Source organism: Musa acuminata, chromosome BXJ1-1 (assembly GCF_036884655.1).
Source record: "Musa acuminata AAA Group cultivar baxijiao chromosome BXJ1-1, Cavendish_Baxijiao_AAA, whole genome shotgun sequence".
In the NCBI taxonomy this organism is placed as follows: domain Eukaryota; kingdom Viridiplantae; phylum Streptophyta; class Magnoliopsida; order Zingiberales; family Musaceae; genus Musa; species Musa acuminata.
Genome location: NC_088327.1, coordinates 33,918,031 through 33,990,119, shown reverse-complemented (window position 1 = coordinate 33,990,119; position 72,089 = coordinate 33,918,031). Strand labels below are relative to the sequence as shown.

The following is a 72,089-nucleotide window of genomic DNA, read 5'->3' as shown; positions in this document are numbered from 1 at the left end:
GGAAGAACCAATGACATGCCGAACAATATATGATTCATGCTTTATAATAATTTATCTAAATAAAGTTAGTTTAGGTCTAATTAAGTCAGTATTTGGGTGAAACAATGTCAACTTAATTAGGGGCCAATTGAGCCTGAATCAAGGCTAATTATGCCTATTATTTGGCCCATTTAGTGTCCTGTAGTAGGTCTAATGGTGGTACTGCCCAGACTAGGCTGTGGTATCACCCAGACATAGTTTTTAAGATTGTGTCAAGCGATGGTATCGCTAGACTAGGCGATGGTATCGCCCGGGCACAGTCTTCCAAACTGTGTCTGACGATGGTACCGTTAGACTGAGCGATGGTACCACCTAGTGTCAGACTGATAGGTGATGGTATCGCCCAATGTCAGACTGACAGGCGGTGGTACCATCCAATACTGACGATGGTACTACCAGTACCCCTAAAACCTAAGGATTTAAATTTTGGCTCCAAGTTTTGAAGTCATTTGGAGTCTATAAATACCACACAAATTTCTAATTGGAATATACATGAAAAGTGAGTAAAAACTCTGTGATTCTAAGGTTGTAAAACTCTTTTAAGTATAGAGTCGCTCCTCCAAGAGCTTAGTGATAGTTCTAAGGGAGGTGTGTGAGGGAACACTTGCAAAAGAGGGGTGTAAAGGTTCTCTCCCGAACATATGAAAAAGAGAAAGAGTGTAAGGGTAGTTGATCTTTGCCCATTAGAAAGAAGATCTATAGTGGAAGTCGGTGGCCTCGAGTGAAGAGAAATCGAGAGTGGACGTAGGTCATGACAACCGAACCACTATAAATTAGTTTATATTTATGTTTTGCTATTTACCTTTATTGTAAACTGCTTTACTTTCTCATTACTTTAGCTACATACTCTTATGAACTTTTTCAAAGTTAAACACTCCTTGATACGATTTTATCATACGAAGATTTTCGACTCGACATAATTTTTATGTACGTACTAATTCACCCCCCTCCCCCCCCCCCCCCCCTCTTAGTGCCAACTTGGTCCTAACAATTAGTATTAGAGCCATATTTTTTCTTTTTTGGTTTAACACCTAAGAGAAATGACTCTTTTCGGCTTTCAAGAGGGTCACTCTATCATTCATCCTCCTATGTTCAATGGGACGGACTACACTTCTTGGAAAACTCGGATGAGAGTTTTTTTGCTTTCATTGAATCTCGATTTATGGAATATCATTGAAAATGATTTTCAAAAGTCTTCTAATCTAATGAACAAATGAAATGATTTGGAGAAGAAAACTTTTTATTTAAATATGAAAGCTATAAATGCTTTATTTTTCACTTTTCACCTTAGATAAAAATAAATTTAATTAGGGTTCTATTTGCGAAACTACGCACGATATTTGGCATACTCTTGAAATCACACACGAAGGCACTAGTAGAGTTAAAGATTCTAAGATAAATCTTTTGATGCATGATTTTGAGTTATTTTATATGAAACTAAGTGAAATTATTAGAGACATGTACACCCATTTTATTGATGTCATCAATGGTTTAAATGCACTTAGTAAAAGTTTTTCGAATCATGAACTTATGAATAAAGTTTTACGTTCTCTTCCTAAAAATTGGGATCCTAAAGTAACTGCAATACAAGAAGCAAAGGGCCTAAACAACCTTGCTCTTGAAGAACTTATCAGGTTATTAATGACCTATGAAATGATATGCAAGGGATATGATGAACTTGATGAACATGGGAACAACCTTCTAAAGAACAAGAAGGATTTAGCACTTAGAACAAAAGAAGACCACTTGAGCGAAAGCTTAAGTGATGATGACCTTGAACTCCTAACAACAAAGTTTAAAAAGTTCATAAAATAAGAATCAAAAAATAAAAATAAACTTAAAAAGAAGAGGTTGCTAAAGAATAAGAAGGTACTCAAGATGATTTGAGACAAATCGAGTACCTCCGAAGATGAGGACCAAACCAACAAAGACAAAGTGGTGAACTATACCTTGGTGGCTTTTAACGATGAGGTAAATGACTCACTTGAAACCTCTTTACCTTACTATAAAATTACTTGATACTTTTCATGATTGTTTTTAAATTAGTTAGTAAAAAATAAAAAAAATACAAAAAATATCATGCCTTTCTTTCTAGTGATTTTGAAAAAAAATTAAAAATTTGAGCATGACAATTGCATGTTAACACGTAGCACTAAGCATGAAGAATTAGATTCACTTAAAAAGAAAAATATATTACTACAATAAACAAAATAATTTTGATTAAAAATGTTTTATGAAATCATGTTTGATGATTTAATGATGCATAATGATGTAATGATATAACAAAAATGTTTTGAAATTTTATACTGTGCATGAGAATTTGAAGTAATGATGATTTGAAATTTTATATTTTGGAATTATATGTTACATTTTTTATCTTAATGAATTTTGTGATAAATCTTATTTTTTGGTTTTAAACATGATGCATGTTTTGATTTGACATAAAAGATAAAGGCATGCTTGTATGAAATAAATCACATAAATTAAAACAACTAAAAAGGGAATGCATTTTGAAAATTTCTCTATCTCTATTTTATCGATTTTTAATAAAAAATTGATAAATCTATTTATGTCATCTAGAATCGCTTGAAAGTAATTTTGATGATTTGACAGATTGAATAAGTTGAAAATAATGATGAATGTTTTGAAAATAAATATTTGTATCATATGGTTTTACATTTTAAAATTATGCATGATGAGTTGAAGTAATGATAGTTTAAAAAATATTTACTCAAATACATGAATTAACAATCTTTTTGTCACATGAATCATGATTCCTTCATTTGATGACTATATATTTTTTATGCATGAATCAAGTTCTCCTTTCTTCTTGTCATTTACTAAAGAGGAGATTTTTTTTATGAATCATAAATTTTCTTGTGAATTATAACTTGAAAATTTTTAATATATGAATAATGATCTTGACAACTTGAGATTTTTTATATACATGAATAAGATCTTTTATTCTCCTATGTTCATTTTCGCTAAAGAAGTGATTCATCCAAACGAATCTTGAATCTTTCACTTACTCTATTTATCAATTGAGATTTATTATGAATCAAGATTTTTCATATTTAGTTCTCCTATTATTCTATTTTATATGTATCAAATAGAAGCTTTATTGAAATCATGATATTGATTTCTCATAATTGTAACTTGAAATTAAAAAAAAAAAATCAAGATCTTTGATATCCGAAGAATTCTTTTCATTATTTACTAAAAAGAAGATTTGCAAAAGTGAATAATGTCTTTTGGTATTTATGAATTGATCTTTCTTGATCTTTCATATTAATAACTTTCATGTCATGATTTTCTTACGTACAATTCTTTTGTATTGGTTGTATACCTTATGTCATGTTTGAAAATTGATGTAAAGGAAAAATATTTATAACATTGTATTATTCCCTTCCTTTGGACATTGACAAAGGGAGAGAAAGTATTGCTAGCTTACAAATTTTAAGGAGAAAAAACTTGTTAGGAAGCAAAATTGTTAGCTTGTACTTCTCAAAAGAGAAGAAAGAACTTGCTATCTTGAATATCACCAAGAATTGCTAGCTTGCAATTCAAGAGAAGCAAAAGTGCTATCTTGCCTATCACAAGAAGCAAAACTTACAAACTTGCATATCTAAAAAAAAGAAGCTAAATTTGCAAACTTGTATAACTCCAAATTGTTACTAGCTTGTATATTGTAAAACTTGCATATCTAAAAAATTTATTAGATGCACTTCTCCTTTTTGTTGATGACAAAGGGGGAGAAGTAATGATGATGATTTGAATCATATGTGGTATGATATATTTTTATATTTTGAAATATTACATGATTTTCTAAATTTGAAAGTTCTATCAATATAGCATATTAATAGAGGGATTTAAAGGTTCACTCTATCATCAATTGGTTGTCATCATAAAAAAAAAGGAGATTATTGAATCTTAGATTTTGATGATGAAACTAATTGATAATGTTATGATATAATCTGTGTTTTGAGTGATGTAGGATTAGCTTCGATCAAAGAGAGACAAATTGATTGAAACAAGAGGAATCAAATGTTGGGCTGGGTTGAATATTTCAAGAGATTAGACGTCGGGTCGGAGGATCGGTCGATTTGCTGGTAGAAGGACTTCATCTTGTGAGTTTAGGCATCGGGCCAAAGGATCAGACATTGCACCAAGGAGATCGAAAGTTGCGGGAGTCAACATACCGATTGGGCAATACACCGAAGGAGAGAACAAAGCGCCGGAAGAACCAATGACGTGCCGGATAATTTATGATTTATGCTTTGTAATAATTTATCTAGATTGAGTTAGTTTAGGTCTAATCGAGTTAGTATTGGGGTGAAACAATGTCAACTAAATTAGGGGTCAATCGGGCTTGAATCAAGACTGAATTGGGCCTATTATTTGGCTCATTCAGTGTCTTATAGCAAGGTATGGTGGTGGTACTGTCCAAACTAGGCGGTGGTACCGCTAGACTAAGCGGTGGTACTGCTTGGACATAGTCTTCCAAACTATGTCAGGTGGTGGTATCACCTAATGTCAGACTAACAAGCGGTGGTACCTATTGAATCTCGGATTTTGATCATGAAACTAATTGATAAGTGTTTATGATTTGATCTGCATTTTGAGTAACACAGGATGCTTTGATTAGGATGAGACAATTAAAGCAGGAAGAGTCATCTTGGGCCGGTGGAACATATCAGAATATTGGACGTCGAGCTGAATGATTAGTCAACGTATCGACAAAAGGCTTCGGGCCATAGATTCGGGCATCTGGCCAAGAAGAGCGGATATGCACCAAGGATATCGGAGTTGCGGAGTCAACTGGTCGATTAGGTAATAGGCCGCAAGAGAGGACAATGCGTTGAAGAATCGGACGACGCATCGATGGACCAATGACATGCCAGACAACATGATTTAAGCTTAGTAATAATTGTCTAGATCGAAGCATGTTTTACATGTGTAAGATTAACTACGATAGCAAGGAATAAAGTAAAATTAAGTCCCGGAGTCAAGAACACAATTTCGTTGGGAGTTCAAGAGTTCGTCGGAAGTCTAGACGTTCATCAGAAGTTCTGTTGGAACCAACCGAGAAGTCCTGGAGCTTGCCAAAGAAGCTTGTCGAAACTTGCCAAGACGATTGTCGTGAAGTCTAGGAGCTTGCCGGGAGTCCACTGGAACATTATCGAGAGATCGTCGGAAGTTCGCCGGAAGATCGTTGGAAGAAACTAGACTTACGGACTTGTTTAGCTTAGGAAATATCTTAGAATTCATAGTTCGCACATAATTGAGATTAGAATTAGGCCAACCTAATTAGGAGCTAGTTGGGCTCATGTATGAACTGTGTTGGGTTCAATGAAAAGGCCCAAACAGTGACCCAAGAGGTGACACCATCATGACATAGTCTTCGAGACTATGTCAGGCGGTGGTACCACTGGTCTGGGCGGTGGTACCACCTAGACACAGCCTCCGAGAGGTTACAGGCAGTGGTACCACCCAGCACAGCCTCCCAGGCGATGGTACTGCTAGACTGGTCGGTGGTACCACCTAGTGTAGTGTTAGTGTCAAACTGATACTAGCGATGGTACCGCCCAGCACAGGCAGTGGTACTGCCTGAACCCAGAAAACCCGAGATGAGATGTTTTTAGGCTCCAAGTTTAAATCAACTTAAGGCCTATAAATACCCCTCTTATCCCCATTAAACTACATAAGACTTGAGAGTAAAAATAGAAAGAAACGCTATTACAATCTTGTGTGAACTCCTCTCAAAAGTTCTAAGTGTTAGAATAGTTTGAGAGAGGAGTAAGTGGGGGTATAAGGGTTATCTATTAAACTCGGTAAAAGGAGAATCAAGTTGTAAAAGATGGTTGGTCTTCGCCTATTGAAGGAAGACCGATAGTGGATGTTGGTGGTCTCGACGGAAGAGGAATCAGTGGAGCGGATGTAGGTCACGACGATCAAACCACTATAAAAATCTGGTTTGCCTTTACTTTGAGTAATTTACTTTAAACTGCAAATTTCCTTCTCATTACTTGCTACGCTCTTCCATATGCTTTCAATCTAAGCATATTTCCAGAATCGGTTTTTAACGTATGAAGAATTTTTATAACTGACGTTTTTAACACTGCACTAATTCACTCCCCCCTCTTAGTGCCGACTCATTCCTAACAGTTGGTATCAGAACCTCGTATTTCTCATTTGGTTTAACACCCAAGAGAAATGACTCATTTCGGCTTTCAAGAGGGCCACTCTCTCATTCGTCCTCCCTTATTCAATGGGACGAACTACACATATTGAAAAACTCGAATAAGAGTTTTCTTACTTTCCTTGGATTTAAATTTATGGAGTATTGTTGAAAACGGTTTTCGAAGGTCTTCTCTTCTAATGAACTATTGGAATGATTTGGAGAAGAAGACTTTTCTCTAAATGCAAAGGCTATGAATGTCTTATTTTGTAATTTAGATAAAACTAAGTTTAATCGGGTTTCTACTTATGAAACGACTTTCGATATATGACATACTCTTAAAATCAAACACGAAGGCACGAATAGAGTAAAAGATTCGGAGATTAAATTTTTAATGTATGATTTTGAGCTGTTTCAAATGAATCCGAGCGAAACTATTGTTGACATATACACCCGCTTTACGGATGTCATCAATAGTTTAAAAGCTCTTGGCAAATATTTTTTGAATCTTGAACTTGTGAATAAAGTTTTACGCTCACTTTCTAAAACTTGAAATTCCAAAGTAATGGCTATTTAAGAATAAAAAAATTTAAACCATTTACCAATTGAAGAACTTATAAGGTTTTTGATGACCTATGAAATGACATGCAATGCATGTGAAGAACTTGAAAACCACATTCCAAAGAACAGAAAGGATTTCGAACTTAGAACAATTGAAGACCACTCTAGCATAAGCTCAAGTGATAGTGAACTTGAACTTATGAAAATTTTAAAACAAGAATCAAAAATTAAAAATGAACTTGAAAAGAAGAAGAAGACGACTTTGGATGAATCAAGCTCATCCGAAGACGAGGAGAAAAACAAAGGTGAGGTGGCAAACTACACCTTAATGACATTCGACGATGAGGTAATCAAAATACCTTTAATTTATTTCAAAATTACATGATACTTTTCATGAGTTATTTTTAATTTTGTTTAGAATAATTATTTTTCTTAAAAATTATATATTTAAAAATGAAAATGCAAAAAAAAATATGATCATGCTAGTAAATTTGAAAATGATAATGAAAATTATATGTTTTATGTTAATGGAATAAAATGTTAGATTTAAATCTAATGATCCTATGTTCGTTTTTCAAGAAGAAATAATATATATCTTGATGATTTTCGATTTTGATTGAAACCATGCTTGATGTTTTAATGAAAATATTATGAAGTTTAATATCATGCTTAATGATGATGCATGGTTTTTTTATGGAAAACTAAACATGAAAAGTTAGATTCACCTAAAAAGAAAAATGCATGACTACAATAAACAAAATGATCTTGATGGAAAATGCTTTATGTTTGATGAAATCAATTTCGCTGATGCATAATGATGTAATTATATAATGAAAATATTAAATATTTTGAAATCATGTTTTGATGTCATGCATAATGATCATGCTTAATATATTTGGAAATTATGCATGATGATTCTTGAGATTTATGGATTACCGATTTTTACGGTAATGAAAGTGGCTTTTTCAATTTTTAAACGTTGATGCATATTTTTATTTGACATAAATAAAATAAATTACATAAATTGAAACAACTAAAAAGAGGAAAGATTTCTCTTTGAAAAATTTATTTTTTCCTACTTTATCGATTTTTCCAAAAAGGAGATTAACGAATCTATTTATATCACTTTTATGAATCTCTTAGATCATGAAAATAATTTTGATGAGTTGAATTTGAATGAGACTTATCTTGATTTTTGATATTTATAACTTGATGAATCAATATATTATATCATTTGATCTCCTATGTTTCTTTTTACTATTTATAAAAAAAATTAATTAAATAAATCATGTCTTGTGGCATTCATGATTTAATATTATTATCTTTCATGACATAATATGTAAATTTCTTTATATTTGTGGTTGTAAACCTCATATAATAAGTAGAGCATTGATGTAAAAACTATATTCTTCCACTTTACTTCTTGTTTCTTGTTTACAATGATAAAAACGAGGATAGAAAATAGCTAGCATATTAAAGAAAACCAAATTTGCTAGCTTGAATGATAAACTTAAACATGTTAGATCTTCTAAATACATAAATTCCTCTAATATATTTTTCAGATTATGATCTTGATCTCTTGAATTTTAGACTTGATCTTTCATTTTTTATGATTGAAATATTGATGTAATGATTTCGAATCATACATTTTATATTTTAGAAATATACATGATAATTTGGTATTATGAATGCTATACTTCAACTTATGATAATGATGCATGCAATGATGAAATGTTTATGATGAAAAATTATTTTGATATTCATAACTTGATTTTTCATCTTTATTATTGAACCTTTGTCATAATTTGGAAATTGATGAATTGCACAATTATTTTAGTTATTCCCCTCTGTTTACAATGACAAAAAAGGGGAGAAAGAATTTCTAGCATGCACATCCCTTCTATTTGACAATGATATAGGGGGAGCAAATTTTGCTAACTTGCTAGCTATCTTGTATACTTCAAGAAGAAGCAAGAAGATTGCTCATCTCAAAAGATGTAAAAATCTTGTCAACTTTCATGTGTGTAAAATTTACTAGCTCACAAATTGTAAGGAGAAAAAAAACTTGTTAGTTTGCTTGCACATCTAAAGAGAAGCAAAAATTGCAAACATACATATCGCAAAGAGAGGCAAAACTTATTAGTTTGCTCATCTCAAAAGCAAGAAATGTATCTTGCAATATCAAGCAAAAGTACTATCTTGCCTATTTCAAAAAATAAAACTTGTAACTTGCACATTGCAAAAGGAAGCAAAAATAGCTAGCTTGCATGTTCTAAAATTTTGTAAAATTTTTGCTAGCTTGCATGATGATAAAACTAGAGATTTATGATGGAACGATTTGAACTTGTATCTCAAACATTTAGATAGTTGCACTTCTCCTTTTTGTTGATGATAAAGGGGGAAAATTATGATGTTATGCATAAGTTTATGATAACATGTTGCTTGAATTTTTAAATCCAAGAGTCTCTATCAATATGGCATATTGATAGGGGGGTTTGTTTAAACTCCGGGAGTTAAGGTTAACTCTGTCATCAATTGGTTGTCATCATAAAAAAGGGAGAGATTGTTGAATCTCGAATTTTGATGATAAAACTAATAAATAAGTGTTTATGATTTGATCTGCGTTTTGAGTAATGCAGGATGCTTCGATCAGGATGAGACAATTAAAGTAGAAAGAATCATGTTGGGCCGGTGGAATATGTCAGAAGTTTAGACGTTGAGCCGGAGGATCGGTCAACATGTCGACAGAAAGATTCGGGCCATGGATTCGGGCATCGGGCCAAGAAGAGGGGATATTGTACTAAGGATATTGGAGTTGCAGAGTCAACTGACCGATTGGGCAATAGGCCGCAAGAGAGGACGAAGCGTCGAAGAATCGGATGAAGCATTAATGGACCAATGACATGCCGGACAACATGATTCAAGCTTAGTAATAATTGTCTAGATCAAGTGTATTTTTACATGTGCAAGATTAACTATAATAGTAAGGCATAAAGCAAAATAAAGTCCTAGAGTCAAGAATGCGATTTCGTTGGGAGTTCGAGAGTTCGTCGGAAGTCCAAACATTCATCGAAAGTTCTGTCGGAACCAACCGAGAAGTCTAGGAGCTTACCAAAGAAGCTTGTTAGAACTCACCAAGAAGATCGTCGTGAAGTCCAGGAGCTTGCCGGGAGTCCACTGGAACGTTGCCGAGAGATCGTCGGAAGTTCGCTGGAAGATTGCCGGAAGAAACTAGACTTGCAGACTTGTTTAGCTTAGGAAATGTCTTAGAATTCGTACTTAGCACATAATTGGGATTGAAATTGGGCCAACCTAATTAGGGGCTAGTTGGGCCCATGTAAGAACTGTGTTGAGCCCAATGAAAAGGCCCAAATAGTGACCCAAGAGGTGACACCGTTGTGGTATAGTCTCCGAAACTGTGTCAAGCAGTGGTACCGTCGGTCTGGGTGGTGGTACCGCCCAAACACAGCCTCCGAGAGGCTACAAGCGGTGGTACCACCGGATTGGGTAGTGATACTACCTAGTGCAGTGTAAGTGTCAGACTGACACTAGCGATGGTACCACCCAGCACAGGCGGTGGTACCGCCTGAACCTAGGAAACCCGAGATGAGATGTTTTTAGGCTCCAAGTTTGAATCAACTTGAGGCCTATAAATACCCCTCTCATCCCTCATTAAACCACACAAGACTTAAGAGTAAAAATAGAAAGAAATACAGTTGCAATCTTATGTGAACTCCTTTCAAAAGTTCTAAGTATTAGAATAGTTTGAGAGAAGAGTAAGTGAGGTTGTAAGGGTTATCTCCTAAACCCGATAAAAGGATAATCGAGTTGTAAAAGGTGGTTGGTCTTCGCCTATTGAAGGAAGACCGATAGTGGATGCCGGTGGCCTCGACGGAAGAGGAATTGGTGGAGTGGATATAGGTCACGACGACTGAACCACTATAAAAATCTGGTTTGCCTTTATTTTGAGCAATTTACTTTAAACTGCAAACTACCTTCTCATTACTTGCTACGCTCTTCCATATGCTTTCAATCTAAGCATATTTCCGGAATCAGTTTTCAACATATGAAGAATTTTCATAACCGACGTTTTTATTGCTACACTAATTCACCCCCACTCCCTAGTGCTGACTCGTTCCTAACAGTACCGCCCAGTATTGGTGGTGGTACTGCCAGAACCCTGGAAACATGGGGATTTAAATTTTCGCTCCAAGTTTTGAAGTCATTTGGGGTCTATAAATACCCCACAAATTCCTACTTTAAATACACATGAAAAGAGAGCAAAAACTATGTGAGTCTAAGGTTATAAAACTCTTTTAAGTATATAGTCCCTCCTCCAAGAGCTTAGTGGGGAGGTGTGTGAGGAAACACTTGTAAAAGAAGGGTGTAAAGATTCTCTCCTAAACCTATAAAAAGGAGAAAGAGTGTAAGGGTATTTGATCTTTGCCCATTGGAAAGAAGATCTATAGTAGAAGCCGGTGGCCTCGAGTGAAGAGGAATTGAGAGCGGACATAGGTCACAATGATCGAACCACTATAAATCGGTTTGCATTTCTGTTCTGTTGTTTAGCTTTATTGCAAATTGCTTTACTTCCTCATTACTTTAGCTGCACACTCTTGTGGACGTTTTCAAGTTAAACCCTCCTTGATATGGTTTTATCGTACAAAGATTTTCAACTCGACGTAATTTTTACGTACACATTAATTTACCTCCCCTCTTAGTGTCGACTTGGTCCTAACAAAAACTATGTTGTTCTAATCTAAAATCAATGAGAAATACAACTAGTTTATGCAGAAACTGATTCAACACAACATGCAATAATACACGCAGTTTATAACCAATCATTGCATGATGAACCTAGCTCTGATACTACTATTGGAAAATCTTGGGAGAGCATCATATATATAGTGGAAAACAGAAAACAAAATTAGTTTCCCAAAAGAACGATATATAATTTTCGTACAACAATTGAGAGCAAAAAAAATTCATGAAACCAAAAACTATATAAGATTCATGAGATGCTCTCACATAAGAGAGATCATATATCTCCAAAACTACATATCCAAGTATGTAGATGAAGGTGCTCTTGCAAGCTTCTCTCTAATGGTGATCCACATGATATATGAAGTGATAATGCACCTCCTCGCTTAAGGCATTCTTTCCTCATTTTTGCATAACACTATGCAACAGGGGCAACAGCAAAGGGGCGGCTCTCTTGTTGTCCTCTCATGCCAAAGAAGGGGTAGATCATTGGAGGAAGGAGGGAGGTCAAGGAAGTGGTGGCTAAAGGGGTTCAACCTTATAAACTTTTTAGTCCCATATCCATTTTTATTGAGAGCCCTCTTTGCTAACCCTAATAGATATTACCCTATTAAGTATTGGATCTCTATCCAATTACCTTAACACATTGTATATTGGATCTCCATCAAATTATCCATAGTTTAATGAAAATTGGATCTCTATCCAATTATCCACTCTAAACTCTTATTGGGTCTTACCCAATAGATCCAATAAAACAAAGGTTTATTAGATATCATATATCGAATTCTCTATTAGTTGCGACATCCACTATATATGTTTGACTCTTTAAGCCCAATACCGAGTTAGCCGTGAGTTGCACCTATCAGGACTCCTTCTGACTTAGTGAATTATCATTTTATAATAATTTACTCAACTTATCGACTATGGACATACTAGGCCACTACAACATAATCCTCAGACGGTACAGGAGGATCTAATTCATTAGACATGTTTGCCTTTAATTATTATATATCTATAATCCCTCATTCATCCAATATCCCAAAGACCATATACCGATCATGGTATTATCAGGCCCATATAAAATCTACTCAAGCCTCACTCTAATCGGATTCTCTTCGAGAACTCATTCTCTCTTAATCCGAATGACCCTAGTTAGGGATTTGTTTGAGCAAGAACACATGCGACATTCCTCTCATGACACTGAGAGTGGATGATCCTTTATCGGCACTCAATTACCCTTGTAAGATTAGCTACACTATCGATGACCAATTGTGTTAGATCTGGAACTTCCAGACCTGTAAGTCTGATATCAAAGAGTGTAGTACTAATACAGGATATCATTGGTGTCTCAAGTTTAAGAACCATATACACAACTGGGCTACGGAACCACTATCTGACGTTGAGGTATCATTAACCATCTAGTATTTCGTGAGTGAATCATTCAGTGAACTCACTCTTCAATGAGTACTTACACTATATCCCTAGTCTCCCCACATAAGTAGTTATGAGATCAATTGCTTCTATCATATGGACGAGTATACAGTACATCGGTTTATCCGGTTATCTCGATATCTCTAAGTAACCTATGATTTAAGGTCTGTATTTACAAACGAATTGGTCTCATTATCATGATCCCATCATGATCTAATTCTCATTGTATAGATCTAAGGACATCATAATATATTTTTTTTATCTAATATAAAATATAATAATAATAATAATAATAATAATAATAATAATAATAATAACTATATAGTGTGTCATATAATCACTCACGTGATTAATTTGTAAGACATATATAACTAGCAATAACATTGCTAAGGAATAAGATAGTAACTAGCAATAACTAGCAATAATCACTCACGTGATTGTTTTGCAAGGCATATGTAACATAGCTATGGTTTGCAAGACACTATCCAAAAATCCATCCAATCTTATGTCACCCGAGCAACCTTAGAGTATTAGGATAATTGATATTTTACACTATTTTATATATTTAAAAAATATTTTAAATGATTATTTGAATGACTAATTTTAAAATAGTTTTACCTTTACGTAATCACCGACACAATTTGTATATATAAGTTTTAAATACTATAAATATTAATTAAAATAAAACTATCTATTGTAAATCTCTATACATTATTCAAGAATGAGATTCAAAGACACAAATATATAGAATGAGATCAAAAGATACATCGAATATCGTGACACAATAGGAAATGAATACGAAGTGTCTTTCGTAAAAAAAAGGGTAGAATGATCTTTATTGATAGAATGCCTTAAAAAAACGTATGGGGCCCTTTAGGACTAGCGAGTTCGAAAGGACCTTTGCTACGTGTTTGAATGCAAGAAATCCCGTTATTTACGAGTCCCGTGAAGAGTCACGTTTCGGAGAAATACCGATTAAGTGGCGGTGGCCGCAGAAGGAGGCTTGAGGCATCCATGGCTTCCCACGGTGGTTTCTGATGTCGAAGGCTTTGGATGAAACGATATCGGGTGAGTCAGTCTCTCTTTTTCCCCTTCCCTTCCTATTCTTAATTCCTCTTCTTCTTGTCTTCTACTTCTTCTTCTCTTCTACTTCTTATTCTTCTTCTTTTCCGCCTCTCCGTCTTCTTCCTTTCTTCTCCGGTTATCCGACCCTTGGCAGCCAGAACACAGTCAAATCGGCTGGTATGCTGAAAGAATGGACCAAATCCGGGTCAAGACTGGTCGATCCCAATACGAATTGTCTGATCTTGATTCAGATTGGCCGATCTTGAGAAATGATCATGGGTGCAGCGGTACCACCGGAACTGGTAGGGTCATGAAATGAATGTATGGATTTTGGGGGAAAAAGATGGTTACCGTGGTCGGTATCTATCAATGCTGATCATGGATATTAAGTGGAAATTTGTAGCCCCTGCTACCTACAAGTCAGTGGTGCCATTGTCTGACTATGTCGTCAAAGCGATCATTGGGTGTGTCGGCCAGTTGTGGGAAGGTTTCAGTTCTGGAGAGAAATAAAGGCGAGAAGAAAGAAAAGAAAAGGGGAAAACAGTATTTAACCCATTTACCCATAAATTAAAGGTTCTTTTTTTGTGCATGTGTCCTTGGAGACTAGATTTATTTAAGTGTTCGTTAAAAAATAATGGACATTGCAATCATGTTAAAAATTCCCTGGCATCATATATAATAATATAATTATTCACTTACATTGGTAAAACATTACTGCAATAATTTTTAACTTGATAAGAACTATATCATATAATTCTTTTGGATGGAATATGATGGCAAGGTATCCACCCATAATTCTTTTGTAGGTAGGAGAGGGTTGTATATGCTAAACGATGGAAATCTTCAACTTAGCAACTATACACCCCGATAGCTAAAGAGTTATGATACATATGAAATGCAAATTAACCCTCTCCAACGAATTGAAACAAGAAGGATCGTTCAAGATTGAAGTTAGGGAAACTATTCTAATCACTTTATCAATGTAAATTTGATGAAGTAATTAGAACAACACTTTGATTCCCTTAAAACGTCACAAACTAATAAGCTTGATAAGTTGAAAGGAAAAACAAAGATTTTTAAGTTTTGAACGCCACAAGCAGAAAAGCTTGATAATTTCCAAAGTTCATGTAAGAACTTAAAAACAAAACACTTGAAAATTGAATACACTTTTGAATTGTATTCCTTACAAAGGGAGTCGGCTTTGTTTACATAGTACAAAAGCCAAGTATAAAGGGAATGAATCCATTAAATATATTAAATGACATTCATATTCCTAATGTATGAATGTAGATTACTTATGAATCTACCTTGAATTGATTTAAATGATTATTCATGAATAAGCCCACAATTCCTAATATGGTCCAATATGGCTGAATGACCTTTATTCTTCAAAATGGACTAAAAATTTATCCTTTTCTTAAGGCTAGACTTTCTCTTCACGATGTGGATTTATTTAAATCAGGTTGACTGTTTTAAGCTCTTCTTGTATCCACAGAACCTTGACCAAGTTTTGACCAGCTTGCTCCTTTCAAATGTCTTCCAATAAACAAGTTAAGGGTTCTTTCATCCTTTTAGCTTTAGCTCTTGTTATTGGTCCTCTATGAATAGTTAAAGGGTCTTTGGTAGAATTATAATCAACTTGCTCATTCATATCATTCCCCCTTTCCTTGAAAGGATTGGTCCTCGAATCAGTACCTTCATCACCTGCATCAAACAAAGATAAATCATAAACATTGAAGGTTGCACTAACATTGTCATACTCACCTAGTAGTTCCAGCTTGTATGCATTGTCATTGATTTTTTGAAAGACTCGAAATGGACCATCTCCTCTTGGCATTAGTTTATACTTTCTTTGGTTAAGAAATCTTTCCTTCCTCAAGTGTACTCAAACCCAATCACCAGGTTCAAATACTACTTGCTTTCGGCCTTTGTTGTGTTGTTTCTCATATTGTAGAGTTTTCTTTTTAATTTGTGTCCGGACTCTTTCATGCAATGCTTTTACAAAATCAACTTTTTGCTTACCATCCAAATTGGCCTTTTCCAAAGGTATAGATAGCAAATCTATAGGAGTTAATGGATTGAACCCGTACACAACTTCAAATGGAGAATGGTTTGTTGTAGCATACACACTTCTGTTATAAGCAAACTCCATAAGTGACAAACATTCCTCCTAATTTTTTAAATTCTTTTGAATTATGGCCCTTAAAAGTGTTGATAAAGTTCGATTTACCACCTCCGTTTGTTCATCTGTTTGTGGGTGACAAGTGGTTGAATATAACAGCCTTATACCCAACTTTCTCCAAAGTGTTTTCCAAAAGTGGCTGAGGAACTTCACATCTCTATCACTCACAATTATCTTTGGAATACCATGTAATCTTACAATTTCTTTGAAGAACAGCCCCGCAACATATGTTGCATCATCTGTTTTGTGGCAAGGAATGAAATGTGCCATTTTACTAAACCTGTCAACAACAACAAAAATAGAATCTCTCCCTCCTTTTGACCTAGGTAAACCCAAGTCAAAGTCCATGGATATATCAACCCAAGGCTCACTAGTTATAGGAAGAGGAGCATACAATCCATGAGGCATTACTTTAGATTTAGCTTGTTTACAAGTAATGCATTTCTCACACAATCTCTCAACATCTCTTTTCATGTACTGCCAAAAGAAATGATCGCTTAACACATCTAAAGTTTTTTTAACCCCAAAATGCCCCATTAAACCTCCACTATGTGCCTCTCTCACAAGTAATTCTCTCATTGAACATTGTAGAACACACAACTTATTTTCTTTGAAAAGAAAACCATCATGCCTGAAGAACTTGTCAAAACCCCCTTTCTCACATGCCTCATAAACATTAGCAAAATCGTGATCATAATTATATAAATTTTTAATGTACTCAAAACCCAATAATTTTGTATCAAGTTGAGAAATTAGAGTATACCTTTTAGAAAGAGCATCGACAACCATATTTTCCTTACCTTGTTTATACTTGATGATGTATGGAAAGGATTCAATAAACTCCACCCATTTTGCATGCCTACGGTTTAGCTTTCCTTGTCTTTTAAGATATTTCAAGGACTCATGATCGGTGTGTATAATGAATTCCTTGTACCAAAAATAGTGCTGCCATGTCTCTAACACTTTTACCAAAGCGTAAAACTCCTTGTCATATGTCGGGTAGTTAAGACTTGCTCCACTTAGCTTCTCACTAAAGAACGTAATGGGTCTGCCTTCTTGCATTAAGACTCCTCCAATTCCTATTCAACTCGCATCATACTCAATCTCAAAAGTTTTAACAAAGTTCGGTAAAGCAAGTAAAGGTGCTGAATTGAGTTTTTCACCCCATTTAAATCCCATATTCTTTTTGATGCATTCAGTTAATGGTGCAGCAATTGTAGAAAAATCCTTAATGAATCTTCTATAAAAGCTAGCAAGACCATGAAAACTTCTAACATTACTAACACTAGTAGGTTTTGGCCACTCCCTAATTACTTTCACTTTTTCTTGATTAACATGTATTCCTTTATCATTAACAACATATCCAAGAGAAGTAATTTCATTAGTGCAAAAAGTGCATTTCTTTATATTAGCATATAACTTTTCTTTTCGAAGCACGTCAAAAACAGTTTTTAAATGTGTTAGATGCTCATCTAAACTTTTGCTATACACAAGTATATCATCAAAATAAACCACTACAAACTTTCCAATGTAAGCACGTAAAATATGATTCATCAATCTCATGAAAGTACTAGGTGTGTTAGTTAGGCCAAAAGGCATAACCAACCATTCATATAAACCATGTTTAGTTTTGAAAGCAAATTTTCATTCATCACCCTCATGCATTCTTATTTGATGATATTCAGATTTTAAATCAATTTTTGAAAATATACAAGAACCATGCAATTCATCCAATATATCATCTAGCCTAGGAATAGGATGTCTATACTTTACCGTGATTTTGTTAATGGCTCGGCAATCAACACACATTCTCTAAGATCCATCCTTTTTAGGCACCAATAGAACAGGAACTGCACATGGACTCATGCTTTCTCACACATACCCCTTTTTCATAAGCTCACTTACTTGCTTTTGGATTTCCTTAGTCTCTTCGGGGTTGCAACTATATGCTGGCTTATTTGGTATGCTTGCACCTGGAATGAAATCAATTTGATGCTCAATTCCTCTAATTGGTGGCAAACCATTAGGAACTTATTCGGGAAAGAGATCCTCATTTTCCTGTAAAAGATCAACAATGACACTAGGCAAACTCTCGTCAATTTGTTTATAAGAAATTAAAATATCCCTGTACATAAGTACAAGTAAGGGCTGCCTCATGGTTAAGGCTTTCTTTACATCACTCATTTTGGCATAAACACTCGTTTTTCTTTCACTTAAGCTTTCCTTGTTTTCTCTCCCCTTGTGTTTCCCAATACTCTCATTTTTACCACTCAACTCACTATTTTCTTTTTTCTCTCTTTCTTGTTCCCTCCCCAAAGTTTTGGTTAATGAAGACTCAAGCTCCTCATATTGTTGTTTTATGCGCATTTGGTCTTCAAAAATTGTCTTTGGAGGCAAAGGTCCAAGCTGATATTTCTGTCCATCTATGATCAAAGAATAACGATTCTTGAACCCATATGTATTACCCTTCGATCATATTGCCAAGGTCTTCCCAACAACATATGACCAGCATACATAGGTATCACATCACACTAAACTTCATCCTTATATCTACCAATTGAAAAAGAAACTAACACTTGCCGATTTACCTTTACTACACCACTATTATTCAACCATTGTAACTTGTAAGGTTTTGTATGCTTGATAGTAGGTAATTTCAATTTCTCCACGAGCAAGGTGCTTGCTACATTTGTACAACTTCTACTATCAACAATCACATTACACAACTTGTTAGCAATCAAACAATGAGTATGAAACAGATTTTTACATTGTTCACCATGTTCATCATTTTTATTTTGCAAACTAAGTGTGCGTTGAACAACTAGATTTTCACCTTTAGCATACTCTACATCACTAGCATCCTTTAGAATGTCATCATCATCCTCTCTCTCACTTTCAGATTCCACAATTCCATCCCTCATTATCATATGTCCATGCCCAAGGCACTTAAAACACTTAATACCTCTAGTTTGATTAGGTAGATTCTCACCTTTACCCTTGCTACCTAATTCATTTCTACCTTTAGTTTCATCAATTTTAGGCTTAACAATGGGTTTATCATCCTTTTTACTCCAATTCAATTTCCAAGAAGAAGAAGAACCCGAATAAGGTTTTGAATCATACCTTGTGCCTTTTCTTTTGAGTTGCCTCTCAATCTTCATGGCCACATTTATCATGTTGTCGCAAACTTAGTTGGTTTTGCGCAAGTCGTGCGGCACCCTTGCGTGTCCATCCGCAAATGTCAACCTCCCCGAAACCTCCCATGGTCCCTTAAGACCTACAAAAGAGAAAACGGGTTAGAGAAAACGTCTCACTCAGGATCCACAAGCAAACATTTTAGGAAACACTTCATAGACAATGTAAATTACAAACAAGCTTTATAAACTCTGAACGGTTGCATAACAAAGCGTCAAAATGGTCCACTACAGACCGAGTATCTTTCACAAGTGTCCACATGATACAACCTTTATTTACAAGCCTAAAACGGCCACCAAACTCAACTAAAATGGGGTTGTCAAGCCTTCGACCGTCCCTCTACATGTTGTGCAAAGCATGAACAAATCAAAAGACACGGACATACATAAGCATTACATCAAACATCCTGTTTAGAATTTTGTCCATGATATTCTCCCCCACTTATTCCTTCGACGTCCTCGTCGAAGCATTTGCCAACACTGCAACTCCTCGCCTTTGCTGAGTCTTCAATCTTCTGCTCTAACTGCAATGCGTCTCTTGGCTCTCAGCTACTCTCTGCTGCTGTTATTGAGTAGTCGAACTTTTGATCTGCTATGCTGCTTCAACTCGCCAATGACTCTAACTCTAGTGTGGGGTTGGCTGAGCTGTGTTGATCCCTGTTGGTTCCTGTAGATCCTCCAGATGAAGGAAAAGACCATCCTTACTATGTGCCAGCTCTCAAATGCCTCATTCTGCTTGAACTGGGTGGACGCTTGTTGGAGCTTGAACGACCATCGCCTCGTAAACTTTCGAAGTTTTAGGTCCTTCCTCCACAAAATTTGCCCATCGACTCTTCTTTCACTTAGTTGTCACTTCCAAGTAGATTCGTATCACTTTTGCTTTCGATTGGCATTCGGTTGGGAAATGAAGCGGATAATCTACTCTCAATAGCACTAATCACCATTGGTGAGGATTTGACAATTATTGTCTTTCATTATCTTCGAAGGGTATTTGAACCTGTTCAGAGCTCCTATGTTGGATAGATAAGAGAATTGAAGTACTCAGTTTCACCCATTCTCTTAAGAGTAGAGAAGGCAAAGGTTACTTGACTTCGCCCGCCTCCTCGAGGGTTGTACTCTATGCATCGAGCTGACTACTAACCTTCATCTGCTCTTTGCTCATACTTCTAAAGCACTCGAAGTGTTTGCACTCCTTGCGTTGAGTTAGCTACTGTGATTCACCTTCTCAATGCCATCAAACTTCTGGAATGCAGGAAGTTTTCACCCTAACTTGGAGTAAGTCTCTAATAGTTTTGGTCGCCTCTGGGATTGTACTGTCTTCTCCATTAACCCTGCCGCCTACTCCACTGAGTAGTAGAGGTACAACACCGCGTACTGTCTGCTTCGTTCCTCGGTCGTGCACTCTTGCACGACCCGAAGTCCTTCACTCTCGGCTATCTTGATGAGAAGCTCGTTGACATCGGTCTTACAAAGTTCCTTGGCCTATACCCTTCAGCCTTGTCTCGGTACTTGGAGTTTGCCTCTGCATGCTCCACCTCCTCGGCCCCTTTCACGACCAAGCGTTCTCCCTTCATAAGAGCAATGGATCGATGACTTCATGGAAGTCACGCCTTTGCGGTACTATGGCGCTGCCATACCCATGGCCCTTCTATCTGTTGCCTCGTATCTGCATCCCTTTCTTCACGATCAGTGGATATGTCTCTGTGGCACTCCTCCGAGTCCACCTCCATTCTAACCGATACTTGGTTTTGGGTAGCTAAGTCCCTCTGGACTCATCGTCGCTTCCTCGCCCCTTTCGACCCCCTACTTCAACACCTCTGTGTTCTCAAAGCAGCACCCTTTGGTCGATGGAAAGACAGACTACAACTCTCATGCATGGCCTCTGCCATCATGTTATAGGATTTGTACCGATTCTATTCTCCTTAGCTTCCTTGGTAGCAACATTCACTTACTCGACCTTGTCCTCTGACTTGCCGAGCTCCCTTAAGCGAGTATAGGTTCTGGAGCAGTCCAACTCTCTAACTGCTTCAATCATACCTCTACATGATCAAGTCCCTCCCATAGGACTCACTGGTACTTGCATTCGAACTTTTCCCTCGGTGGTACACAGTCTCTATATGCTGATGACCAAGGCTTTCATCCGATGCAAAATTTGATGCACGTACGGAAGACCCGCCTCTGTGGTACCATGGCCTTCACTCTTTGAATCCATAGCCCTTCTTGCTGTTGTGTTGTTCACCGAAGTGGAACCAATAGCTCCCGATCATACCTTCGTATGATATAGTCCCTCATGGGACTATATTCGTGTGTATCGTATTACCACGGACTGTTCCACCATGATCCGCTGCACCATGTCACCTCCTAGTGACATCTCTATTGTATTCTGATCCATGTGAGATGAACTCGAATTGTGATTCCTCCATGTGTGGCCTTTGCCAATACATCGCAGGGTCTCTTCCATCTTCGATTTTGCTCACTCTTTTTGGCAATCGACATTCGTCCACCCACTCTCAGGTCACACTCAGACGAAACACAACTCTAGGACAATCCGTTGCCTAGTAGCTCCCGAAGTTCACCGACTTCGCTGAAATTGGTGTACCATTTCTAGATCCTGGGCCTCTGCCCCTACTAGCACAATCTCCACTGCGCATCGCTTCCTTCATGACAACTTAAATGGCAGCACTATGGCATATTCTTCAAGAGTGCTCGCCTCTGCGTCCTTTTGCCCTGTGCTAAGGCCTTCTGAACTCAACTTTGCCTCCGCAAGTTGAGTCTCCTTAGTTCCTCCATCAAATGCTTCTCCGAGATAAGGTGCATATGCCCAGAAGCTCCCTTCGTCTTTGGCCCCATGTAAGATGAGTCCGCTCCATCAGAATGAAGGACCAATGAAACGACATGATCTCGCTCTTGTCACTACAAGAGTTCATGTCCTTGACCTCTGTCTGAGGAAAGCTCTATGCCTCCGCTCCATGTTTCATCTTCTATGTTGGCTCCCTTCATACGGCTTGGGTACTTCACCAAGTTAAACCCAAGTTGCTCCGCTTCTCGTGATGCATTGAGTTGATGGTGGCCCTCGCGCCCACCATTCCACGGGTCAGCCCTCTATTAAGTCCGATCTTCATATCGACTCCAAGTGTGCCTTTATTTATGTTGCCTTAGGTCGCTCCCCCACTTGATCTCGTAATGCATCTATCAGTACATTCTCTCAAGCGAAATCATGCGACGACTCCTCACCGCTCGCTCGATTCATTGAGCTTCGTGGAGCTGTTGTTTTTGAGGTACTCCTCCTCAACATGTGTGGTCCATTGCACATGATTCTCTCTTTAGAGAGCTAAGACTTATCTCTCCTAGATATCTATCCCATTGGAGTAACATCTCTCTTCATTTCATTCCCTCTGAAAGTTTCGGAGACCATTATCCTCTTGGACTACTCCAACTTGCTGAACAAACTGTGCATTGTTCTGCCTCCTGCTAGATTGCGACTCCACGTTAATACAGTCCCCTACTGCACCACTCAAGGCCTACCAACATACTGAACTCGTTGCATACTTCAGCCTCCTACGGACGTATCCTTCACATGCCGAAGAGAAAGTTTCAATGCTCCATGGCGCCGAGTTTCGGTTGCCTTGGGATGGCCGCGAGCATTCTATCGTCCGCATACAAGCCCTTGCATGAATACCGAATTCTTCGAGTTAGCAATTCCCCTCACCTTTGTGAGCTTTGCATAACTCTTTCGATCGCTGAGCAACTTATTCTACCTTGCATGGTCTCATCCTTTACCAAGCGCCTTGCTTGCCCTGAGCACCATCAAGTATAGTTGTCAACGTCGAGCCGTAGCTCGAACTCAGCCATCCTAACCTTTGTGCGTTACGTATTCTTCCAAGCTTGCTTGTTCTCGTTGTGCCTCTTGCACGAAGGGTTGGCCATTCCTTTGAATGCCAATCTCAGATGCCCGCTCCTCCGAGCTTTTTCCCTATATCTCCATGCCCGTTTTCCCCCAAACGGTCACGCGTGCTGGCTGCCCTCAACGCAGCCCTGCTAGGTCCCTCACGTTTGCATGTTAAGTGTTTCTATGAGTGCTTGTCCCGCTCTGATACCATCTGTCACGGACTTAGCTGGTTTTGCCTAAGTCCTGCGGCATCCTTACGTGTCCGTCCGCAAAGGTCAGCCTCCCCGAAACCTCCCATGGTCCCTTAGGACCTATAAAAGAGAAAACGGGTTAGAGAAAGCGCCCCACTCGGGATCCACAAGAAAACATTTCAGGAAATACTTCATAGACAATGCAAATTACAAACAGACTTTACAAGCTCTGAACGGTTGCATAACAAAGGGTCAAAATGGTCCACCACAGACCGAGTATCTCTCACAAGTGTCAACATGACACAACCTTTATTTACAAGCCTAAAATGATCATCAAACCCAACTAAAATGAGGTTGTTAAGCCTTCGACCGTCCCTCTACATACTGTGCAAAGCATGAAAAACTAAAAGACACGGACATACATAAGCATTACATCAAACTTCCTGTTTAGAACTTTGTTCGTGATAATGTCCTCAATCTCCACATAATGTTGCAACTCTATAAGATCAGCACTGTTCTTGTTTAATCCACTCAGGAATCGAGCCATGGTGGCTTCACGGTCTTCCTCCACATCATCCCTTATCATGGCTATCTCCATCTCCTTGTGATACTCATCAACACTCATGGAACCTTGTGTCAAGGTTTGCAGCCGTTAATGCAAATCCCTATAGTAATAGCTAGGGACAAATCTCCTCCTCATGATTTGTTTCATCTCCAACCAAGTCTCCACGGGCCTTTCATCATTATTACGCCTGTCTTTACACAATTGATCCCACCAAACAATAACATAATAAAAAAATTCAACAACGGCTAATTTTACCTTTTTCTTTTCGGAGTAGTTGTGACATTCAAAGATCATCTACACTTTTCGTTCCTACTCCAAATAGGCATCTGGATTATTCTTTCCTTAAAAAGAAAAAATTTTCATTTTGATGTTGTCTATGTTTCTGTCCACACCATGAAAACGTCCTCTCCTAGTTTGTCTCCTAAGGTTAACATCTTGACCAATTATAGTAACTTAGTCATCATCCACGTCATCGCTACCATCATATTAATCATTGACAAGGGTTGGTTGTCTCCCATGTCGTGGTTCACCTTGCAATCTATTAATTGCATCATCATGCCTTTCTAGATGATCTCTTACATCTCCCATCACTTTGAACATACGCTCAAATTGTTGCTGCATTGCTTGAACTAAAAGATCATTTGATGAAGAACTCGCTTCTTTATTTTTAGACATATATACAACCTAGAAAAAAAAGTTAGAACAACCTCACCAACACTCCCTCACGTGTTTCACTCTAGATTTGATTCACTCCACTCGTGTTTCACACAATTTTTGGCTTTTCTTGATACTGATATCACCACTCTTGCCTTTTACCTCTCTTGTTTTGTTATTTGAGTTCTTATATTAACTAAGATACCTAAACAAATAATTCAGATTATGGTAATTCAAAAATAGTGAAATTCGGCAGGTTTAAAAGAAAACAAAAGGTAGGCCAATTTTAAGGTGTGTGTAATGCACTTTAATCATAAGCAAAGACTAGAATTCAAATATCAATTGAACAAAGAAAATTTTTTTGGAATAAAGAAAGATTTTCAAACTGAAACCGAAATTCAAATGAACAAAGATAGAATTCTGTTATTTGCAAGAATTCCTTGAATCCGTAATTTTTTTTTAATTCTGATCTTTTTTTTTACCTTTGATTTTCCCTTAATTTTTTACCTTTGATTTTCACTCTTTTTTTTTTTACTTTTTGATAATTTTTTTTTTCTTTTTATACTATAAAGTACGAAATTATAAAGAAGAATAGTAATAACACAAGAAGTACAACAATGAAGATGAAGGGAGAAAAATAATTGTAGATATTGTTCACAAAGAAGAAGAAGAGAAAAGGAAAATATAAAAGATAGCAAATAAATAGATACGCAAACCTCAAACTTGAGCCAAGCTCTGATACCTAATGATGGAAATCATCAACTTAGCAACCATACACCCCCGATAGCTAAAGAGCTATGATACATGTGGAATGTAAATTGATCCCCTCCAACGAATTGAAACAAGAAGGATTGTTTAAGATTGAAGTTAGGGAAATTATTTTAATCACTTTATCAATATAAATTTGATGAAGTAATTAGAACAACACTTTGATTCCCTTAAAACGCCACAAACTAGGAAGCTTGATAAGTTGAAAGGAAAAACAAAGATTTTTGGGTTTTGAATGCCACAAGCAGATAAGCTTGATAAGTTCCAAAGCTTATTGAAGAACTTAAAAATAAAACACTCATCGGTGTTGAAAGTTGAATACACTTCTGAATTGTATTCCTTACAAAGGGAGTCAGCCTTGTTTATATAGTACAAAGGCCAAGTTCAAAGAGAATAAATCTATTAAATACATTAAATGACATTCATATTCCTAATGCATGAATGCAGATTACTCATGAATCTACCTTAAATTGATTTGAATGATTATTCATGAATAAGCTCACAATTCCTAATATGGTCCAATATGGCTGAATGACCTTTATTCTTCAAAATAAGCTAAAAATTCATCATTCTCTCAAGGTTGGATATTCTCTTCACGATGTGGATTTATTTGAATTAGGTTGATTATTTTAGGCTCTTCTTGTATCCATAGAACCCTGACCAAGTTTTGATCAGCTTGCTCCTTCCAAATACCTTCCAATAAACAAGTTAAGGTTTCTTTCATTCTTTTAGCTTTAGCTCTTGTTATTGGTCCTCCATGAATAGTTAAAGGGTCTTTGGCAGAATTATAATCAACTTGCTCATTCATGTCACTAAAAGCCTAAAAGTTCCCTTTAGGCTGATAACAAGTTTGACACCTTAGTTCATTAAGTAGACTTGTAGATTCTAAACTTGGGGTTGATCTCTTTAGGGGATCGGCCTCCTTGGAACTCTATAGGGGTTCCTCCCTCCAAATTGCTGCTCAAAGGCTGCAGAAAAGATTCATCTATTGCTTAACAAAAGAGGAGGAATACATGACTATTTATAGGGCTTCTAAACCCTAACTCCTAATAGGACTCCTACTCAAGACTCCTACTTCTAACCAACTCATAATAGGACGCCTACTCAAGACTCCTATTCCTTTACAACTCCTTATTCTTCTCTAAGAAACAACCTCCTAACCCTAGCCGGCCTCTTCACCTCTTTAATAGGGGTCGGCTTAGGTAGGTTTTACATGAATGTCCCTCTCAATTAGGACTCTCCTAGAGGGTTCTAACACATGGTATCAGAGCAGCGTTCTTGGCATCTCACTGCCCTTCCACTACCATCCATCAACCCTCCACAACTGTCCAAAGCAATTCCCACAATTGCTTAAAAGATCGTCGCCAAATTCCGCCATCATCTCCACCACCGCAGATCATCCCGTGAATTGCAACAGCAAACTTTCACTGATTTCTATCAAACCTATATATGCCTTTAACCCGTCAACAAAAGAGAGATCTTAACATAACAGATTTGGAGTCATATACTATGGCATCTGAGGAGGCAATCAATGCTAAATTTGAAGCCTTTGAGGCACGAATGGAGGATAAGATTCGGTCTCTCCTTACCGAATTCAGTTTGGGCCGACCACCAAGCCCGAAGAAATCACATTAAGGAGAGAGCTCTAACCAATCACATCATGCCCAAAGAGATGACTTCTAAGAGAGGGGAGGCTCTATGACTGACCCCAACTATTCGTGCATGAGAGTGGACTTCCCTAGATGGGAAAAAGGAGACTCAATTGGTTGGATCTCGCGCGCGGAGCGATATTTTCGGTACCATAAAACTGCGGATGCATCCATGGTGGAAATTGCAGCTATACATCTTGAAGGGGATGCAATACAATGGTTTGACTGGTTTGAACACACTTATGGAGTCCTTTCATGGCGACAATTCAAAGAAGGACTACTGATCCGCTTCGGACCAACTTATTACGAGAACTTTGACGGACAACTAGCAAAGATCCGACAAACCTCCACCATTCAGGAGTACCAAACCAGGTTTGAAAGATTATCTAATCAAACTCGTGATTGGTCTGAAAAACAACTATTGGGGACCTTTATTGAGGGCTTAAAGCCGGAGATCCGGGGAGAAGTTAAGGCGCGACAACCATACACGCTTATGACAGCCATCTCTTTCGCACGACTTTAAGAGGAGCGATTGAACCATGAAGCCCGGAGGACTAGGATCACTCCACGACCTACAATACTAAAGCCCTCAGCCCCCCCTACTATCGACCAAGTCCCTACACCAAAGAGGTTAACAGGAGAAGAGCTTCGGGAGCGATATGCAAAGGGGTTATGTTGGCATTGTGACGAGCCATGGAGCCATGAGCATCGCTGTAGTAAAGGGAGACTTCTTATGATTGAACCAATAGAAGAAGAAGTCATTGAACATTCAGAAGAGAACCTTGAACATAAAGAAGATGCGGAAGAAGAGCCACAACTGACTGACGTTACAGTACATGCACTAGCCAGCTACTCAAACCCGCAAACGATGAAAGTTGGAGGCATTCTCAAACAACAACCGATCACTGTTCTCATCGACACGGGCAGTACTACTAACTTCCTAAATAGTAAGCTTGCTGTTCGGATAGCATTACCTATCGAGAATCACTGCAGGTTTGATGTTAAGGTCACCGACAGACGGATTTTGAATTGTGATCGTAGGCGCCCGCAGGAGAAACTATTACTGCAGGACCAAGAGATAATTGCAGATTTCTTCCTTCTCCCTCTTAACAATCATGAGGCCATGCTCAGAATTAAATGGTTGACGACATTATGTGATATTTCCTGGAATTTTATGAAACTAATTATGAAATTTTACAGTAAGGTGAAACAGGTGACATTGCACGGGAAACGTGGGGGCGACATAACAATGATTTGCACACAACAAATGGAGAAGGTTTTGCATAAAGCATGCAGCGGCTTTTTGGTACAACTTGAGCAGCTGATACTAGGGAGGGTAAAAATGCAGAATGGATTTCGAAAGAACACTAATAGAACAGTTGTACAGATAGAAAATATCACAGAAGGCAATGAACGAACTCTTGAAGAAACTTCGGTAAAACGAAATATAGCTCACCACCAAGTTTAAAAATCAAAAGGGATACAGAAGATCACCACCCTAATGATAATAAACAAGGATACAGAACTGAAAGCAAAAGACTCACCACTCAAGGACGCATCCAAGAGATACAGAGTTCAAAAGAGCACTCCAAGAGAGCTTCTACCAATATCCTCAGTTTTCTAAAATCTTTTCTAAGTCCTAAACCCCAAAATAAATACTAGTGCATGAAACAACCCTTCATGCATAGGAAATTTCGAAATTAAGTGCTTTACAACTGCCAACTAACTCCATTAATGAATTCCTTAGCCATGAAGAAAAGCACCATGATACAGTTTTACAACTGCCAACCATCTCCATTAATGTATTCCTTTGTGTTGGGAATATGCTGATGAGCTGTCTTATTTGAGTAGGCTGAGTTGAAGATTATGTAGCAATATTGTTGGCTGAAAAAAATATCATATTATCAGTATGATCCATATGAGCAGATTGTAGCAAATTAGACACTCCCGTGTCAGTCTCCCCTGGTTGAAAAAGACTTGTCCTCAAGTTCTTGTTTGTTTCGTCATCATGATTATAAAAAGGACTTAAGTCAGCCATATTAAATGTTGGGGATACTCCGTAATCTTTAGGTAGCTCAATCTCATAAGCATTTTTGCCAATTCTCTTAAGCACCTTGAATGGACCATCAGCCTTAGGTTTCAGTTTTCCAAATTTTCCCGGCGGAAACCTCTCCTTCCTTAGATGAATCTAAACCAAATCACCTGCATTAAACTCCACAAGTTTTTTGTGTTTGTTAGCAGCTTGCATGTACCTCTCATTTTGTTTCTCAATGGTTGCTTTCACACCCTCATGTAGCTTCTTTATCTGCTTAGCTCTTTCATCAGCATCTCCACTAAATTGCTTTGTTGTAGAATGAGGGATTAAGTCCAAAGGACCAGCAGGATTAGCACCATAAACTACCTCAAAAGGACTCTTACCAAGACTATGATGCATAGAACGATTGTAGGCAAACTCAATTTGTGGAAGAATGACATCCCATTGCTTAATATTCTTGCCAACATAGCTTCTAAGCAAATTTCCCAAGCTTCGGTTTGTTACCTCAGTTTGCCCATCGGTTTGTGGATGATGCGAGCTGCTGAAATTCAAAGAAGTACCCAGCTTCCTCCAAAGAGTTCTCCAAAAATGACTAACAAATTTTGAATCTCGATCAGACACCATAGTTCTTGGAATACCATGCAATTTAACAATCTCCTTAAAATATAAATCAGCAATATGAGATGCATCATTTTATTTATTGCATGGAACAAAGTGAGACATTTTTGAAAATTTATCAACAACAACCATGATAGAATCCTTGTTCCTTTGAGTTCTTGGTAGTCCCAAAACGAAATCAAGACTCACATCCTCCCATGGAGCATTTGGCATTGGCAATGGAGTGTACAAACCAGAATTTTGACTTCTTGTTTTTGCCAAATGACACAATCGGCATTGCTTCACATGTCTATCCACATCTCTGAACATTTTAGGCCAGTAGAAATTTGATTGAACAAGAGCTAGAGTCTTGTCCCTACGGAAATGTCATCCCAAAACACCATCATGAGCTTCAGCTAGAATTACTTGTCTCAAAGAATAAGATGGAACACACAAAGCATTAGCTCGAAAAAGAAAACCATCAAAGATAAAAAATTGTTGAAAGGAACCTGATTTACAATTCTGCCATATCGAGCCAAAATCCACATCATTCTCATATAGATCTTTGAATGTTTCAAATCCAACCACTTTGACTTCCATTGCTGATAATAAAGAATGCTTTCTGCTCAATGCGTCAGCAACTACATTTTGAACACTAGATTTGTGCTTGATTGTAAAGTTATTAGATTGTAAAAACTCCACCCAAGCTGCATGTCTCTTGTTTAGCTTGTGCTGGTGATTAATGAACTTTAATGCCTCATGATTAGAATATAGAACAAATGGCTTGGCAAGAAGATATTGACTCCAATGAGACAAAGCTCGATAAATCGCATAAAACTCCTTATCATAAGTAGAGTATTTCTTTCTTGTATCATTCAGCTTTTCACTAAAAAATGCAATGGGCCTTCCGGTTTGACTCAAAACAGCACCAATTCCCACATTAGATGCATCACATTCAACTTCAAACACATTATCAAAATTTGGTAGAACTAAGATAGGAGCTTCAGTAACCTTTCTTTTCAAAAGCTCAAAAGCATCGTTAGCCTCACTAGTCCATTTGAATTTGTCACATTTCAGACATTCGGTGATTGGAGCGACAATAGAGCTGAAACCCTTGATAAATCTTCTGTAAAACGAAGTTAAGCTATGGAAACTCCTCACATCATGCAACGAAGCAGGTGTTGGCCAACTGAGAATAGCCTCTACCTTACTTTGATCCATCATAATTCCATTTTTTGAAACAACATATCCCAGAAACACCACACTAGAAGTAAAGAAATCACACTTCTTTAGATTAGCATAAAGCTTTTGATGCCTCAAAATAAGAAAGATCTCTTTCAGATGATTCATATGCTCCTCTTCGCTCTTGCTGTACACCAATATATCGTCAAAATAAACTACAACAAATATTTCAATGCATGTCTTAAGTATGTGATTCATAAATCTCATGAAGGTGCTAGGAGCATTAGATAGCCCAAATGGCATAACCAACCATTCATATTAGCCTTCTCTAGTTTTAAATACTGTTTTCCACTCATCTCCAGGCCTCATTCTTATTTGATGATAGCCACTCCTCAAATCAATTTTTGAGAAAATACAAGCACCACACAATTGATCAAGTAAATCATCTAACCTTGGAATAGGAAAGCGATAGTCCACTGTGATTTTGTTGATGGTGCGACTATCCACGCACATTCTCCAAGAACCATCTTTCTTAGGCACTAATAAAGCAGGAACCGCACAAGGACTCATGCTCTCCCGGATTGACCCTTTTTTAACCAATTCATCAACTTGTCTTTGAAGTTCTTCATGCTCCCTAGGACTCATTCTATATGCTGCCTTATTAGGTAGAACAGCCCCCGGAATAAGATCAATGTGATGCTGGATATCTCTCAAGGGTGGAAGGCCATGTGGAATCTCTTCTGGTATAACATCTTCAAACTCTTCCAAGATTTGTTTCATGATTTATGGTGTCTCCTTGTGTTGTTCATTTTCTTCTACTACTAGTAGAGCCATAACATGACCACCCTTGTCTAATTCATCTTTGCATTCACCATAGGACATAAAAGCGCTAACTTTCTTTTTTGGTGCACTGATTTCGGATGGTTGTAATGGAGCTAAAATAATCTTCTTTTCATTCACCTTAAAAGAATAAGTATGTTTGTAGCCGTCATACAACACCCTTCTATCATAATGCCAAGGCCTTCCCAACAGCAAATGACAAGCATCCATAGGAGCAACATCACACCATACTTCATCTTTATAATACTTGCCAATAGAAAATGAAACTAAACATCTTTTAGTTACATTGATGTCATTTCCTTTTTGCAGCCAACATAACTGGTATGGATGCGAATGAGGGATGGTGTCCAACTTTAGCTTCTGTACCATCTCCAAAGATACCACATTCTCAAAGCTGCCGCTGTCGATGATTACCAAGCATACTTTGCCAAGAGAAGTGCATTTAGTGTGAAACACATTTTTTCTCACCCAACTTTCATCGTCGGCCACATATGACACTTGTAAACTACGTTGCAATACAATAGACAAACCATGATCAGCATAAGTAATCTCTTCCTCATCATCATCGTATTTTGGTTCGTCATCAGTTTCATCTTCTCCTCCATCACTATGATCTTCAACCAAAGTTACAATCCTCCTATTTGGACAATCTGATGCGATATGCCCAAAACCATGACATTTGAAGCATTTTCGGCCACTTGGGGTAGAAGAATTAGGTGTTTTTTTGCTGCCAGCAGATTCTTCACCCTTTTCTTGCACCTTCGATATCACCTTGCTTTGGACAGTAGGCTTGGAACTTCCTCCTTTTGTGTAGCCTTCTTTTGAGCCATACCGAAAACTCTTTTCAAACTTCTGTAGCTTTTCAACTTTTAATGCTAGCTTGCTCACATCATTCAACGACCAATATGGCTGTAGCTGAACAACTTTAGCAATCTCATACTTCAGACCTCCCAAGTATCTTGCAATTGTTTGCTCTTCCGGTTCCACAAGTTCTCCTTTTAACATCAAATTATCAAATTCTGTAGTATACTCCTCCACACTAAGATCTTTTTGCTTGAAATCATGTATTTTGAGAAAGATCTCTTGCCTATAATTATGAGGTAAATATTTTCTCTTTAGCTCCCTTTTCATTTTCTCCCATGTAACAATCTTACTCTTCCCCTCACGTTCTCTTTATTTCTTCAGATTTTCCCACCAAAAAGATGCATTCCGCCTGAGTTTGAGTGCCACAAGTTTGACCTTCTTTTGTTCTGGTGGTTCATGAAAATCGAAAATTCTTTCTACTGTATTAAGCCAATCGATAAAGTCATCAACATTTATTTTACCTTCAAATTCTGGAATATCAAATCTGGGGTTATATTTATTCTGCCACTCGTCTTGGACTTCATTTCTTCTCCGACATCTTCTCGACTCCCTTGGAAAGAGGTGTATCATCATCAGAAGTAAACTCTCGAGCTTCATTTTCATGTTGGTTATGTCTACTTTGAAGTTCGTCGATTATCTCATTTTTTTCTTGTAGGCTACGTAGCAATTTTCGTAGCTGCAGCCTCAACGACTCAGCGTCATCTTTATGGTCGCTACCTTCACCAACTACATCTTTTCCATTCCGCCTTGCCATGATCTCTAGCCTTTAGCTCTGATACCAAACTGATACCGGGGAGGGTAAAAATGCAGAATGTATTTCGAAAGAACACCAATAGAACAGTTGTACAGATAGAAAATATCACAGAAGGCAATGAACGAACTCTTGAAGAAACTTCGGTAAAACGAAATATAGCTTACCACCAAGTTTAAAAATCAAAAGGGATACAGAAGATCACCACCCTAATGATAATAAACAAGGATACAGAACTGAAAGCAAAAGACTCACCACTCAAGGACGCATCCAAGAGATACAGAGTTCAAAAGAGCACTCCAAGAGAGCTTCTACCAATATCCTCAGTTTTCTAAAATCTTTTCTAAGTCCTAAACCCCAAAATAAATACTAGTGCATGAAACAACCCTTCATGCATAGGAAATTTTGAAATTAAGTGCTTTACAGCTGCCAACCAATTCCATTAATGAATTCCTTAGCCATGAAGAAAAGCACCATGATACAGCTTTACAACTGCCAACCATCTCCATTAATGTATTCCTTTATGCTGGGAATATGCTGATGAGCTGTCTTATCTGAGTAGGCTGAGTTGAAGATTATGTAGCAATATTGTTGGCTGAAAAAAATATCATATTATCAGTATGATCCATATGAGCAGATTGTAGCAAATTAGACACTCCCGTGTCAGCAGCAAACTAAGGGAGAGCCAACAAAATTTGAAGATTCAAATCTATTTCCTTTGCTTGCTGAATTTTCAGATATATTTGACGAACCGCACAACCTACCTCTTACCCGTCGGCATGATCATTATATAACGATTCTTCCAGGCAAATCTCCAGCAAATGCTCAGCCATATCAGTATCCACATCTCCAGAAGGATGAAATAGAAAGGATTGTAAAAGAGATGCTCAAAACAGGAGTTATTCGGCCATGTTGCAGCCCCTACTCTTCACCGATGCTCCTCATACAAAAGAAGGATGGAATATGACGATTATGTGTTGATTACCGAGCTCTCAATGGCATAACCATCAAGGATAAATACCCTATTCCAGTAGTAGATGAGTTGCTAGATGAAAGGGAGCACAAATCTTCACAAAGCTGGACCTTTGATCCAGGTATCATCAAATACGAGTATGCGAAGAAGACATACCGAAAACCACCTTTTGAACACACAACAACCACTATGAATTTTTGCTTTCTTCGAAAGAAGGAGGAATATCTTGGGCATATCATATCAGAGGAAGGTGTGACAATAAACCCCTTCAAAATTGGAGCAATGCAAAACTGGCTGACCCCGAAGAACATAAAATTGCTACATGGCTTTCTGGGTTTAACAGGCTTCTACTGCAAGTTCGTGAAAAACTATGGAGAGATTAGTGCACCACTTACTTCCTTATTGAAAAAAGATATATTCCAATGGTCGGACAGAGCCTCCGCTGCGTTCGACAAACTTAAGGCAGCCATGACGACGACGCCGGTGCTAACACTACCAGATTTCAACCGACCCTTCATTATTGAGGCCGACGCATCTGGAGTTGGAATTAGAGCTATTCTCATGCAAGATGGTCGACCACTCACATACACTAGCAAGACATTATCTCCATCTCATCAAAATAAGTCAATATATGATAAGGAGATGCTTGCCATTATGCGCGCAGCAACAAGGTGGAGACCCTACTTGATTGGTCGACGATTTCAAATTAAAACCGACCATAAAAGCCTCAAGTACTTTTTGGAGCGAAAAATATCATCCCCTGAGCAGCAAAAAAGGGTAATAAAACTTCTCGGATTTGATTATGAAATAACTTATAAAAAGGGGAAAGAGAATGTTCTTGCAGATGCACTTTTGCAGCTACCCGAGCAAGCTGAAGTTTCGGCCATTTCACATCCAACCAGCGACTTCTTTGAGGATATTAAGATGGAATGGCAGGAAGATTCAGAGAGTAGTAAGATTATAAAAAATTTGGAGGAAGCACCAAGCTCCGTGGCTCATTACAATTGAGACTCAAAAAAATTACACTATAAGGGACGCATTGTGCTTATGATAAATTCTACTTGCATCTTCACGAGCAAATTTTGGACAAAGTTATTCTATATGCAGGGTACTAAATTGAAAAGGAGTATCGCATATCACCCACAAATCGACGGCCAGACATAAGTTGTAAATAGGTGCTTAAAGACAGCCCAAAGCCACCCGCCAAATATGACTATCCAGGGAGAACTCCAGACCCAGCCAAGTATCATTATTGATCAACGGATCGTGACTCGACGACGACGACCCACTACTAAAGTGCTAATACAGTGGGTGAACCTACCAACAGAAGATGCCACTTGGGAGAACTATGACGACTTGAAGATCAAATTCCCAAAATTCGTGAATCGTCAGCCTCGAGGACAAGGCTGATTTGAAGAGGGCGGGTCTGTTAGGACTCTAGCTAGGAGAGTCCTAATTGAGAGGGACATTCATGTAAAACCTACCTAAGCCGACCCCTATTAAAGAGGTGAAGAGGCCGGCTAGGGTTAGGAGGTTGTTTCTTAGAGAAGAATAAGGAGTTGTAAAGGAATAGGAGTCTTGAGTAGGAGTCCTATTAGGAGTTGGTTAGAAGTAGGAGTCTTGAGTAGGAGTCCTATTAGGAGTTAGGGTTTAGAAGCCCTATAAATAGTCATGTATTCTTCCTCTTTTGTTAAGCAATAGATGAATCTTTTCTGCAGCCTTTGAGCAGCAACTTGGAGGGAGGAACCCCTATAGAGTTCCAAGGAGGCCGATCCCCTAAAGAGATCAACCCCAAGTTTAGAATCTACAAGGGTTCTAACAACTTGAGTCAGATCTGATTTAATCAGATGAATGTGACTCTGATTAAGACTTACTAATGATTAGTTGGGTTTAATTCATCTAACAAACTTAATATGTTATACGATTAATTCTCCTGGATCATCTATCTTTTGCAGGTTTGATCGCTTTAAATGTTCCTAACCAAGCCAGTTACCTGAACTGCAAATTCTAATTAATAAGCACATTGTCTAAATATTTTCTATTTGTTCTCATCGAGTCAAAAGGTTTCTTTGTCTACCTATGATGGGGCCATGGCACATGAAACAAAAGTTTGCAAGCCACAACATGACTCAAGGATTGTAATTCTACCCGTCTATGTATCCAATTCTATTCTAAATTATGTAGAATTAGTGGTTAGACTATTTCATGATCTTGAATTTCAATGTGCATGTGTATTACTATTGCTCCCTAGGTCTTGCAATTGCTCTTTGAGGATAGTTGTTAACATAATTATGTATATATATTCAGCATAAGTTCTCTTCACTTTAACTTGATTTTCTTTGAAAGTATCTTGTGTATAAAAATTGTGCAAGGGATTGGTCTTATTTCTCTTAATAGACACGTATGACTTTCAAATATATTGTATGTTAGTCCTTGTTGCTAGCCATTTTTTATACTTCTTTTATTGTTCAACATTATTTGTTATGAAGATAAAAAACATGAATAAAGGCTACCATATAAAGATTTTATTGATTTGGAGGAAGCATATAATATAGTTTCTAGAAATTTATTGTAATGGATACTTATAAAGCACCTACATGTGCTTTAGGTGGGCATTTCCATGTCAGACATGTGTCGGACACAGATATGTCGTCGACTCGGTTGGACATGTGTCTCCAGCCATGTCTTTTTTATTTATTTTTATTTTTATCTTTTGGACATGGTACTGCTCCTGCACGCTTTCTCGCGTGGCGCTTGCATGCAGCGTTGAGTTCATGTGGCCCTCATGTGAGGGACATCTGCTTTGTGGAGATGGATTGTCAGTATGAAATCTTACGATTCTTCAAGGATTCCTGGCCAAAATTGTTCGCATGCCCCTTTGTCATCGATAGTTATGAATTGATTCATTTGCATAAAGAGAGCAGAACCTATAGTTGCATTAGTGACGTCGGGTGTACCTTTGCCCCGAGCCCACCTGCGTCCACCACCACCCATCGTGCACCCTCAACGACCTCACCAACGAAGCCACCATTCGATTCATCTATAAGGTGTGCAACAAGAGGTTCTAGCGGGAGAAAACCTATAATTGCACCAATGGCACTAAGGGTACCTCTGCCCCGAACCCACCAACATCCACTGTGAACCAATGATTTCAAAAGGTGCTCGAGCGCTCACCTAAGCGCTCGGGTGAGGCATGGTGAGGCTCGAGCGCCTCGTTTAACGTCCAAGCGATGTGCTTCAAAGAGGCGTCGCTTGGGCGCTCACCTGAGCCCAGGCGCCTAGCGCTTCAGGCGAGCGCCCGATTTAAACCAGGCGACCGAACCAACATTTTAGGTCTGGTTTGGTCGCATTTGTGTTAGTTGGTTCGCATCCTCCCCCTCGCGACTTCCCCCAACCCCAACTCTACTCACGATTTCGTCACTGACATTTCCTCTCTGCTACTGTTGTCGTTGCCCCTCTTCGCTACCACTGCCGTTGTCGCTGCTCTCCGCTACCACTGCTACTGCCTCTCTTCGTTGTTGCTGCTGCCCTCCGCTGTCGTTGTCGCTGCTGCCTTCCGCTGTCGTTGTCGTTGCTCTCCCCTACCGTTGCCGTTGCTCTCCGCTACTGTTGCTGCTGCTCTCCGCTGTCGCTCGCTGTTGCTACCATTGCTCTTTGCTATCACCCATTGCCGCCACTGCTGTCTCCGTTGCCACTGCCGCTGCCGTTGCTCCTAGACCTCACTTCTCCCTTTAGACAAACTTTTAAATACTAGGAAGAAATGATCCTAAATCCTAAGAGAGTTTCCCAATTTTTTTCTCAAGTATTTTTCCCTCTTTTTCAACTCAATTTCATGCTCAATTCTTGCTATCCCATGCAGGAATAGCTGGGGTATTTATAGACCCCAAATGGCTTCAAAATTGGAGCTAAAAAATGTCTCATCCCGTGTGTCCCGGGTCCTATCGGTACCACCGCCTACAGCACTAACATTGGGCGGTACTACTGCCTGACACTCTCGGAATTGTGCCACGACGGTTCCACTTGTTGGGTCACTGTTTGGGCCTTCCACTTGGCCCAACACAGTCCAAACTTAGGCCTAATTGGCCCCTAATTGAGTTGGCCAAATTCCAACCCAATTATGTGCTAACTACGAATTTTAAGGCATACACTAAGCTAAATAAGTCCGGTAAGTCTAGGTTTCTTCCGGCGAGCTTCTGTCAATCTTCCGACGAAATTCTGATTATCTCTCGGCAATGTTCCAGCAGACTCCCTACAAGCTCCTAGACTTCATGACGATCTTCTAGGCGAGTTCCGACGAGCTTCTTTGGCAAGCTCCTGGACTTCTCGGTCAATTCCGACAGAACTTCCGACGAACATTCGGACTTTCAACGAACTCTCGAACTCCCAGCGATATCTCGTTCTTGACTCCGGGACTTCATTTTTCTTTATGCCTTGATCGCTATCGTAGTTAATCTTACACACTTAAAACCTACTTCGATCTACACAATTATTACCAAGCTAATCAAATGTTGTCCGGCATGTCATTGGTTCATCGATGCCTCGTCCGATTTTTTGGCGTATCGTCCTCACTTGCGACCTATTGCCCAATCGGCCAATTGATCTCCATAACTTCAATTTCCTTAGCGCAATTTCTGCTCTTCTTGGCTCGATGCCTAAACCTATGGCCTGAGGCCTTCTGTCGATACTTCGACTGATCCTCCGACTCGACGTCCAATCTTCTGACATGTTCCACTCTGGCCCAACATGATTCTTCCTGCTTTAATTGTCTCTTCCTGATCGAAGCTTCCTGTGTTACTCAAAATGTAGATCAGATAAACACTATCAATTTCATTATCAAAATCCGAGATTCAATAGCTTAGTGGTGGAAAAAGATTATGTTATCGACCCCAAATAGTTGGGATGTCATCAAGAAGCACGGACACACACAGATATATATATATATATATATATATATATATATATATATATATATATATATATATATATATATATATATATATTCGATTAACATGAGTTTTGTAGTATTTATACTCAGGTAGAAGAACTTAGTTTAGGTGCTCATAATCACTAAGAAGCTAGTACTAAAGAAGAAGCATAATGACTCTCATATTTGTTGGTAACAATCCTCGATCCTCATTATAAACCAAATTAGAGTTTCCAAATCTGAAGTTCAAGAATTCCATCCGAGCCTAGCTTCTCCATTTTATTCTTATGATCACATTGAAAGTATTTTAAGTAATTTCAAAATACAACCAAATTGTTGAAGACAGAGATGAACCTGCTGACCTCGACAATTATGCTACTTCACTTCTAAAGTACAAACAATAGATCAAGGAAATGCAATAAATGAACCTATAATGAATTGAGCAATCACCCAATTTGCAAGTACAATAAGCAAACATGAATAATTGAAAACATCCTTAGGAATGAGAGCGTGTGTCTTAACAAATCAAAGCAGCCAGAAATTAAAACAGAATCCATTAGAAATCAAACTGAAGCAGGGAAGCAAAAAGAGAGGACTGCATATGGTACCTTGCGATGAAGATGTAAAGACAGGTGAAGCAGAAAGAGAGGACCACATAGGGTTCTCCCTGTGCGGCCGCAGGCGGGGTCAGTAAGGTTGCCAAGGGTGCACTAGTAGCAACAATGCTTCTTGATGCCGATGAGGTCGCCATGGGCGTGCCTGGTCGTGGTTGACATAGGTGGGCTTAGGGCAGAGTTTCTTCTAGTAAAATCAAGTTGATGAGGAAATCTTCCTTCGTTGGTGAGGTCGTTGGGGGCCTACAATGGGTTGTGGTGAACGACATGTTGTCTCAAGTGAGGAAATCTTGCTTTGCCGGTGAGGAAATTAGCAGCCTCTTCCATAGTTTGGTCAGAGGGTCTCTTCCGTAGTTTGGACGTGGTGGATGGCGTGTTGTATCCAATGAGGAAATTTTGCTTTGCTAATGGGGAAATCAGCAACCTCTTCCATAGTTTGGCCAGAGGACCAATGAGGATATCGCTAAAAACTTGGAACCCTTTGTTGTGCACCTCGGTTTGTAATTATCAGTGACAAAGGGCTACGTAAAATTTAACACTAACGATCCTCCAGATTCATTACAATCTTGGCGAGAAATCCTCCAAGAATCATGAGATTTCACGTTGATGGATCGTCATGTGAGGGCCACGTGAGCTTAGGGTTGCACGCGAGCACTACACGACGAAGCACATAGGAGTCGTGTTGTGTCCAAAATATAAAATGAATAAATAAATAAGACATGGCTGGAGATGTGCCTGGTCGTGTTGGTGACATATCCGTGTTCGACACGTGTTTGGTAGGATACACCTACCAAATGCATGTGTCGGTGCTTCATAGGGTGTCAAAATATTAATTGTTGTTGTTGTTGTCATTGTCTTGGCCTAAAAGAAATCCATTAAATAAAATTTGTTATAAGTGTGGTTTTGTATTTTTACAATTACATCATCGTGCACTTCAGCTTTAATTATCTGAAAATTTCATATTATGTACTCATTTCACATTCCTCTACTTTTTTGTATGACAGCTTACTTTGCGTGAACGAATCATGATAGATACAGTGTGCCTTGGGCAAGAATTGGAACCTGCAGTTGTATTTGAGGTGATTGGGGAGCCGGCTATTGTAATTGATGGTGTGCCACCTATGCTTCCTGTTTCTTCTGTACCTGTTCATAAGGACATAACTGGTGTTGGATCAATAAATGACCCATGCTTTGGTGAGTGGTTAGAGGGAAGGAAAGTTCGGAAGTTGTTTGGAGACCAGTATTACTCTGGAACAGTGGTCAAGTTTGACACTGAAGTAAATTGGTATAAAGTGATTTATGAAGATGGTGATTCTGAAGATCTCGAGTGGCATGAACTAGAGGAAGTGTTATTACCACTTGATATCTCTGTTCCATTAACAACCTTGGCTTTGCAAATGTGCAAGTTAAAGCAATCTGCTTCTACATCAGGAATAAATTTACCCAGAACAAGGAAAGGATACACAAAGAAGGGCAGGAAGAAAGAAGACTAGAGCTGCTTCAAATATCCGAAACAAGTGACATGGATAGAAAAATAGTTTTAAGCAGCACAAGGAAATGTGAATGCAGTTTGAAGGCAAAAGGTACTTAAAAGATTAAAAAAATAGGAAGTGGATATTCAAATATGTTACTCCGAGAACTGTTTGTCTGAGACAGGAAAGGTTGCAGCTTGGTCAAATTTATCAGAATATGAAACCTTGGTTTAATTTGATGGAGCTGCTTCTGGCCCATTGAATTTAGATAGAAAGGTGAAAGACTACTCACTGATATCACTGCTGAAGAATTTTGCTAAGAGGCAAAAGATTTGGAATTAGAACATTAGAAACTGTATTGAAGAAGGTGAATTATTTTTACTTAAAACTACCATATGGAGTTTAAGCAATTGATCCAAATAAATTTTGATTATTGTTAGAAAGCAATGGAGAGCAGGAAATCATGTTTGATTCTCAATATTTATTTGATTCTACTTCATGTATAAATACTTAGTGCAGCTTCAACAACGGAAATTCAGTTTATGGATTCTTCTTTCAAAGTATCAGATGACCTCTTGCTGTTTTTTCTTTTTGTTTTAATTTTACACAAGTCTATATTTCCAATGACCCTGCTAGAAGTTCTCTTTGTGGAAATCAAAGCGAGTAGTGGTATCATTGCTGAATTCCTGGGAAAGGTTCCATAGTTGTTGTGTGAGCTTCGCAGATCCACAGTAGAAAACACCTGCAGTTCCACATATTTAGAAGTTAGAGTAATACAAATTGCACAGTTCAATTGAATATAGCTAACCTATTTGAGAGGCCTTGTGTGCGCTTGCCAAGTCAGAAAATACTTTCCTCCAGTTTGGCCTTGCAAAGTGTCTTTATCTGTCATGTATTAGCCAGAAAGGAGCAAACATTTTTCTTTTCTTTGAGATTATGAAAAGTTTATGATAAAGGGTAATTACCCGACTTCCAGAGACAATATCAAGACCACTTTTGGCATGTTGAAGTGACTGAACCATCGGCATAAGAGTGGACTGAACATCACCTTCTTCATACACACTTGTCAAGTAGTCGTGCATTTCTATGACATTCTGAAAAGTAGAATAATGTATTTGTCAGATTTTTCTTTTTTGGAATATTCAATGAGTATGAAGGAAGCAATGGTTTTTTAGGAGATACATTGTGGTCACTTTCTGCAACTTCATCCATGACACTTATGAACCATTCAAAGGAGCCTTGTTCCCTGGTCACCCAATAGAAGTAAGCCCTTCCTGGGCCATTTCCTTTGTTTTCACTATCTGGTTCATCTTCATTCTGCATTTCCTTCATTAATCTTTCAGGCTATGAATAGTTGTTCTAACTAAAGGTTTTTCTGAAACAGATTTTTCAATATGAAGTTATTATGTTGGGACTGTGTATTATTCAAAAGATCCCTCAATATGCTGATAAATGGAGTTGCACCAATTCCCAGTCCAATAAGCAAAAGAATATCGTATTTCTTGTAATCTTGAGCAGGTGCACCATATGGCCCATCAATGAAAAGCTTTGGAAATAAGCAAAAAGGGAATTATTTTTCTCTGAAGCTTGACACATTTGAGACATCAGATAGAGATAATTGAGGTGTGCCACTTGGACATATAAGATTCTTTATTACCTAGTATCTTGATGCTCAACATCTGCAATTACTGTGGTCTCAAGTCTAACTAGATTAGCCTTCTTGGATTTAACTTGAGCCTCGCAGGCCTGTTTTGAAGAATGCTCATATATCATTTTGAAATGTGATTATAGTTTCTTGCAAAGAAAGTGAAAGTTTATCAGAACCCTAAAAGAACCTTTCCAAATAAGTTCCTGAGTGCAGTGGTCCAGTCTCCCTAGGATCGAATATGAACACTCAAATAGCCATCTCCTGGTGTGGATGTGATTGAGAAGGGATGCCTGTCACACAATCAAATTTAAAAGATGAATAAAGGAATGTCGGTAATATTTCCTGTGAAGCTTGTGACATACCATTCAAAAGGTGTGACATCTGGATACTTGATGAATAGGTACATTCCACTTTTACACTTGAATCCTGGTGGCTTTTTCACATGTATTGAGAGGACGTTGCCTGGATATATGGCTGCCTGCGTAGCACATTGGAAAACAAGAGGAAAATATCCTTGATTTGACTCAGATATTCTTCCACTGCTCTTTAAATATTGATAAGAGTAGTCTTACCTTAATGATGGCCACACGATAGCTTTTCTCATGAAGTTTTCTGATTAATCCCTCACAGGCATAAAAAAGGACAGGAATTGTGAGGTACATCCATGTCTGTGAAATAAGGAGTCATTGTCAAGACAATAATATCTGTGTGTTGTACATGTTTTGAGATCACCATTTCCTGAAGAGAAAGCATAACATACCGTCTTCTTGTACCACTTCTTGGTGAGAAAAATGAAATAGGAATGAACTACTAGGAGAGCATATACCAGTGCCAGGAGGTGGTGGGCGTACCAAAATGCATTAAAGCCAGCTAAGTGGTGGAGGGGTGATGGCAACTTCACAACACTTCTTCTGAAGGAATGCGTTGCTAGTGTGAAAGAAAATGTCATAATAAAAATCATGAGGGTGCCAGTGACTCCAGGAGCACTGGCTAGTATAGATGGATATGTGGGCTGCTTGTAGTTGAAGTTTAGCCCCATTGTAGTCATTAACATACCGTCTTCTTGTACCACTTCTTGGTGAGAAAAATGACATAGGAATGAACTACTAGGAGAGCATATACCAGTGCCAGGAGGTGGCGGGCATACCAAAATGCATTAAAGCCAGCTAAGTGGTGGAGGGGTGATGGCAACTTCACAACACTTCTTCTGAAGGAATGCGTTGCTAGTGTGAAAGAAAATGTCATAATAAAAATCATGAGGGTGCCAGTGACTCCAGGAGCACTGGCTAGTAGAGATGGATATGTGGGCTGCTTGTAGTTGAAGTTTAGCCCCATTGTAGTCATGAACTTAGATTTTGGACATGTTATTATTCTTGGGAAATCACATGTTACATGAGCAAGAGTATGCACTACTGTCCCAATAGCTATTGCCGATGCAATGATCTGTATTTTAATTTATGGTAAGTCAAGAATATGGTCTATTATGAAAGAGTTCAGTTTATCGTGTGGCAGAAATCCTATAATTACCTTGTGGAAGTTGATGTTGTCATCAATGGGAATATTGAATTAAGAGCAGTTAATCTAAGTCTTGTAAGCATATTTCTGCCAACAGTGATGAGAATCAGAGCCATCTTCAACTTCAGGGTTTCAGCTGCAGCCTTGGCTATGCAGACACAATAGCCCATTACTTGAAAAGCTGACCTCCTTCTGTACTGCTCAAATTTCCACGCATCTAGAGCTGTATTCTGCATCATCCATAGTGAAAGAACCCATTTTCTCTTCCAATTTTCATGAATAAAATCTGCAGTCTTTCTGACAGGTCTGTTGGTCCGGTGTCTATACAGCCTTGTTGTCATTTGATTTTCCAAGCCCATGTGACCTTCTGAGTGTTCTCTCAGATCCTTGTGAGTTAACCAGGCCTCGAACCAAAGTCTCAAGTTGTGCAATCTGAAGTAGAAGATTATAAGTGGTGTTTCTCTGCTTTCCAATGTTATCCTTTTCTGATACTTAAATGTGAACTGGAAGGACATCATATTACCTCGATGTAACCAAGATTATCGGGGTCAAGCTCCTTCATGACAAGAGCTGCATAGGTAACAGCATGTGCTTTGACTTTTGAAAGCTTGTTTTCTGAGGCACTCAATTTGATCACCTTTTAAGGACACCATCTATATTATCTAATCCTCACATTTCAAGCAAAAGCAGCATTCCAGACTAAAAATCTTTGCAATTAGTTAAACGTTTCTACTGCTCATCTCTTTTCACTTCATCTTCTGTAAGCTTTCCGTCACCATTTTTGTCACACCTTAGCAAAATGAGCAAATCAAATTGTATCATATGGATGTCATGATTAATGTAGAGACAAAAAAGATTAAGTGCAGCAGGTATGTACATGTCAAAGAATATCCGTAGACGAGAAACAAAGTTTTGTTCTGTCATTGCTTTCCAACACTCGTGGAGCTCTTCTTTCATTATTCCATTTTCAGGATCCTAGTTCCTTGGTCTTGCCAAAGCCACAAATAGCTTCCCAGTGAAGTCCTTTGACTCAGCCATGCCTTCGTGTTTATTAAATCAGGTTTAGTTTTGTTGCTATGACTGCTTGTATGAATCAGATGTGATACAAACTAAAAACAGAAATGTCATAATCAAATTTGTCTTTGAGAGTGTTATATAAATATATTTCTGTAGATAGTTTCAGCTTGGTGGTCCTAATATTGCCAGTTTTTTGTTCTGGTATAATTTGCCCAACTTTGGAACTGTGTATACTGATTCCTGAATTCACTCTGATAAATCTGTTTTCTGTGTGAATATTACTTTTGGAGGCTAAACTATTATTAGAAATATGGTAAGAAAACCAATATTGATAATGGTTGACAATTCAATCTGATCACATGTATAATTAGTAATTACTTTAACAAAAGATAGAATTATTGGGAATCTTCCTTCTGTTATTACATAGATTTCTTTGCAATGGCCATAACATATGTCTAACTCTTTGTTTTCTTGACAGATCATGGTAAGATCTTGGAATCAAAACCCGTCTTCATCCCTTGCCTTAACAAAAAAAATTGTTTGTGTTTTTGCAGGAAATTTATAGTCTATATGCCCAAAAGAGAATTCGTCATGATGGATATCTGTTCTTAAGAAATAACAAAGAAAAGCAACATGCAGGCAGGGTAAAGCAAGAGTAGCTTGCCTATACAAGGTCCAAAGTTCTCCTTCTGAAGCCTGCCATTCGTTGCAGATTTGTCAAACTGCTTCTCAAATGGTGTTCCATCCTCCTTCCCCTGCCAAACTCTTATCAAGGAAGCGAAACCCTTTATGAGGGCTGGAAACAATCCCGCTCATCTTACTATGAGGATGCTTCTCCATGTCACACTGCAAAGCAAGCCCTGCACCTTGACCATGATATTTGGTGTCTGGAACAATGGGTTGCCCTTGAAACTCAGTTGATGATTCAGCCTTTGGTTGTGCAACATTGGTACCAGCTATATGCAGCTGTCTGGGAGCTGATTGGTCTAGTTTGCCATGAACAAGGCAGTCTCCAGCTCGTGCATCGAAGTATCAATCTCTGAAATATCCACAATATGATGTGGTGATCCCATTCCATGGGTAAAGGTTGCCTGAATCAATGTTTTCTTTTGCCTCTCTATTGGAAAGATGCAGTATGGGCGTGTGTGGAGAATAGATAGAGAGAAGTGTGGGTGTGTAGAAATTATAGCTGACAAAAGAGGAAGGCTTGCCCCATATGAAGTGGAGAAATATTTCAAGTACCTTAATGGCCTTCCTTTTTCCTTGTGTTTTTCTGATGAGGACACCAAGTGGAGAATACCCAACCATAATTCCTCTGTTTATGATGTGATGGTGGATTCATTCGAATGAGGCTATGCTGGGTTTGGAACTTAATATCTCTAGGCTTATATCCATATTGTAAATTATGTTGTTGAGGTTTTGCTGTCCAATACAATTGTGTTCTTTTGGGTTTTCATGAGAGAGGACAAGTGGTTTCTGTGCCATCAAGGTGATTTGGACTAAACAGTGCATGGCTGCATCTCTCTGCCTTTCTCTGTGGTTGTCCAAACAAAGTGACAACTGTTTTTGCCACTTATTGTCTCATAATATCTTATGAAGATTGGGTTTTGTGCTTTTCTGATGCATGTGGCTCTTCCACACATGAATGAACGAAGTTGGATGCGGCTGTGCTTCTTCCAAAGTGGAGTGCAATCCTCGAAGTGAACTGGTCAGTCAAGTTACATATTCTGAAATATGATTTTTATTGAGAAATTCCTTCAAGCCATCATTAGATTTTGTTGGTTCTTGTGTAGATATCTTGTTTATTTATCTTTTTGTATGGTTTTGCGCTTGCATTTGCTGGAATCCAGAGGTTATATGGCATCTTCTTGCATGGTCATGGTTTAAAATTTAATGACCAATCATGATGACCATATCAATGATGCAGCAATCATCATATAAATAATGTGATGGTAATAATGACTATTATTGTCTTTTTGAGTTCCTGCACTGTTTATTAAAATAAATTGATATTTTTTGACACGTTATCTGAACTGAAAATTAGCATTTTATTTTAATTAATAGACAACGATTGATGTCGGTTGATTGCATTATCTGTGATAATCGGGTCTGTTTTTTTATGAAGACATATCACTCGATCCAACTGCTAAATGAACAAATTGCATGTCTTTGATGGCCCATTGGATGTGAAAGACTGAAGTGTGTCACCTACTGAGACTCCCTCTTCATTGCTATTGTCCAAGTTGCTCACGTTGTAATAAATCAACTGATTCGGGCACTTGGTATTTGCATTATTGGATTCAGTAGGAAGTGGGAACCATATCGCTTCGGCTGATTTAAGCTTTTTAACATTAGGTATTATCTTAAACTCTGAGATGGCCGCTTTGTGCTTCATTTGTTGCTCCATCATGCTTTGCTTTCATTGACGCATTTTGTCAAAGTTGATGCATCCATCACAAATAATCTAGCCATTCAGAGTGCCCAACTTTTAGAAAGATAAAGGAGAAAAATGTTTTATTTGATTTAGTCAAGCACACTTGTCATGAGTTTGTCTTCCCATTTAATTTTCTTGATAAGGAGATGGATATGACAGGAAGATGTCTTACTCCTACGAGTGAGACGACCACCATTTTCTTTTCTTTTTTATTTTTCTCTTCGACTAGTGATGCATAACTCATAAGGTAGTGAGCAAATAATGAATTTAAGTAATCGCTTCTTGATTAAAATGTCTTTTCCTATCTAAGAATATCCACCTTTTCAGTAATAGAGAAAGGAAGTGAAAGATCTTTCTTTAGTAGAGAAATATTGTGGCCATCTTCATACTAGTAATTTTATGTAGCTGCTAATATCAATGGGAGGCTTATTGAGGATAGTTTCTTCAACTCTTTTATTTTCTGTTAATAGACAAAGAAGTAGCAACAACATTGCACAAATATCATCATCACCATCATCATATTTTCCTCAAGATGGGATCATTACTCTTTGAGGACACGTAGGGTGATATTTTGGGTCTTGTTTTTATCAGGACATGGTTGTGGTTGTGTGTTTGCACGCTTTTGAGATGGGTTAAGGAAACTGGGGGTTGAAGAATAGTAGTGCCAACAGCACTTTGGAGTTTATGATGAATGAATAATCTTAAATCATTTTAAGGACATTCTGTACTCCCTCCTGGTTCATGTTGATCAGACGATTATCTGGAATTTTTCTTGTTGATGGAGGCATAATCTTAAGGACATGATGTTGATCAAATCATTATCAGGCATAATCTTAAGGACATGATGTTGATCAAATCATTATCTGGAAATTTTCTTGTTGATGGAGGCATAATCTTAAGGACATGATGTTGATCAAATCATTATCTGGAAATTTTCTTGTTGATGGAGGCATAATCTTAAGGACATGATGTTGATCAAATCATTATCTGGAAATTTTCTTGTTGATGGAGGCATAATCTTAAGGACATGATGTTGATCAAATCATTATCTGGAAATTTTCTTGTTGATGGAGGCATAATCTTAAGGACATGATGTTGATCAAATCATTATCTGGAAATTTTCTTGTTGATGGAGGCATAATCTTAAGGACATGATGTTGTTGATCAAATCATTATCTGGAAATTTTCTTGTTGATGGAGGCATAATCTTAAGGACATGATGTTGTTGATCAAATCATTATCTGGAATTTTTCTTGTTGATGGAGGCATAATCTTAAGGACATTCTGAACTCCCTCCTAATCATGAGTGAGTAAGCCTTATATAGATAATAGTTCTAAGGCTCATTCGCTTATATTATGTTTTTTTCAAAAGCAAAAAAAAAAAAAAAGACCACATAAAATTTTAGAAATATTTTTATTTAGACCCTCTTGGCAACAATTTATTGGTGTCATAAATAGTCATCGGCTCAGCGTGGGGAAGTCAGTAGACTTAACCCATTTTTGAATACTATCATGTCTAAAATCAAATAATACCTAGAAATGCTTGAACAACTATGCTTTGGTAGTGGATTCCTTTCATATTAAAAGATCCTATAAATTTATGCTATGTGCATTCTTGGTAAAGCTCCTCTCTCGTACTAAACTCAGCATGGAGCTCAAAAGAATTAGTTTAATCTGAAGAAGAGTTGAGAATGAGCGCATATCTGGAGATCATATATTATCAATGTGAAATATTCTCTCTTTTGGAGGATAGGCTGATTGTTAATGGCTTAGGTGGGTGCCACATCAGTGGCTGGTTGACTAGGCTTTGCATAGGAGGTGCCACCACATCACTTCTTGGGTGATCAAACTCTCATGGCTGATTGATTGAGTTATACATGTCGAACCTTAGATTAGCAGCTCATTGAGTTCTACCTATGGAGTGACTTCTGGCCAAGCCTAAAGAAGAAGATAAAACACTAAGCTCCAAGAAATCAAATGTTAGGACTCTAGCTTGGAGAGTCCTAATTGAGAGAGACATTCATGTAAAACTGTTAGGACTCTAGTTAGGAGAGTCCTAATTGAGAGGGGCATTCATGTAGGAGGTTTTTTCTTAGAGAAGAATTAGGAGTTGTAAGGGAATAGGAGTCTTGAGTAGGAGTCATATTAGGAGTTGGTTAGAAGTAAGAGTCTTAAGTAGGAGTCCTATTAGGAGTTAGGGTTTAGAAGCCCTATAAATAGCCATGTATTCCTTCTCTTTTCTTAAGCAATAGATGAATCTTTTCTGCAACCTTTGAGTAGCAACTTGGAAGGAGGAACCCCTATAGAGTTCCAAGGAGGCTGATCCCCTAAAGAGATCAACCCCAAGTTTAGAATCTGCAAGGGTTCTAACATCAAATCAGGGAGCACTATCAACTTTCATATTTGTTAGGAAAAAATATCGTTGACTTCTTTGTTAGAATAATGTGACTCTGATTCGTAGGAAATCCGAATTGCCCTTGGATTTCTAGAAATATTCTTACGAATATTATGTAAAGGAGGCAGTTCGTAACTAACTCGAGATGCCTCTTGAACTTCTAAAAATATTCCTATGAATATTCGGTAGGGAAGATAGTTTTTAATCAACCTAAGCTGTCCCCTGAACTTTCGAAAATATTCTTGGGAATATTCTGCAAGGGAAGTAACTCGACAGCTTGATAAATGATTCGAGTTATCTTTTAGACTCCTATCCACGCTATCGATACCTGACTCGAGTTATCTTTTATCGTGATGTGATATTAACATGATGAATGATAACCAATAGATTTTATATTTTCTATCGACGTTCATCCAAAAGAAGCACAATTCCATAATCCTGACGCATGTGAATATCTTAATAGGGTACGAGATTTAAGAAAATAACTGATATGCCCCTTCGGTATGTGCGTGACGAGAACTTTGCTTATACACATCACGATGCAATACTTGTGGTTGAGGCAGCATGACATATCATGTCGTAGGCAAGATATTGATCACAATGTCGCATCACCCTATTCATGCAGGCAAATCGAAACACTCAAGAAACAAGGAATTAAATTCGCCCTTTGAACCAAATTACCTCCCATGGATCCAATAATAAATGTACTCCTAAACTATATGTAGAAGCAGCAGTCATTAATCCGATTAAATAGATATTCTAGAACGTCGAATGAGTTCTTAATCCAGCATCAATCGCCATCCATCCAGAACACCATTATTGACATATACATAGATATAAGTAAAAGAGACTAAGACAACTACTAATGCGAAGGAAAGGAAGGGTCTATGTAAGTAGTTTTACTCCTGCAAGTAAAAAAGGCTTTTCTCAATACTTAATTTTAATTTCAACTAATTAAATCATTGTTTTTGCAAGGAGTAAACGTTAATAAGCTCCTTTGTGATTGTAAACAGTGTTGGTCATCACATCAAGAAAAGAAGAAACATAAATTTCTATTTTATAGTTTATCTTTTATTATACTCATTTTAATGATTGAGTCTTTGGGAATATTAATTCCTTAGAAAAAAAAAAGTCTCTCTAACCCTATTTATATCATTTCTCTACATGCAAAAAAAATAAAAGAAAAAAAATAAAAGTTTTGATATATTTTTTTTCTTTCTCCTTTGCTGGTATCAGAAATGTTGTTCTCCTTTATAGTCGTATTCCCAATTAAATCAATGCCTACACGGAAGCCAAAAATGTTAATTTTTTTCTCGTATATTATTTTGTTAGATATATTAGTTAAAGATAATTTGATTTTAATTGATCCGACAATCACAATGTCCAATTAAAAGCAGTAAGGCATTCAGATAAACGGCAAAAAGATAGAGAGTTATTTAAAATAGAAAAAAAAAGGAAGTCATCTTTTATAATAACATTTAAGATACACAATTTGAAGATTTAGATGTCTAATAGAAGGTTAGATGTTTCATGAGTAGCAAGGTCTGTCGTACTGAAACGTACCACCCGTATCGGGCGATACGTACCGGTTCGACAAGTTATCGGTACACGGACCATTCGGTACCGCTATAGTGCTATACTGTAGCATTGCTACAGTATGAAAAAAAAAATAAAAAAATATTCGGTACACCAGGACGTACCGCTCGGTACGCCATGATGTACCACCCGATACATCGGTACCGTACCGTACCAAGCCCGGGTTGAAACGCCGGTATGATACAGTACAGCGAACCTTGATGAGTAGTTTTGTTTCTCGAAACTCAGCTGAACCATTTCCGCTCCTGTGTTGATGTCAATGGTGTGAAAACCCCTTGAAGACCTTCCTAGTCCTAACTTACAAGAGCAGATGCTGCAAACACTTCATTCTCCTGTCCAAATGAAGCTACAGCCATACCTATCGATAAAATGGATTAGAGCAGCTGAAAGAGTACTCTTAATATATGTATTTATCTCCTAATAATATTGGGAAGGTGCACAACCTTCCAGGGAGCAAGTCTAACTTTAATTTTACTGATGATTTCAATCTAGTTACCAGTATGTGATGAGAAATGCACCATCCATTGAGCACCCAAGAGCAAGCAACAGCAACAACAAAGCAGTCCTTCCTCAGGTAGGTTGATCACATAAAGATTAACTCCTCTATGATATATTCTAAATGTTTGGAGTACATCTTAGTGCTACGTGGGATAAATAAAATTTTTAGTTTTAAATTTCAGATATTTAGGGTTTTGGACTTGATAAAGAGAATGATGCTATCCATCAACATATTGGCTAAGAGAAAGGTTGTCCGCAATGTCCACGTTAGAAATGTTCCCAATATGAGGATTGTGGCTATGAAATTAGTGATAGAAGCTGGCAGTGCATTGGTCCAAAGGCATTTAGTTTGCTTTCTAGTGTTGCACTCGTTATTCGAGCCACTACTTATGATGGGATCCAAACAATCCAAGAGGAAGAGGGTCAAATAGATTATTTAATGAAAACAATAAAAAAATCTGATTATTTTGGAAACGCCAAGCAATTAAAACCTGTGTTATGAATTTAGTAGTTCAATCAGACAATATTTCTTGTGAGTTCAAGAAAAAGGGTTTTACAGACTCATTTGGAGTCTCTTCCTATTAAGACAAGACTCGAACTATAAAGGAAATACCCTACGTCGTGCAATCAAGTTATACAAGTTTTAAGATATATGATATATCAAGAAGGTTAAAAAAGGAATGATAATCTTTTAATTTTAGATTTTGAATTATAAGTCGAAACAATCATAAATCATAGTTACTTGCACCATTTTAGTTAACATGTCAAAATAGTCATTACACAAAATAAAAACATCATCATCATAAGTTAACATTATAATTTTTTTTCATATCATCAAAGAGTATAGGACTTTTTCTCTTTTGTCATCAACAAAAAAAACGAAATATGCAAGCTAATACGATATTATGGATTTATTGTGCTATTTCTATTCATTTATTTATTGTGCTATTTCTATTCATTTACATCAATATTTCAATCATGAAAGATATACAAGTCTCATGAATACAAATTAGTCATATGAAATAAATCTCACGTTGTAAATAAATAAAAAGTGAGAAATCAAGATAATGAACCATATGAGAAGAATTCATGCACTTGAATGATTCAATATGCCTAATTCTCTTTAAATAAAATCGAATTGCTCCTCATTCAATGATTTAATAAAAATATTTGCTAATTGATATTTTATATCTACTAATTGATATTTTATGTCAATTAAATCTAAAGATATATCATGATCATTAATATGATCTCTAATATCAATGTATTTAGTCTTACAGTGTTAAATAGGGTTCTTTGTTAAATAAATTACACTAGTATTAAACAAATTTTATAGGCATAGTCCATAATCTTCTAAAGTATTTTTCATCTAAATTACTTGTGCATAACATATACGTGTTGCTACATATTCAGCCTTGGCTGTAAATAATACAACAGAATTTTATTTTTTGAAAAACCAAAAAACAAGTAAATGACCTAGAAACTTGATAGAAGATAAGATTTCCCTAACTATATGAGGGAATCTCTCTATTCTGTTTATTCTGTTGAGGGAAATCCTTTCTCCTAATCTATATAAATAGGAGAGGGAACATGTTAATATATTCAAGCTAAAGCTACTTCAATTCTACAATAAAGCTTCTTATTTCTATCATGGTATCAAAGCAGTGAGAAAAGTGAAACTTCGCTCTTGCCTTTGGCCAACGACCAACGCCGCTGAGAAAAGCGAAGCTTCGCTCTTGCCTTTGGCCAGCGACCTACGCCGCTGAGAAAAGTGAAGCTTCGCCCTTGCCTTCGGCCAGCGACCAACGCCATTGAGAAAAGCGAAGCTTCGCCCTTGCCTTCGGCCAGCGACCAATGTCGCTGTAGTCACATTCTTGAGAGGCTCCACGGTCAATCCTCATCTTCCTCACGGCGGTAGTCTTTGCTGATCTGCCAACAATCGACGGACTTAAGGAGAACGAAGGACGGACGTACCCAACTTGATAGAAGATAAGATTTCCCTAACTATATGAGGAAATCTCTCTATTTTGTTTATTCTATTGAGGGAAATCTTATCTTTTATCAAGTTGGAAAAATTTTATCTTCTATCATGCCCCCGCAAGATGGTGCTCCTGACAAGGATACCAATCTTGGATCGATACAAAAAATGGTTTAAAGCGAGAGGCTTCGTGAGTAGGGCAAGATTAGGAGAGGGAACATGTTAATATATTCAAGCTAAAGCTACTTCAATTCTACCATAAAGCTTCTTCAATTATTGTTCTTATCTTCTATTATTTCTATCAAAACTGACATGCTTTAGAGGTACTTTTTCTATCTATTTTGTATCCTGCCAAGTCAACATCAGCCTATGCAACCAAATCAAAATTTTTAGATTTTAGATACCATAATCCTAAAGATGATATTCCTTTTAAGAATCTAAAAATTCTTTTTACTACTTCAAAGTGAGATAATTTGGAATTGGATTGAAAGCCCAACACTAAACATTAAACCAAGTCTACTTGCAGTAAGATATAGTAAGTTATCTATCATATCTCTATAAATCAAAGCATTCTCTTTCACTGTCAATGTCTAATTTGTATAAATGTTCATAGGTGTGTTAATGGCCTTAGCACTATCCGAGTGTAACCATTTTAGTAGATCCAAAGTATACTTAGTTTGACTAATAAAAGTTTCATCACTTAGTTGCTTAACGTGTAATCTTAAGAAAAATATCAATTCACTCACTAAACTCATTTCAAATTCTTGACTTATACTTTTATCAAATGATTTACATAAAGATTCATTTGTAAAATAAAAAATAATATCATCAACATAAATTTGAATAATAAAAAAATTATTTTTAAAATATTTAATAAATAATATAGTATCGATCTTGTCTTTCGAAAAATTATTTTGAATAAGAAAAGAACTAAGCATCTCATATCAAGCCCTAGGGTCTTGCTTCAAACCATAGAGAGCCTTAAATAACTTATAAACATAGTTTAAAAAAAAAATATTTTTAAATTCAAGTGGTTGCTCTAACATAAACTTCTTCGAAAATAAAACCATTAAAAAAATATTTTTGGCATTCATTTGAAATAATTAATTTTTTTTAAAATATGCATAGGCAAGGAATATCCTTGTGGCTTCAAATCTAGTCACATGAGTGAAGGTTTCTTCATAGTCTACACCTTCTTCTTAGTTGAAACATTTGGCCACTAATCTAACCTTATTTTAAGCCACGATAGCTTGTTCATCTTGCTTATTCTTAAAGATTCATTTAGTGTCAATCACAAGATGATCACTAGGTCTAAGAACAAGTATCTAAACCTAACTTCTTTCAAATTGATTTAATTCTTCATGTATTACGAAAACCCAAGAGTCATCTTTGAGAACATTATCAATGCATTCAGGTTCAATTTGAGACAAAAAAAAGTATTATTTGTACAAAAATTTTTAAATGAAGAACAATTTTGAATATATGTATCTCCAATGATTAACTCCTTAGAATGTCCATTTATATACTTCTATTCCTTTGGTAAGGATTATTTGAAAGTAGATATATCCAAGTTGTTTTAGAGAGGAGAATTCTCATTCAAATTTAATATATCAAATTTAAAATTATCATCAAAAATATTTTTCTTAAATTCGGGAGACTCATTAAATTTTTAATATGGATAGACTCTTCAATAACTAAAGTTCTGTTATTGAAAACTCAATAAGCTTTAAAAACAGAGGAATATCCAAGAAAAATACATTCTTCGGATTTTGCATCAAATTTTCCTAAGATATCTTTTTATTCAAAATAAAACATTTACAACCTATAACTTTAAATATGAAATGTTGAATTTTTTATTGTTCCATAATTCATAAGGAGTTTTAGACAATAGTGGTCTTATGAGAACCTTGTTCATGCTGTGTTAATGGCTTCAACCTAAAAATATTTGGATAGACTATGTTCATTAAGCATAGTTCTTATCATCTCTTGTAAACTCTTATTTTTTTCTCTCAACAACTTCATTTTATTGTGGATTGCTAGTCATAGGTGCCCCTACAAGCCGATCACGTGAGTGATGGCATATGTGATATAACATGCACTCTTTTTGTTTATTATTATTATAGTATTTTCTTACTTTATATTGCTTATTGCATAAATATATTATGGTGTCCATGTATCTATGCACTGGAAATCAAATCGTGATGAGATCATGATAATGAGACCGATTCACCTTTAAACACAAACCCTAAATAATCTTAGTCATAGGTTATTCGAGAGAGACATCGAGATAACTAGACAAACTAATGTGTTATATACTCGTCCATATGATGAAGGTGGCTGGTCTCATAGCTACTCGGGTGGGGATACTAGGACCACAGTACAAGTGCTCATTGGAGAATAAGTTCAATGATTAATCCGCTCAAGGAATAATGGATGGTTGATGATACAATTATTGTTATACAACGATTCAGTCATCCCAATGGTGTACTTAGTCTTTAGACTTGAAACACAAAATATTAATAAATATTAAAAATATACTAAATATTAAAAATATGTTATTACAATAAATATGTTATTACAAAAACCATAAAATATATTATTATAATTAATATTAAAAAATATTAAATTTTTTTAATATTTATTGTAATAACATATTTTCCTTTTTGAATGAGTTTGACTCAAGATGTTAATAAATAATTTGTTGGGAAATCTTGGGGGCGACATCATATGCGCAACGGAAGAATAAGAAAACAAAATCCCCAATTCCCAAAGAGATGTTCGTCGTCGTGCGAAGATTGGTACGCAAAATCTGCGAAACTTAAAACTGCGTATAGAGTAGATTGTGTTACCTAGGGAGATCGTATATCCCTATTTCCTTGCAGATCCTTAGGAGAGGGTGAAGGAGGTAAAGCGTCCTCCTCTCTAGCGATGATCCACATAGCAGGGTTGCGACGATGCTCCTCAAAACTCCAGGCCTACTCTGAGGTGGAGAGGGAGAGGAGAATAGAAAAGGCAAGCAAAGGCTCTAGCCTATGAGGCTCTGAATCCCTCCTATTTATAGAGGTCCCCTGTCAAACCCTAATGGGTCCTCCCCTAGTGGGTATTGGATCTGCATCTAATAAGACAAGGGCTCCATCGGATATCTCATATCTGAATCTCTACTCATCGTAATGCCTACCATATGTGTGTGACCCTCTAGGCCCAATATCGAGTTGACCGTGAGTCATACCTGTCAGAACTCCTTCTAACTCAGTGAATTATTATCTCTGTAATAATTCACTTGACTCATCGACTACGGATATAGTGTGGGGACACTAGGGATATAGTGTAGGTGCTCATTAGATAATAAGTTCATTGATCGATCTGCTCACGGAATATTAGGTGGTTGATGATACCTCATTGTTAAACAGCGATTTTGTCATCTTAGTTATGTATCTAGTCCTTAAACTTGAGACACTAAGAATGTCATGTATAAGTACTCTACTCTTTGATACCGGACTTATAGGTCTAGAAGTTCTAAATTTAGCATAGTTAGTTATCGAGAGTTATAACCAACCTTACGGGGGCTATTGAGTGTCAATAGAGGATCATCCGCTCTCAGTATCATAAGAGAAATATCCTATATGTTCTTGCTCAAGCAAATCTCTAACGAGGATCATTCGGATTGAAAGAGAAAGAGTTCTCCGAGAGAATTCGATTAGAGTAAGACTCGAGCAGATTCCGTATGGGCCTGACATCATCATGCTCGGTACACGGTCTTTAGGATTTTAGATGAATGAGGAAATATAGATATATAGTAACTGAGGAGAGATAGATTCAATGAATTTGATTCTCTTGTATCGTTTGGGGATTGTGACGTGGTGGCCTAGTACATCCGTAGTCGATGAGTCGAGTGAATTATTATGAATATAATAATTTATTTAGTTAAAAAAAAGTTTTAATATATATAGCTCACGGCTAGCACGATATTGGGCCTAAAGGGTCACATACATATTGTAGGTATTGTGACTAGTAGAGGTTCAAATATGAGATATTCGTTGGAGTCTCTATCTTATTTTGATATCCAATAAGCCTATGAATTATTGGATCTTGTGGATAAAATCTAATAAGAGCCAATAAGATATTGTTGGGTTGAGATCTAGTAATCCAAAAGGTTTGGATAGTTGGATGGAGATCCAGCGTGTAATAGGGCAGGATCAGTTATGGTTAAGTTGATAAGGGATCTCTATAAATATCAGAGAACCAATGGGTCGTAGGCTAGACCCCTTTTGGCTAGCACCTCCTATTCTCCTCTCTCTCCCTCTTCTCCTCAGCCAGCAACCCCTACTTAGGGCATGTGGAGAATAAGAAGGGTCAGCCCCTTGATCATGTGGTGTGCGTGGAGAATGATTATGTAGCGATTTGAGGAGCGTCTTCACAGCCCCCTATCGTATGGATTATCACTAAAGAGGAGGACAGTTGACCTTCATCCTTTCCCATAGATCTATATATTTTCAGAGATATATAATCTCCCTAAATAATATTTTTTTTTATACAATGTTATCCTAAATTTTTCAATATTATTGACTATGACTCTTCTAGTGTTTGAGTTTAAACGATTGGACTAAGCAAGAGTTAGAATATCTATCTCCGGAAACTATCGATGGAAAAGGAAACGATTGGTGACCTGAGCGGCGGAGCGACAGCGTGTCCGACGCATTTGTCGCTCTCAACATATGAAGATGCTAAATGAGTATCTCGGACACGCGGTGCTCAATCCGACCCCACATACTTATGGGTCCGATCATATGGGTGTAACTCAGCCCGATCACCACACGCTTGTGGGTTTGAGCTCCCATGGCAGTTCACTAGCATCTGATGTGGACACCGACATTGGATGCTCATGGTGCAATGTGTTGGCATGTGGTGTCTACTCATCTACCACCTAATTCTCATTTGCATACCTAAGCAAAGCACATAGACGTAGTTCTCGAATAAGAAATGATTGAATGTTAATCACAACAATACAGACCTATACACCCTAACCTAATCTATGCGGTCTAAGTCTTTTGGGACCCATGCTAATCTACATCAGTAGATATGAGTTCAATTCGGTAGAATTTTTTAAATTATTATTTTATAGTTTAATTAAAAAATAGTTTATTTTAATTTTGAATTTTGATAAGGACATTTTATGAGTTGCCATATGATATGATACATGTTAGTATTGCTTACGTTATTGGATTCAATGTAATCAATTATTTCCTTCCGCGCCACGTATTGGAATTCTAAATGATGATTTAGTGTTTTAAAAAGGTTCATAACTGTTGGTGGAACATACGTAGCTTCAATTGCTGGATATTATATAATCTTAATTTAAAGTTTTCAATAATTCTCTTATCCTAGATTCGTGTATCTGATCATGGATTTCAAAAATAAAATAATAAGTCTTTGGTGATCGGATAAACAGAACAAAACCACGGGCTAAGAAAACTTTGTAACAAATAGAAATAGATGTAGTCAAATTAAATGAAAATTAGAACACTAAAATTTACAGGAAAAATCCCTCTAAAGTGAAGGGATAAATGTTGAATATCGTATGTTGATGATGAAATCAATTGATAAGTATTTATGATTTGATCTGTGTTTTTAGTGATGCAGGATGCTTCGATCAGGATGAGACAATTAAAACAGGAAGAATCATGTTAGGCCGAATAAAAATATGTCAGATGATTGGACATCGGGCTAAAAGATCTATCGACATATCAACAGAAGGCTTCGGGCCATGGATTTGGGCATCGAGCCAAAAGAGCGGATATTGAGCCCAGGATATCAGAGTTACGGAGTCAACTGGCCGATTGGGCAATAGGCTGTAAGAGAGGATGATGCGCCAAAGAATCAGATGAAGCATCGATGAACCAATGACATACCGGACAATATGATTCATGCTTAGTATTAATTGTCTAGATCGAAGTGTGTTTTATATATGTAGGATTAACTACAATAGCAAGGTATGAAGCAAAATGAAGTCCCGGAGTCAATGATGCAATTTCTTTGGGAGTTCAAGAGTTCGTTGGAAGTCCAGATGTTCGTTGAAAGTTCTATAGGAACTAGCCGAGAAGTCCAGAAGCTTGCTAGAAGAAGCTCATCGGAACTCGCCAAGAAGATCGTCGTGAAGTCCAGGAGCTTGCCGAAAGTTTATTGGAACATTGCTGGGAGATCGTCGAAAGTTCACCGGAAGATCGCTGGAAGCTCGTTGGAAGAAACCAAGACCTAGGGACTTATTTAGCTTAAGTATGCCTTAGATTTCGTAATTAGCACATAATTGAGATTAGATTTGGGCCAACCCAATTATAGGCCAATTGGGCCCATGTAAGGGTTATGTTGAGCCCAATGAAAGGCCCAAATAGTGACCCAAGAGATGGCACCGTCGTGGTACAGTCTTCAAGACTGTGTCAGACGATGGTACCACCAGTCTGGGCGGTGGTACCGCCCCTAGCAGGGTGCCAAGCTGTGGTACCGCTAGACTGGGCGGTGGTAGTACCGCCCAGTGCAGTATTAGTGTCACATTGACACTAGTGGTGGTACCGCCCAACACAGACTTAGGAAACCTGGGATAAAATGTTTTTAGGCTCCAAGTTTGAATCAACTTGAAGCCTATAAAAATCTCTCTCATCCCTGGTTAACATACATACACAAGACTTGTGAAAATAGAAAGAAACGTTGCTACAATCTTGTGTGAACTCTTTTCAAAAGTTTTAAGTGTTAGAATAGTTTAAGAGAGGAGTAAGTGAGGGTATAAGGGTTATCTCTTAAACCCGATAAAAGGAGAATCGAGCTGTAAAAGGTGATTGGTCTTCGCCTATTGAAGGAAGACTGATACTGGATGTCGGTAGCCTTAACGAAAGAGGAATCGACGGAGTGGATGTATATCACGACGATCGAACCACTATAAAAATCTGCTTTGCGTTTCCTTTGAGCACTTTACTCTTATAGCAAACTGCCTCTCCTCCTTACTGTGCCTTGTTGAATCCTAGATTTTGATGATGAAACTAATTGATTGTGTTTAGATGTTTAACTGCATTTTGAGTGATGCAGGTCTATTCGATCAGGTTTAGACAGTTGACGCAAGAGGAATTGACGTTGTGCCGGAAGAGATCACGTCAGGATATTGGATGGCTGAACGCTTCGGACGTCGGGCATCGGGCCAAAGAGAGCGAAATTGCGCCAAGGATATCGGGGTTGCGGAGGTCAACCACCGATTGGGCAACAAGCCGTAAGAGAGGACGATGCACCGAAGAATCGGACGAAGCGCCAACCAATGACGTGCCGGGCAACAGAATGTCAATTCGCGTTGTAATAATTGTCTAGATCGGAGTTGAGTTTTGGTTTGTGTGTGCCGGATTAACTACGATAATGATGAAGACATAAAGCAAAACAAAGTGCTGGAGTCAAGCGCGAAGGATTTGTTGCGAGTTCGAGAGTTTGACGGAAGTCCAAAGGTTCGTCGGGAATGCTGCCAGAACTAGCCGAGAATGAGTAGGGAGCTTGCCGAAGGGTTTTTCGGAAGCTCGCCGGAAGGTTCGTTGGAAGTTCACGGAGCTCATCGAGAAAGATCAGAGCTTGCCGAAGAAGCTCGTTGGAACTCGCCAAGATCAAATCGTGAAGTCTAGGAGCTTGTCGGGAGTCCGCAGAATGGTTTTCGAGAGTTTATCGGAAGACCATCGGAAGTTCGTTGGAAGCTCGCCGGAAGAAGTCTTGACATACAGACTTTGTAATAGCTTAGAAAATATCTTTAAATTCGTAGTTAGCACGTTAATTAGGGTTATGATTAGATGTTAATCCTATAACCCAAGTAGGGGCCAATTGGGCCCAAGTTCGGACTGGTTTGGGCCAAGTTTGGAGCCCAACCAGTGAGCTGAATTGGCCTAGGCAGTGGCACCGCCTAGGCTGGGCGGTGGCACCGCTTGACTGGGCGGTGGCACCGCCCAGCACTATCAATGTCTAACAGTGATAGGCTATCACGGACAAACTTCGAAACAGGGTGTTTGATGTAATGCTTATGTATATCCGTGTCTTTTGGCATGTTCATGCCTTGTACAGCATATAAAGGGGCAGCCGAAGGCTTAATAGTCCCATTTTAGTTAGGTTGGTGGCCTCTTTAGGCTTGTAAATAAAGGTTGTGTCATGTGGACACGTGCGAGAGATTCTCGGTCTGTAATGGATCATTTTACCCTTTGTTGTGCCACTGTTCAGAGCTTGTAAAGTATGTTTGTAATTTGCATTGTCTATGAAGTGTTTTTCGGAGATGTTTGCTTGTGGATCCCGATTGAGGCGTTCTCTCTAACCCGTTTTCTCTTTTGGTGATCTTAAGGGACAATGGGAGGCTTCGGGGAGGCTGACCTTTGCGGACGGACACGCAAGGGTGCCGTACGACTTAGGCAAAACCAGCTAAGTCCGTGACATTATGGTATCAGAGCGGGACAAGCACTCATAGAAACACTTAGTATGCAAACGTGGGGGACCTAGCGGGGCTGTGTTGAGGACAGTCAGCACACGCGCGACCGTTTGGGGGAAAACGGGCATGGGGATGTATGGAAAAGAAGTCGCTCAGAGGAGCGGGCATCCAAGATTGGCATTCAGAGGAATGGCCAACCCTTCGCGCAAGAGGCACCACGAGAACAGGCAAGCTTGGAAGAATTTGGAGCGCACAAAGGTTGGGATGGTTGAGTTTGAGCTGCGGCTCAATGTTGACAACCATACTTGATGGTGCTCAAGGCAAGCGAGGCACTTGGTAAAGGATGAGACCATCCAAGGTGGAATGAGTTGCTCAACGACCAAAAGAGTTATGCAAAGCTCACAGAGGTGAGGGGAATTGCTAACTCGAAGAATTTGGTACTCATGCATGGGCTTGTATGCGAACGATGGAATGTTCGTGGCCATCCCAAGGCGACCGAAACTCGGCGCCATGGAGCATTGAAACTTTCTCTTCGGCATGTGAAGGATACATCCGTAGGAGGCTGAAGTGTGCAATGAGTTCAGCATGTTGCTAGGCCTTGAGGGGTGCAGCGAGGACTGTATTGACGGGGAGTCGCAATCTAGCAAGTGCGTTTGCAGGAGGCAGAACAATGCACAGTTTGTTCAGCAGATCGGAGTAGTCCAAGGGGATGGTGGTCTCTGAAACGAAGAGAGATGTTGCTCCAATGGGACAGTTATCCAGGAGGGATAAGTTCCGGCTCTCCAGAGGGAGAATCATGTGAGACGGACCTCACATGTTGAGGAGTACCTCTACAAACAACAACTCCACGAAGCTCGATGGACTGAGCAGGTGGCGAGGAGTCATCGCATGATCTCGCTTGAGAGAATGCATTGGTGGATGCATTGCGAGATCAAGTGGGGGAGCGACCCAAAGCAACACAAATGAAGGCACACTTGGAGTCGATATGGAGATCGGACTCAAGGGAGGGCTGACCCGTGGAATGGTGGGCGCGAGGGCCACCATCGACTCAATGCAAAAACGAGTAGCGGAGCAACTTGGGTGTAACTTGGTGAAGTACCCAAGCCGCATGAAGGGAGCCAGCAGAGAAGTTGGAGCATGGAGCAGAGGCACAGTGCTTTCCTTAGACAGAGGTCAAGGACATGAACTCTTGCAAGGCAAGAGCAGGATCATGTTGTTCCATGGGTCCTTCATTCTGACGGAGCGGACTCAACTTGCATGGTGCCAAAGACGAAGGGAGCTTCGGGGCACATGCACCTTATCTCGGAGGAGCATTTGATGGAGGAACTAAGGCGACTCAATCTGCGGAGGCGAAGTTGAGTTCAGAAGGCCTTAGCACGGGGCAAGAGGACGCAGAGGCGGGTACTCTTGAAGAATATGCCACAGTGTTGTCATTCAAGTTGCCATGAAGGAAGCGGTGCGCAGCGGAGATTGTGCTGGTAGGGGCAGAGGCCCAGGATCCAGACAATGGTGCACAAATTACAGTGAAGTCGGTGGACTTCGGGAGCTACTAGGCGACGGACTGTCCTAGAGTGGTGCTTCATCTAGGTGTGGCCCAAGAGTGGGTGGATGAAGGTCGATTGCCAAAGGAGCGAACAAAATCGAAGGTGGAGGAGACCCTACGATGTATTGGCAGAGGCCACACATGGAGGGTTCACAATTCGAGTTTATTTCACAAGGATCAGAATGTAATGGAGATGTCACCAGGAGGCGACATGGTGCAGCGGATCGTGGTGGAACAGTTCGTGGCAATGCGATACACACGACTGAGTCCCGGGAGGGACTAAATCATATGGAGGTATGATCGGGAGCTACTGGGAGCTCCACTTCGGTGAACAACACGACGGCAAGAAGGGCTATGGATTCAAGGAGTGAAGGCCATGGTACCGTAGAGGCGGGTCTTCCGGGCGTGCATCGAATTTTGCATCGAATGAAAACCTTGGTCATCAGCATATGGGGGCTGTGTTCCACTAAGGGAAAAGTTTGAATGCAAGTACCAGTGAGTTCCATGGGAGGGACTTGATCATGCAGAGGTATGATCGAAGCAGCTGGAGAGTTGGACTGCTCCAGAGCTCATATTCGCTTAAGGGAGCCCGGCAAGTCAGAGGACAAGGCCGAGTAAGCGAACGTTGCTACCAAGGAAGCTAAGGAGAACAGAATCGGTGCAAACCCTACAACGTGATGGCAGAGGCCATGCTTGGGAGTTGCAGTCTGTCTTTCCATCGACCAAACAGACTGCTTGGAGAACACAGAGGTGTTGAAGCAGGGGGTCGAAAGGGGCGAGGAAGCGACGACGAGTCCAGAGGAACTTAGCTATCCAAAATCAAGCAATTAGGTAGAATGGAGGTGGACTCGGAGGAGTGTCACAGAGGCATATCTACTGATTGTGAAGAAAAGGGATGTAGATGCGAGGCGACGGATAGTAGTGCCATGGGCATGGCAGCGCCATGGTACCGCAGAGGCGGGACTTCCGTGAAGGTCATTGATCCCTTGCTCTCATGGAGGGAGAGTGCTTGGTCGTGAAAGGGGCCGAGGAGGTGGAGAATGCAGAGGCAATCTCCAAGTACCGAGACAAGGCTGAAGGGCAGAGGCCGAGGAACTTCGTAAGACTGGTGTCAACAAGTTTCTCATCAAGATAGCCGTAAGTGAAGGACTTCGGGTCATGCAATAGTGCACGACCAAGGAACGAAGCAAGCAGTATGCGGTGCTGTACTTTTACTACTCAGTGGAGTAGGTGGCAGGGTTGATAGAGAAGACGGTACAATCCCAGAGGCGACCCCATCTATCAGAGAATTACTCCAAGTTGGGGTGAAAACTTCCTGCATTCCAGAAGTTCGATGGCATTGAGAAGGTGAATCACAGTAGCTAACTCAATGCAAGGAGTGCAAACACTTCAAGTGCTTCAGAAGTGTGAGCAAAGAGCAGGCGAAGGCTAGTAACCAGCTCGATGCATGAAGTACAACCTCGAGGAGGCGGGCGAAGTCAAGTAACCTTTGCCTTCTCAACTCTTAAGAGGATGGGCGAAACCGAGTACCCCAATTCTCTTATCTATCCAGCAGAGGAGCTCTGCACAAGTTCAAAGACCCTTCGAAGATAATGGAAGACAATAGTTGTCAAATCCTCGCCAACGGTGATCAGTGCTACTAAGAGTAGATTGTCCGCTTCATTTCCCAACGAAATGCCAATCGAAAGTGGAAGTGATGCGAACCTACTTGGATGTGACAACTAACTGAAAGAAGAGTCAATGAGCAGATTCTGTGGAGGAAGGACCCAAAACTTCAGAAGTTTGCGAGACGATGCTCGTTAAAGCTCCAACAAGCATCCACCTAGTTCAAGCAGCATGAGGAATTTGAGAGACTGGCGCAGTAAGGATGGTATTTTCCTTCATCTGGGGGACCCGTAGGAATCAACAATGATCAACACAACTCAGCCAACCCCACACCAGAGTCAGAGTCATGGGTGAGTTGCAGCAGCATGGCGGATCAAAGGTTCGACTACTCAAAAAAAAAACAGCAGCGGAGAGCAGCTGGGAGCCAAGAGGCGCATTTTAGCTGGAGCAGAAGATTGAAGACTCAGCAAAGGCGAGGAGTTGTAGTGTCGACAAAGGCTTCAACGAGGACGTCGAAGGAATAAGTAGGGGAGAATGTCACGGACAAACTTCGAAACAGGGTGTTTGATGTAATGCTTATGTATGTCCGTGTCTTTTGGCATGTTCATGCCTTGTACAGCATATAGAGGGGCAGCCGAAGGCTTAATAGTCCCATTTTAGTTGGGTTGGTGGCCTCTTTAGGCTTGTAAATAAAGGTTGTGTCATGTGGACACGTGCGAGAGATTCTCGGTCTGTAATGGACCATTTTACCCTTTGTTGTGCCACTGTTCAGAGCTTGTAAAGTCTGTTTGTAATTTGCATTGTCTATGAAGTGTTTTTTGGAGATGTTTGCTTGTGGATCCCGATTGAGACGTTCTCTCTAACCCGTTTTCTCTTTTGGTGGTCCTAAGGGACAATGGGAGGCTTCGGGGAGGCTGACCTTTGCGGACGGACACGCAAGGGTGCCGTACGACTTAGGCAAAACCAGCTAAGTCCGTGACAAGGCGGTGGCACCGCCACTAACAGGCGGTGGCACCGCCAGCCTCGGAAACCCAAGAGAATTCAAATTTTGGAGCCCAAATTTGAATCCTCTTGGGGCCTATAAATACCCTTCAATTCTCAGCAGATTATACAACCTTTTGAGAAGCTAGAAGTTGAGAAAAGCTTTAGGAAAAGTCTTGTTTTCAATAGCTTGACTATTCACCTCTCTTCTTTTCATTGAAATCTTTGTAAAAGGGTGAACCACTTGTAAGAGGTTGTAAGAGGGGTATAAGAAGGAGGTTGATCTTTGCCTAGTAAAGGAAGATCATTAGTGGATGCCGGTGGCCTCGACAGAAGAGGAATCAGAGGAGTGGATGTAGGTCACGATTGACCGAACCACTATAAACTACCGTCTTCTCTGGTTTGCATTTTATTCTTGCCATTTACATACTGCAAACTACTTTACTTAGTCACTACGCTTCCATATGCTTCTAAGTTATTGAGCTTTTCAAGTTCGGTTTTTTATCGTACGAAAGATTTTTCCAAAACCGAAGTTTTAATCCGCTGCACTAATTCACCCCCTCCCCCCCCTCTTAGTGCCGCTCCGATCCTAACATGCCTCTCCTCTTTACTATGCTTTTACTACCCCTATACTCGCATACGCTTTCAAGTTTCTGAAATCAATTTTCAACGTACGAAAGAATTTTTAGAACCGACGTTTTTACCACTGCACTAATTCAACCCCCCCTAGTGCCGACTTTTTTCCTGACAACAAAATCATGGGGTAAACTAGAGAAAATCCAATATAAAAATAATGAATATATAAATATCAAAGTCTCTTACCCAAAACCCAAACAACAATCACAAGAGAATAACTAATATACAAGGATTATATCACTGTGCATAATATCTAAAATTTCTTCAAGTAATCACAGTAAGAATCTACTGTAGATCTGATCTAACTTGAGATAAAAATACTATCTGGATAATTAAGAACAATTTCTCTACATTATCTTTTTCTTCTTCCCTTTTATTTTCTTATTTTTCTACCCTTTTCTATTACTATTGTTTCTCTCTTTCTCACAGCCAATGCTATTCTATTTTTCTTTCTAGTTGCCACAATTCTTGGTTAAAAGGGTTAGGGTTTTAGGTTAAATAAGTTAAAAGCTAAAATGAATCATGGGTAATTAAAGTTCACTATGAGCTGAATTCATAGGCTATCAGCTAAACATTTGGATCGGCAAAAAAAAGGATGTTTACAAAGTCTAATGGGATAATATAAATTGTACTCGATAATAGCCTTACTAAGGATATTAAAAAAAATATTTATTAAAGTGGATTGATTTTTCATGAGCACTATGCTTACATAGGTAATGTGTTTATTATTTTGTGAGAATTGTTCCCTTGAGTGAATTGTTTCCCTAACGTAACACATGAGATGTCGTTTAAACCGACTAAGAATATTTGTCATACATACAGTGTGATTAATTCCGTCAGGTATAGTATATACCTTAATTACATAGTTATTTCATATGTCGAGTAGGAAAATGTATTATTTATGAGTAATTTTAATCACATGAGAATTATTCTCTTGTATGGCAAACGTATGGTTCAACATGTGAAATGACATTTAAATCTGGTAAGTATATTGTGTGTCAGATAGGGTTGATTCTCTTGGATTTAATATATATACCTTGTTTACATAGTGGTTTTATATGATTAGTAGAAGAGATATTATTATGGATATAAAAGTGATATGTTATATTACTATGAGAATTATTCCGCCCAAAAAGATGATGTCCACAACTTGACGTTTCAGAAACGTCAAAATATATATATATATATATATATATATATATATATATATATATATATATATATATATATATGTTAGGATTACAATTAATGCAGGATGTTATCTCTTGTAAGGTCAATCGGTGACGATTGGGTAGACAACCGATTGGTTCAGACCGTAGTGAGTTTTAATAATCGATAGCCTACTTCCCTTATTAACTGAAACCTATATCTAATAAAGGTGGTGCGGTGGTTATGAAAAAGAGCAAAAAAAACTATAACAGTAATATGATTCAAAAGGGAGAGAAAATAGTAGAAAAATAAGAGAAAAAAATAGAAAAAGATAAGGATAACATAGAGGTCGTTCTCCATCATCCGGACATTCTTTTCTCTCAAATCTATAGTAAATTCTTGCTATAATTACGGGACGAGATTTCAGATATTATGCATAGTGACATAATCCTTATATTTCGGTTATTCTTTTGTGATTGTTGCTTTGGTTTTGAGCAAAAGATTCTAAAATTTATATATTCATTATTCTTATAATTGATTTTCTCTGGTTTATCCCTGATAAGCAAATAAGATTTCCTCAAGTCGGTTGAAGAAATCTCTAAGTAGTTGAGAAAAATTCTCCATGCGTATAACCTCCCGAGTTTGTATAAATAGCTATTAAGAGCTCACTATCAAAATGAACTAGATAATTACATCTTATACATTTCATAGTTTCTTTTACAATTTCTATCTTTCTATATTCTTCGTTTAATTTTTATCATGGTATCAAAGCCTTCTTCCTTGTGGATGTAAGCAGCTCTGCCGAAGCCTTCTACTGCTCCTCTTTTCTATTCAGTTGGAAAGGACAGTGCTGCTGCTTACCTCTCCTCCGATGTCGTTGCTTCCTATTTCGGAGTCGAAGACTGCTCGGCCGCCACTGCCTTCCTACGGCAACAAGAACGATTGTAGTTTTTACAGCTTTCATATGTAGTTGCTTCCCTCAACCGTAGTAATTTCTCTGCAACTATAACTGTTGCAGATTTTTTTTTTCTTTCTTTTCACCTAATCGCTGCATATTTCTTGCTCATCGCTGCAGCCTCCTCTGTAGTGCATCGCTGCAGCCTCCTCTACAGTGCATCGCTGCAGCCTCCTCTACAATGCATCACTGCAGCCTCCTCTGCAGTTCATCGTTGCAGCCTCCTTTGTAGCGCATTAATCTGCTTTTCTCCTCCTCCGTCCCTCCTATATCTTTACATCTTTTGTAAAGATCACTTAAACCGCCATAAAATATCTGGAATGTCTTCATTTTCCTCTTCCGATATTCCAGTCCCTGTTTCTGCAGGGACTCTGAGTACTTCTCAAAGTCTTATCACCAGCAATGCTGCAACACTCATTCCCTTCAAATTATCCAAAGGTGGCAACTACGCATCTTGGCAGGCACAACTTTCTAATCTTCTATTTGGCTATGATCTCCTAGGTTACGTTGATGGCTCTCTCTAATGTCCACTTGAAATGATCAACATCCCAGGTGAACCCAGTCCAGTACCAAATCCAGCCCATAAACTATGGTTACGTCAAGATCGCCTCATCCTCCAAGCTATTCAAGCTTCCGTTGCTGGATCTATTGCCCCGCTGATATCCTCATGTACGATTGCTGCAGAAGCATGGTCCAAGTTATAAACAACTTTGGCAAATCGCTTGCGTACTCGCATGCTCGGACTTCTCTCCAATCTGATGAAAATGAAACAAGAGGGAAGTACTATTGCTGATTATCTACAACATATCAAAGTTATCATCGATGATTTAGCTTTGATACATCGATGATTTAGCTTTGATAGGTCATTCTCTTAGTGATGAAGAAGTCCTAATCCATACCCTCAATGGCCTAGGAGGCGAGTACAAAGAACTGATAGTAGCACTTCGGACACGCGACTCACTAATATCATTCGAAGAACTTTATGATAAGTTGATCGACTATGAGACGTACTTGAAGCGTGATGATAGGTTGCCCGGACCACCTATTACAGCTCAGGTCAATCAAAAATCCAAGAGGAAGAGCAACCAGTACAATAAGCACGTCAACAATGATTTGGTTAAGTTGCCTCCTAGCCCTATGGAGCTCAGACCAAACCCCCCTTATCCATATCAAGGTGGTAACTTTCATAATCCTCAACCGTCGCGTCCTGACTTCACAAGCCACCAACGAGTTATTTGTCAATTATGTGATAAAGTCGGAGACTCCGTGAAAGTCTGTCAGTCTCGCCCCAAACTCCCTACTCCATCACAGTGGCCTTAGGCGAATTTCATGGCTACTCCAACTCTTACCCAACCTAATTGGATTGTGGACTCGGGCGCCTCTTATCACATCACCTATGATCTTCAAAACTTGTCCATCTACAACAACTATGACGAAAATGAAGATATCATCATTGATGATGGTAAAAGAATTCCTATTACTCATTCTGGTTCCTCAACGCTTAGTTCACTTATCACAACTTTTACACTCGATGATGTTTTGTGTGCACTAACATTAAAAGAAACCTCATTTCCATTTCTCAATTCTGTAAACAAAATAATACCTCAATTGAATTCTTTCCTAACTTTTTTCTTATTAAGGATTTGAGCATGGGGGCATCCTTGGTCCAGGGCCAGAACAAAAACAACATTTATGAGTGGTCATCTGCTTCGCAAATTACCCTTCCTACTGCTCACTCTTTAGTTGCAGCTCCAGTTGATGTATGGCATCGTCGTCTTGGTCATCCCTCTCCTTTTATCCAGCAAAAATTACTTTCTCGTTATTCTCTTCCTACCTTGAAAATCAATAGCACTATCAATCATTGCGATGTTTGTCTTTGCAATAAAAGTCATAAACTGCCTTTTGGGACAACCTCCATTTCTTGCTATAAACCATTTGAAATCATTTACACCGACGTATGGGCCCTGCCCCAATTCCTTCTTTTGACAAGTTTCACTTTTATGTCATTTTTATAGATTATTTTACTAAGTACATATGGTTATATCCTCTCCACCATAAGTCTGATATTTCCACGGTATTTACCAACTTTCGAAAGTTGGTCGAGAATTTTTTTCAATCTTCCATTAAAACAGTTTATTCTGATGGCGGAGGCGAATATCAAGCCCTCGCATCCTGTCTCTCTGCTTGTGGTATACAACACCTCAAGTCACCCCCACATACTCCCCAATTGGATGGCTTTGCCGAACGCAAACATCGGCATATCGTTGAAACTGGTCTCTCCCTTCTACATCAAGCATCCATGCCACCACCTTTTTGGTCAGTA

At 38.5% G+C, this 72,089-nt stretch overlaps 1 protein-coding gene and 1 pseudogene across 2 annotated transcripts; one reads left to right on the top strand and one right to left on the bottom strand.

The window, feature by feature from the left end:
- The first annotated feature begins 13,907 nt into the window (after nucleotides 1-13,907).
- Nucleotides 13,908-47,581, top strand: LOC108951866 (dirigent protein 17-like; annotated as a pseudogene). The gene is made up of 4 exons (XR_001976437.2): nucleotides 13,908-14,038; nucleotides 40,912-42,642; nucleotides 42,764-45,120; nucleotides 46,114-47,581. The product of XR_001976437.2 is annotated as a dirigent protein 17-like (transcript).
- LOC135679560 (respiratory burst oxidase homolog protein B-like) lies at nucleotides 43,254-45,580 on the bottom strand. The gene is made up of 8 exons (XM_065193439.1): nucleotides 45,536-45,580; nucleotides 45,066-45,179; nucleotides 44,870-44,974; nucleotides 44,555-44,772; nucleotides 43,788-43,938; nucleotides 43,600-43,695; nucleotides 43,390-43,505; nucleotides 43,254-43,317 (listed from the first exon to the last, which is right to left on the bottom strand). The coding sequence occupies exons 1-8, from the start codon at nucleotides 45,578-45,580 to the stop codon at nucleotides 43,254-43,256; spliced, it is 909 nt and encodes a 302-aa protein (XP_065049511.1).
- Nucleotides 47,582-72,089: the final 24,508 nt, after the last annotated feature.

Coding starts and splice junctions, on each gene's coding strand:
- LOC135679560 (XM_065193439.1), bottom strand. CDS start 45,580: ATGGCTGAGTCAAAGGACTTCACTGGGAAGCTATTTGTGGCTTTG. Junction 43,506..43,599: donor ATCGTGTGGCCATCATTAAG/GTAAGACTACTC, acceptor TGTGCTACGCAG/GCAGCCATATATCCAGGCAA. Junction 43,318..43,389: donor GATGTCACACCTTTTGAATG/GTATGTCACAAG, acceptor ATTGTGTGACAG/GCATCCCTTCTCAATCACAT.